At 45.3% G+C, this 70,426-nt stretch overlaps 6 protein-coding genes across 11 annotated transcripts; 5 read left to right on the forward strand and 1 right to left on the reverse strand.

Moving 5' to 3' along the window:
* Nucleotides 1-13,225: 13,225 nt before the first annotated feature.
* Nucleotides 13,226-19,647, forward strand: LOC125508668 (alpha-L-arabinofuranosidase 1-like). Of its 2 annotated transcripts, XM_048673431.1 has the most exons (18): nt 13,226-13,488; nt 13,961-14,171; nt 14,322-14,376; nt 14,750-14,946; nt 15,184-15,305; nt 15,592-15,739; nt 15,934-16,003; nt 16,111-16,256; nt 16,337-16,382; nt 16,463-16,515; nt 16,918-17,062; nt 17,620-17,738; nt 17,860-17,931; nt 18,293-18,396; nt 18,589-18,645; nt 18,745-18,937; nt 19,020-19,163; nt 19,348-19,647. In XM_048673431.1, exons 2-18 carry the CDS (start codon nt 13,989-13,991, stop codon nt 19,468-19,470), a joined length of 1,977 nt encoding a protein of 658 aa, XP_048529388.1. In that variant the 5' UTR covers nt 13,226-13,488; nt 13,961-13,988; the 3' UTR covers nt 19,471-19,647. The 2 variants fall into 2 exon arrangements, with proteins under 2 accessions (XP_048529388.1, XP_048529389.1); XM_048673432.1 differs by lacking the exon at nt 13,226-13,488 and having other exon boundaries at nt 14,030-14,171; nt 14,288-14,376.
* A 1,903-nt stretch (nt 19,648-21,550) lies between these two features.
* Nucleotides 21,551-26,160, reverse strand: LOC125508670 (aladin). Its single transcript, XM_048673434.1, has 14 exons — nt 25,962-26,160; nt 25,799-25,854; nt 25,522-25,683; nt 24,614-24,728; nt 24,362-24,461; nt 24,068-24,250; nt 23,744-23,802; nt 23,569-23,656; nt 23,417-23,492; nt 22,745-22,844; nt 22,602-22,653; nt 22,150-22,287; nt 21,955-22,042; nt 21,551-21,871 (listed from the first exon to the last, which is right to left on the reverse strand). Exons 1-14 carry the CDS (start codon nt 26,017-26,019, stop codon nt 21,818-21,820), a joined length of 1,329 nt encoding a protein of 442 aa, XP_048529391.1. The 5' UTR covers nt 26,020-26,160; the 3' UTR covers nt 21,551-21,817.
* Nucleotides 26,161-26,313: 153 nt separating this feature from the next.
* LOC125508669 (putative receptor protein kinase ZmPK1) lies at nt 26,314-30,409 on the forward strand. The gene is made up of 2 exons (XM_048673433.1): nt 26,314-26,636; nt 27,614-30,409. Exon 2 carries the CDS (start codon nt 27,691-27,693, stop codon nt 30,133-30,135), a length of 2,445 nt encoding a protein of 814 aa, XP_048529390.1. The 5' UTR covers nt 26,314-26,636; nt 27,614-27,690; the 3' UTR covers nt 30,136-30,409.
* Nucleotides 30,410-31,756: 1,347 nt separating this feature from the next.
* LOC125508671 (cysteine protease XCP1-like) lies at nt 31,757-33,422 on the forward strand. Its single transcript, XM_048673435.1, has 2 exons — nt 31,757-32,798; nt 33,023-33,422. Exons 1-2 carry the CDS (start codon nt 31,887-31,889, stop codon nt 33,242-33,244), a joined length of 1,134 nt encoding a protein of 377 aa, XP_048529392.1. The 5' UTR covers nt 31,757-31,886; the 3' UTR covers nt 33,245-33,422.
* Nucleotides 33,423-44,588: 11,166 nt separating this feature from the next.
* LOC125508672 (mucin-1-like) lies at nt 44,589-53,797 on the forward strand. Of its 5 annotated transcripts, XR_007283710.1 has the most exons (4): nt 44,589-45,287; nt 45,361-45,588; nt 46,694-46,955; nt 47,070-47,270. XR_007283710.1 is itself a non-coding variant. In XM_048673437.1 (3 exons), exons 1-3 carry the CDS (start codon nt 44,611-44,613, stop codon nt 53,773-53,775), a joined length of 936 nt encoding a protein of 311 aa, XP_048529394.1. In that variant the 5' UTR covers nt 44,589-44,610; the 3' UTR covers nt 53,776-53,797. The 5 variants fall into 5 exon arrangements, 4 of the variants coding, with proteins under 4 accessions (XP_048529394.1, XP_048529396.1, XP_048529393.1 ...); XM_048673437.1 differs by lacking the exons at nt 46,694-46,955; nt 47,070-47,270 and adding an exon at nt 53,745-53,797; XM_048673439.1 differs by lacking the exons at nt 46,694-46,955; nt 47,070-47,270 and adding an exon at nt 49,814-50,459 and having other exon boundaries at nt 45,371-45,588.
* Nucleotides 53,798-54,681: 884 nt separating this feature from the next.
* LOC125555912 lies at nt 54,682-55,846 on the forward strand. The gene is made up of 2 exons (XM_048718715.1): nt 54,682-54,952; nt 55,029-55,846. The coding sequence occupies exons 1-2, from the start codon at nt 54,787-54,789 to the stop codon at nt 55,682-55,684; spliced, it is 822 nt and encodes a 273-aa protein (XP_048574672.1). The 5' UTR covers nt 54,682-54,786; the 3' UTR covers nt 55,685-55,846.
* The last annotated feature ends 14,580 nt before the right edge of the window (nt 55,847-70,426 follow it).

Raw genomic sequence — 70,426 nt, forward strand, 5'->3', positions numbered from 1 at the left:
CTTGGAGTGGTCTCATCAGTCGAATCTTCGTGTGGTCAAAAGGGGAAAGGGGTATGGTCTCACTAAAGGGAATTTTGAATAAGCTCAGAAGAGAAGAGAGGTAAAAGATCCTTTTGAAGAGTAAAGTTTTAGAGAAAAATCTTTGCTATGGGCTTGCCAGTTTCTAGGGTCACGTCCTACAGTCAACATGTGCTCTGATACCATCTTGTAGCGACCCGACCCGAATGGGTCAAGTCTCTGTGCTTAAGTGTCATCCCTGGATCGGTATGCTGACACACACAGTACTCGAGGATTTATAACAGAGGTAAATCACATGTAAAAGTAACGTAAATACTATTACCTCAAATCCAAAATAGCGGAAGTAACAAGGTTGGGGATTCCCATCAACACCAACGGCAAAGTTGAGTGTAGAAATCGTAACCCTAACGTATCACTTACTCGTCGTAAGATAATCCTGCAACATGAGACGTTGCAGCCACAGAGGTCAGTACATGAATGTACTGGCAAAAATTCACACCATAGAGAATGATGAATAAAGGCTATCACTACATGCATATTTGCTGGTGGAAAAGCTCTATGGTTATAGGGTTTTTGCGAAAAGCCAATTTTCCCTACTGCAAAGGAATAATTTTATTAACTATCATGGTGGTTGTTGAACATGAGAATGGGTTGACAGCATTCTCAATCCCAATTAAGCATCATCATTAAAACTTAACAATATTCATTTAAAGTAACGTGATGAGATCACCAGGATAATCCAAGAACTAGATACTCAAGATGTCCATAACCGGGGACACGGCTAATCATGATTAGTTTATACACTCTGCAGAGGTTTGCGCACTTTTCGCCACAAGACTCGATCGCCTCCGTTTGATTTCTCGCACTACATGGTGTTTGAGAAACGGATGACCGAGACATAGTCTTTCAGAAGAGCTAGCACCTTACGATGGATAGACCTGTACACCTACTTTCCCCTACATCTGCTAGTCTACCCTGTAAGAGTTCGCACGACTTAATCAACTATGCTACGCCAGAGCCCATAATGGCTTGTGGCTGCACACGGAAGTTTCTAGTTTGAAAAATCTCATGATCCCTTTGAGCCTGGGTGGCGGTCCAAAAGAAAACAGGCAAGTCCTGGATTACCCAGGTGCCTAGACAGGCAATCCTAGAATAACCAGGTGCCTCAATCCACCCAGATGTGTGTTTAAGTTGCCACCTTAAGCAAACCATTAATTAACAATCTCACATCTGTCATGGATACTCTCAAAACCCAATCCACGTCTACGAGCATAGCATGGCCATGTAAGCCTAATGTAAAAGTAACTCCCAAGGTTTGAATGCAGGGCAATAGGTTCCTACCTCATCAACTACTTCCCAATACCCACATGTTATCAATCCTACTCATGCAATGTTTGAGGGTGAAGCTAATGCATAAAAACTGGGTATGGAAGGGGATATGATCAAAGTGTGAACTTTCCTGCAATGTTGATGAAGATGATTCGCACTCAAAACTCTTGATAGCTCTACTCGTCACACTCCGGTCAATCTATCGTAATCAAGCAATAGTAACCACACATAAGCAATCACTCAAAAGATCAGAAAGATCGAAGAAGTCGATTCGGAAAACATCAAAACCAAACAAATAACTCTTGCAACATAAAAAAATTTCTAACAGTACCAAAATTATGTGAATTTGGCCTTATTAGAATGTTTAGGTCAAGAGCTTCGGTTTGCAAAAAGAGTCAACTCAAACGGAGTTACGAAACTCAAGTTATGATCAAACGAAGTTTGAATTCAGATCTGATCTAATTCAAATTTTAAACTTTTCAAAATCATGTTTGAGTTGGATTACTGGATAGAGGAGATCATAACGAAGACGTGGGCGTTGGTTTCGTTGGATTTGGATAAACGAGCAAAGAGTTGTGGTCATTTGAAAACTAGGGGCCAATCTGTAAATAATTATATTCACGGATAGGTCCTTGACGTAAAATAAGCAGAAAAAGAAAAAAAACCTACTGAGCGAACGCTCACTTTCTAACTCTAACCAGCGAACGTTCTCTAAAATAACAAAACGAAGCAAAAAAACAGAAAGATCTGGATCGTTGGATCCAGATCCAACGGACGGGAGGCGGCGGTTACCGCGGCGATCACCGGAGTCGGGGAGGACGACGGCGGCGGCTTCGGTCTCGGCCGGAGCGGCGGCTTCGGGCGTCGCGGGAGGCAGCGAAGAGCACGGGGAGGGGCCGCGTGGAGCGGCGGTTGCAGTGGTAGCGTCGGCGGCGGTCGACGGCGACGAGGGCGGCGGCTACGGCTTCCGGCGGCGGCGGCGCGGCTTCGGGCGGAGCTCGGCGGATCTCGCCGGCGACGAGAGATGCGGCGCGAGGCGCGGCTGCGAGCAGCGGGGAGGAGAGGAACGGGGCCCGGGGCCTCGTTATTTAAGGGGGGGAGGAGGTGGCGTGGAGGAGGGGTCAGGCGAGGAGGACGCGGAGTCCGGCTGGACTCCGACGGCGGCACTCCCGTGCGGGATTCGGAGACGAGCGAGGCGCGCTGGTGCGCTGGGCCGCGGCTGTGGTTGGCCTTGGGCTGGCCCAGTCGGCGGCGGGGAGAGTTTTTTTTAAAACATTTTCCAGACAATTAAAAATAATAAAAGCAAAAAAAATAAAAATATTATATAGGCATATAATATATCAAAATTTTCAGAGAAAGAATATCTACAACATGAACATTTTTCTTGCATTAAATAAAATACACATAAATTCTAATAATTCAAACAGTGCTACTGGTCTATTAAAATCCAACAAAAAAACATTTTTAAAATACCAAAATGATTTCAAATTAATTTTTCTCCAATTTTCTATTGTAGGGAATCATGTTACCCTAATTTCCATATATTTTACTTTCGGAGAAAAATAATTTGAATAAAACTCAAATAACTCCAAATTGAAAATAAATTCAAAAGAACTTTGAATTTAATTCTTTGAAACTCCCAACTCATATTTCATATAATTTGAAGAAGTCCTTTTATCTTCTCTCATGAAAATCATTGAGCTGCATGAAGTTTATGAATTGAAATATTTCCAAATGAAATCCAATTATTTTCAAATACCCTTTCATTTAATTTAAATGGAAGAAGTCATATCATCTTCGCTCAAGGGTTTTGTATTTGAAAAGGATTTGAATTCATGGAGATCAGAACGCAAATATGAAAGTTTGGGAAAGTCCTTTTATTCCCTCTCATTTAACTTTCAAAAAGTTTCGAATTCACTCACTTTCAGACAATCAATCAAACAATCGGTCAAATCTATCTATTTATTATAACATTCCAAAATTTAGAATTTTGGGATGTTACAGTGCGCTGGCCCCACGATGGGCACCAATGTGGAAGTGTCACGGCAGATGTCCTCATGGAAGGACTTAGTTGTGGAGCCATTGTGACGAGGTTAGCTTAAAGGGGTTAAACGGGACAAAGGACACGGAGAGTTTATACTGGTTCGGCCCCTTGCGGTGAAGGTAAAGGCCTACTTCAGTTGAGGTGGTATTGCTAGGGTTTCGATTACCAGGGAGCAAACACGCTTTGCCTAGCTCTCGATTTGATGTTTCTTGCCCCAAGCCGCTGTCGGGTTGTCCCCTTATATACATGTGTTGACGCCCTGCCGCCTACAGAGTCCCGACCGGCTCATACAACGTATCTGACTCGGTGACGTATCTTACATGCCTTATATTACAAGTCTACTCATACATGGCGGTTTGCACTTACAGGCCTTAAGCCGTGTCTGGGCTTGGGCCTCTTACCGGCCTATCTATGACCCGCCGTCTGATATACTCTTGGGCTTCATGGATGAACCGCCATTGTGGTTGACCCGGCCCTTCATGGGTGGGTCATACCTGATAGTCATATCCCCAACACCTTTGGATCTGTGATAGAAGGTGTACCCAACAGTTTCTTTTGGGTATCCTATGAAGACGCACTTCTCCGATTTGGGTTTGAGCTTATCAGGTTGAAACTTTTTCACATAAGCATCGCAACCCCAACTTTAAGAAACGACAGCTTAGGTTTCTTGCTAAACCACAGTTCATATGGTGTCGTCTCAACGGATTTAGATGGTGCCTGATTTAACGTGAATGCAATTGTCTCTAATGCTTAACCCCAAAACGGTAGTGGTAAATTGGTAAGAGACATCATAAATCGCACCATATCTAATAAAGTACGGTTACGATGCTCGGACACACCATTATGCTATGGTGTTCCAGGTGGCATGAGTTTGTGAAACTATTCCACATTATTTTAATTGAAGGCCAAACTCGTATCAAATTTTCTCCTCCATGATCAAATCATAGAAACTTAATTTTCTTGTTACGATGATTTTCCACTTCACTCTGAAATTCTTTGAACTTTTCAAATGGTTCGGACTTATGTTTCATCAAGTAGATATAGCCATATCTGCTCAAATCATCTGTGAAGGTCAAAAAATAACGATACCCGCCGCGAGCCTCAACACTCATCAGATCACATACATCAGTATGTATTATTTCCAATAAGTCAGTTGCTTGCTCCATTGTTCCGGAGAACGAAGTCTTAGTCATCTTGCCCATGAGGCATGGTTCGCAAGCATCAAGTGATTCATAATCAAGTGATTCCAAAAGCCCATCAGCATGGAGTTTCTTCATGCGCTTTACACCAATATGATCTAAACGGCAGTGCCACAAATATGTTGCACTATCATTATCAACTTTGCATCTTTTGGCATTAATATTATGAATATGTGTATCACTATGATCGAGATTCAGTAAACCATTCACCTTTGGGTGTATGACCTCAGAAGATATTATTCATGTAAACAAAATAGCAATTATTCTTTGACTTAAATGAATAACCATATTGCAACAAACATGATCCAATCATATTATGCTCAACGCAAACACCAAATAATATTTATTTTACGTTCAACACTAATCCCGAAGGTTAAGGGAGTGTGCGATGGTGATCTTATCAACCTTGGAATCATTTCCAACTCACATCATCACCTCGCCCTTAACTAGTCTTTGTTTATTTTGCAACTCCCGTTTCGAGTTACTACTCTTAGCAACTGAACCAGTATCAAATACTGAGGGGTTTCTATAAACACTGGTAAAGTACACATCAATAACATGTATATCAAATATACTTTTATTTACTTTGCCATCCTTCTTATCCGCCAAGTATCTAGGGAAGCTCCACTTCCAGTGACAATTTCCTTTGCAGTAGAAGCACTCAGTTCCAGGCTTGGGTCTAGCTTTGGGCTTCTTCATGGGAGTGGCAACTTGCTTGCCATTCTTCTTGAAGTTCCCTTTCTTTCCCTTGCCCTTTTACTTGAAACTAGTGGTCTTGTCAACCATCAACATTTGATGCTTTTCTTGATTTCTACCTTCGCTGATTTCAGCATCACGAAGAGCTTGGGAATTGTTTTCGTCACCCCTTGCATATTATAGTTCATCACGAAGTTCTAGTAACTTGGTGATAGTGACTAGAGAACTCTGTCAATCACTATCTTATCTGGAAGATTAACTCCCAATTGATTCAAGTGATTGTAGTACTCAGACAATCTCAGTACATGCTCACTGGTTGAGCTATTCTCCTCCATCTTGTAGGCAAATTACTTGTCAGAGGTCTCATACCTCTTGACCCAGGCATGAGTCTGAAATACCAATTTCAGCTCTTAGAACATCTTATATGCTCCATGGTGTTCAAAACGTTTTTGAAGTCCTGGTTCTAAGCCGTGAAGTATGGTGCACTAAACTATCAAGTAGTCATCATACCGAGCTTGTCAAACATTCATAACGTCTGCATCTGCTCCTGCAACAGTTCTAGCACATAGTGGTGCATCAAGGACATAATACTTCTGTGCAGCATTGAGGATAATCCTCAGATCACGGAGCTTAGTCCGCATCATTGCTACTAACATATTTCAACTTATTTTTCTCTAGGAAAATATCAAAAATAAAACGGGGAATCTATACGCAAGCTATTTATCTACAACATAGAAATGCAAATACTATCAGGACTAAGTTCATGATAAATTAAAGTTCAATTAATCATATTACTTAAGAACTCCCACTTAGATAGATATCCCTCTAATCATCTAAGTGATCACGTGATCCATATCAACTAAACCATGTCCGATCATCACATGAGATGGAGTAGTTTTCAATGGTGAACATCACTATGTTGATCATATCTATTATATGATTCACGCTCGACCTTTCGGCCCCAGTGTTCCGAGGCCATATCTGCATATGCTAGGCTTGTCAAGTTTAACCCGAGTATTCCACGTGTGCAAAACTGGCTTGCACCCGTTGTATGTGAATGTAGAGCTTATCACACCCGATCATCACGTGGTGTCTCGGCACGACGAACTGTCGTAACGGTGCATACTCAGGAAGAACACTTATACCTTGAAATTTAGTGAGGGATCATCCTATAATGCTACCGCCGTACTAAGCAAAATAAGATGCATAAAGGATAAACATCACATGCAATCAAATATAAGTGATATGATATGTCCATCATCATCTTGTGCCTTTGATCTCCATCTCCAAAGCACCGTCATGATCACCATCGTCACCGACATGACATCATGATCTACATTATCTTGATCTTTATCAACGTGTCGTCACATGGTCGTCTCGCCAACTATTGTTTTGCAACTATTGCTATCGCATAGCGATAAAGTAAAGCAATTATATGTCGCTTGCATCTTATGCAATAAAAAGACAACCATAAGGCTCTTGCCAGTTACCGATAACTTTAACAAAACATGATCATCTCATACAACAATTTATATCTCATGACGTCTTGACCATATCACATCACAAAATGCCCTGCAAAAACAAGTTAGACGTCCTCTATTTTGTTGTTTGCAAGTTTTACGTGCCTGCTACGGGCTTAGCAAGAACCGTTCTTACCTACGTATCAAAAACCACAGCGTGGTATAGTGATTGCTTTCTGATCTTCAGAAAGAACCCTGTTCATTGAATACGATTCAACTAAAGTTGGAGAAACAGACACCCACTAGCCACCTATGTGCGAAGCACGTCGGTAGAACCAGTCTCGCGTTAGTGTACGCGTAATGTCGGTCTGAGCCGCTTTATCCAACAATACCGCTGAATCAAGAATCAACTAGTGATGGAAAGCAATATGTATATGCCCACGCCCACAACTCCTTTGTGTTCTACTCATGAATAGAACATCTATGCATAGACCTGACTCTGATGCCACTGTCGGGGAACACAGTAATTTCAAAAAAATTCCTACGCATACGCAAGATCTATCATGGTGATGCATGGCTATGAGAGGGGAAGAGTGGTGCCCACGTACCCTCGTAGACCGTAAGCGGAAGCGTTATGACAACGCGGTTGATGTAGTCATACGTCTTCATGGTCCGACCGATCCTAGTACCAAAAGTACAACACCTCCGCGATCTGCACACGTTCGACTCGGTGACATCCCATGAACTCTAGATCCAGTTGAGTGTCGAGTGTGATCTTCATCAGCACGACGGCGTGATGACGGTGATGATGAAGCTACCGGCGCAGGGCTTCACCTAAGCACTACGACGATATGACCGAGGTGGATTATGGTGGAGGGGGCATCGCACACGGCTAAGAGATCAATGATCTACTTGTGTCTATGGGGTGCCCCCTCCCCCGTATATAAAGGAGTGGAGGAGGGGAGGGGCCAGCCCTCTCTATGGCGCGCCCTAGGGGAGTCCTACTCCCACCAGGAGTAGGATTCCCCCCTTCCCTAGTTGGAGTAGGAGAGGAAGGGAAGGAGGAGCAGGAGAGAAGGAAAGCCCCCCCCCCCCAAACCTATTCCAATTCAGCCTCCTGCCCAAGGGGGGCGCACCAGCCCCTTGTGGGCTGGTGTGCTTCCTTCTTATGGCCCATAAGGCCCATAACTTCTCCCGGGGGGTTCTGGTAACCTCCCGGTACTCCAGAAAAATGCCCGAACCACTCGGAACCATTCCGATGTCCAAACATAGGATTCCAATATATCGATCTTTATGTCTCGACCATTTCGAGACTCCTCATCATGCCCGTGATTACATCCAGGAATCCAAACAACCTACGGTTCATCAAAACACATAAACTCATAATATCGATCGTCACCGAACATTAAGCGTGCGGACCCTACGGGTTTCAGAACTATGTAGACATGACCGAGACTCACTTCCGGTCAATAACCAATAGCGGAACCTGGATGCTCATATTGGTTCCTACATATTCTATGAAGATCTTTATCGATCAAACCGCAAAAAACATACGTTGTTCCCTTTGTCATCGGTATGTTACTTGCCCGAGATTCGATCGTCGGTATCTCAATACCTAGTTAAATCTCGTTACCGGCAAGTCTCTTTACTCATTCCATAATGCATCATCCCGCAACTAACTCATTAGTCACAATGCTTGCAAGGCTTATAGTGATGTGCATTACCGAGAGGGCCTAGAGATACCTCTCCGATACTCGGAGTGACAAATCCTAATCTCGATCTATGACAACTCAACAAACACCATTGGAGACACCTGTAGAGCACCTTTATAATCACCCAGTTACGTTGTGATGTTTGGTAGCACACAAAGTGTTTCTCCGGTATTCGGGAGTTGCATGATCTCATAGTCATAGGAACATGTATAAGTTATGGAGAAAGCAGTAGCAACAAACTAAACGATCATCGTGCTAAGCTAACGGATGGGTCAAGTCAATCACATCATTCTATAATGATGTGATCCCGTTAATCAAATGACAACTCGTGTCTATGGTTAGGAAACATAACCATCATTGATTCAAGGAGCTAGTCAAGCAGAGGCAAACTAGTGACACTCTTTTTGTCTATGTATTCACACATGTACTAAGTTTCCGGTTAATACAATTCTAGCATGAATAATAAACATTTATCATGATATAAGGAAATATAAATAACAACTTTATTATTGCCTCTAGGTTATATTTCCTTCAACGGTAATGTTATTGTCTACAAAGCTTCACTTGTTGCGAAAGGTTTTCGACAAGTTCAAGGAGTTGACTATGATGAGACCTTCTCACCCGTAGCGATGCTTAAGTCTGTCTGAATCATGTTAGCAATTGCCGCATTTTATGATTATGAAATTTGGCAAATAGATGTCAAAACTGCATTCCTTAATTGCTTTCTTAAAGAAGAGTTGTATATGATGCAACCAGAAGGTTTTTTCGATCCTAAAGGTGCTAACAAAGTGTGCAAGCTCCAGCGATCCATTTATGGACTGGTGCAAGCCTCTCGGAGTTGGAATATACGCTTTGATAGTGTGATCAAAGCATATGGTTTTATACAGACTTTTGGAGAAGCCTGTATTTACAAGAAAGTGAGTGGGAGCTCTATAGCATTTCTGATATTATATGTAGATGACATATTGTTGATCGGAAATGATACTGAATTTCTGAATAGCATAGTGGTAGTCTAGATGAAGGAGTTCATGTCCGATTTAGGTGTAATACCAGAATGGTTTCGAGTGGTTCGGGTATTTTTCTGGAGTACCGAGGGGTTACCGGAACCCCCCGGGGAAGTAATGGGTCCTAATGGGTCATAGGGGAGAAAGAGAGGAGAGCCCATAGGGTGGCGCCCCCCAAGGGAGTCCGAATTGGACAAGGGGGAGGGGGCGCGGCCCCCTTTCCTCTTTCCCCTCCCTCTCCTTCCCTTTCCCCCTCCGATGAGAAAGGAAAAAAAGGAGGGGGATCCTACTAGGAATGGAGTCCTAGTAGGACTCCCCCCTGGCGCGCCACCTTGGTGGTCGGCCTCCTCCTCCCCTCCGTTATATACGGGCACAGGGGGCACCCCAAAGGACAACATATATTCTCTTAGCCGTGTGCGGTGCCCCCTCCACAGTTTACTCCTCCAGTCATATTGTTGTAGTGCTTAGGCAAAACCCTCGCAGATCACACCACCATCACCGTCACCACGCTGTCGTGCTATCAAAACTCTCCCTCGACCCTCTGCTGGATCAAGAGTTCGAGGGACGTCATCGAGCTGAACGTGTGCTGAACTCGGAGGTGTCGTACGTTCAGTACTAGATCGGTTGGATCGTGAAGACGTTCGACTACATCAACCGCGTTAACCTAATGCTTCCGCTTTCGGTCTACGATGGTATGTGGACACACTCTCCCCCTCCCGTTGATATGCATCTCCTAGATAGATCTTGCGTGATCGTAGGAATTTTTTAAAATTTCATACTACGTTCCCCAACACTAAATATATGTCAAAAGACACCACTTCTTCAAGTAGCTCTAGTGGTTCCACTAACCTTTATCTTAGCCAAGTTACACTTGAGCAAGAAAATGCATTATTTAAAGGAATCAGTGAGAAAGGTTTCCACGAAAGTCTTTCCGCAAGTAAGCAATTTGATGAGATTGTGAGTAAGCAAGGACAACATCGTAATAATCAAGGTGTTGGTTTTGATGCAAGTTCAATGCCAATGGAGTAGAATGCGAAGATGATCAATACCCCAAGACAAAGTTTGTTCCTTAAAATGAGAAGTATTGTCGGGGATATACCCCGCGGTATGACCCGGCCGGAAATATGACCCGGCCGGACTTGGCGGCTTACAGAGACCCGGCGAGTATTTGGTGACTTACTAATGACCCCAACGGCGGGTCAGATGGATGACAAGGCCCAAGGCCCAGAAGGCCGGTTCATGTGATGGTGGGCCGGCATAAGAGGAAGACATAAGGAATATTCTCCTGCAAAGGAAGCAAGACTAGGACTCCACTTGTAATAGAGTAATCCTAATCCTACTAGGACTAGTCATGTAACCCGCCCCTTCAACTTATATAAGGAGGGGTAGGGCTCCCCAAAAGGGGGACAAGCAACAAGAAACAATCTCTAGGGCTAGACACAAAGGGGAAGCCGGCTTATGCGGTGACTCTCTCATGAGCATAATGAGAGCTAGCCACAAACAACACGTAGGGTTATTGCCGGATGATGTTTCCCGGGGCGCGAAGCTGTCTAAATTCTTGTCTTGTGTTGCGTCTCTCGATTCCGCTCAAATCCTCTCAAGCTACTACAAACATGCATTGGCCTCACGAATAAGTCCTCACACTAGGAAATCTGCCGTGACAAATCCACGACAGTTGGCGCCCACCGTGGGGCTTGCGCACGGTGGTGATGAGTTCTTGAAGGGATTTCTTTAGGATTTGAGAAGTTATGACCCGCTGGATCAGCAAGAGCCGGCGTGGAAGAATTCATGTCAACTATGAAGTTTATTAGTCAAAAATTGAAAAAATATTCAACGGCGACATTTACAAGTTTGAGACGAGAGAAGCTAAGGTTTGGCGTCCTGTGCGTCGCCGCTGACGCGACTTGGCAAACCAAAGCCAAATCGATAAAGGAAGCCGATAGGATTTCCGCTGAGCCGCCGTATGCCACGTCATATCAATCCGCAAGTTGCCGCTGTTGCGTATATACGCTTGAAGCTCCGAGTACGCAGTGTCCCGTTTGCTGTCTCGAGAGAATCAACCGCTGCTGCTGCTTGGAGTTCCAAGGGCCTTCACGTGAAGCTAAGAAGAATTGTTTTATACTTGGAAAACGTTTACAATCAACCGGATGATTTCTATCTCTCGTAAACCTCCTTCACAGCACGCCACGTGTCCCACAGGCCCACATGCCCACGCGTCCTCCACCTTATCTCTTTGCCGAAGGATCTGGTCTTCCCTGGAGCGCTTCTTTTCATCCCCATCTCTTCTCTGTTCCATCTCCTCCCTCTCTCTCACCCCTCAATCCCGTCCAACCCACCGCCGGAGCCATGCCGCCGGCGCCAACAACCTTCATGCTCACCTTCTCTCCCTCCAGCGAAGCTCCAACACAAATCCTAGGACCCATGTGAGAGATCCATCGCAGGGCATCGCTGCTCCAAAGGGGGCGAGGGTACGGTGTGGCCACCGGAGCTGCAGAAGACGATGGTGATGGAGGCGGGTCACCACTCGCCGCACATGCTGCAGTGGGGAGGTTGAGGAGAGGAGCATCACAACATCGGGCCTCGAGAGCTCTGTCGCCACCGCGTCTGCATCACAGCATCGCCGTCGCCGGCTCGCCGCACTATTGTGTCACAACATCCGCCATCGCGGTCGCCTGATTCGCCGCAGCACCTCGACGCCATCGCGTTGCGCTGCAGTGAAGCTTCACCGGCACCCGTTTGGTGCTGCGGTGGAGCTTTGACGGGGCAGGCGGGCAGCGGGGCTGCGATGGAGCACGACCGTGTGGTGGTGGTGACGCTGCAATGAAGCTTCGCCGGCGGCCGTCGGGGTGCTACCATGGAGCACGGCTGAGGTTGCAATGAAGCTCCGGCGAGGTTGCAATGAAGCGCCACGGCGGTTGTTGGAGCTCCGGCGAGGTTGCAGTGAAGCTCCGGCGAGGTTGTAGTGAAGCGTCGAGGCGGTCGTTGGAAGCTCCGGCGAGGTTGCAATGAAGCACCGCCGACGTCGGCGGTTCGACAATGCTTCATCACAGCACCACGGCATCGACGGTCCGGCGACGCTCCACCGTAGCAGCGACGACCCCCAGTGATGTTTCATTGCAGCTCCACCACGGCACCGTCAGCCAAGTGATACTCCATTACAGCAGCGGCGACCTCCGGTGATGTTCCATTGCAGCTCCACCACGACACCGACCGTGCTGCATGCGGCCGACGGCAAGCGCTGCTCGCTCTGATCTCGGTAGCGTCTGCCATTGAACGGTTTGTATCAGTTAATGTCGTGGGGCTGTGGGCGTGCTGTGATGCGGGGATACAAACTGATGGCCTTGATTAATCATATCAGACGGTAGATAAGGCGGCTTATAACTGCAAGTTATCAACCGGATGACGCCTAGCAGGCGCCATTCTAAATTGAAGATCTTAATTAATTATGAGGCATTGAAAATTGATAAATATAATGTATAGTGTAAAAGAATTGAAGAGAGTTTTTCAGAAATTGTGATCAGGTCAAAATTGGGCGACCCAATTTAATTGATGACCTCAATTGATTATGGACTCTTTAAAAATAGGGAGGGTTATAAAAAATTGATACAGGTAACCAAATGTAGTGTTTTCATAGAAAAATAAACCCGTAGTGATTTCGCAATTTGAGCATCCTTGTGGACACAGAGATATGGCCACAGACAAACTCAGCCTCCAAAGCCGTTGCACGGATCGTTGCCACGACGAATGCGCCGCGCACGACTTAAAAGGCCAGAGATGCGGATAGGCACCACCGCTCGCTCCGGGGCCCACGCGTGTCAGTGGTCTGACGCCGCCGCCGAAGCACACCCCGGCAAGCAACCAGCCGTGGCGCCGCCAGCCTCCGTCATCCCACGGCGGAGGCCGTTGTGCACCTCGCGGCGCTTCACCTCGAAGCCACCGCCGCGTCGCCTCCGGCCTCGCCTACTTAAGGCCGCAGCCTCCGGGTCTCCCTGCACCTCGCACTCACTCCTCGACCTGCGCTGCCTGGTGAGGACTCCCCTCGAACTGCGAATCTTTTTCTTTGCTTCTGGCCCTGCTCGTTTACTCCTTCGGTTCTCGGTTTCGTAGATGAGTTGTTCGATAAAATGGCCAATACAAGAGAATTGCTCCATGTCTGTGCGTTCGTTCGACCAGTGATAGGACCATTTGAATTCAGCTCCCATTTCCTGTCTAAAAACAAGTGTTTAGTTGTATAATCTTTAATTAAATGCCTTTTAAGTCTTAAACTTCATGCTGTACAAATAGTATAGAGTGGCAAGTTATTTGGTTTAGTTGTAGATATGTGTTGTTTTGGACATGCCAACTGACCCTGGCAGGACTCCATGGCCAGGGTCGGCCTTATTGTGGTTTTATAATTTGACGGTGACATGTTTGAGTAGTTTGTACTTATAATTTTCATCAAAAGACGTGATTGGCATTGCATAATGTATCCTGATTTGTTATCTGTTCAAACTGACAGATTGGTTAGTCGTTAGAACTTGGAGCGTATGGGTTCCAAAGAAACGCCATGTCGTGCTCGTACTACTCTCTGCTTCTTGCTTCTCTTCTGCGTGAGCTGCAAATGTTCAGCATCAGAATTTGAGATCACCCAAGTGGCAAGCCTTGGTGTTGATGCCTCACCGCGCCTTTCTCGAAAGATCCCTGATACGTTGTTTGGAATATTTTTTGAGGTGAGAAAAGAGATTCAGATCTTGTTGGTTCATCTTCTTCTCGTGGCACTTTGCAGGCATCTATAGGTTCACTGCATTCACAGAATAATCCATCTATACCAATTATGTTCCGTCAGGTTCTCACTTCAACTGGATTGACTAATAATGTAGGAGATCAACCATGCAGGAGCTGGTGGAATATGGGCAGAACTTGTTAGTAATAGAGGTACTTAAATACTTCTCAATTCTAATACACAACACTTGAAGTAAAACTGACATGTGGCAACATTCCTATCCAATCAAGTCCATTTGAACATCTGAACTTAAACATGGAACTATATCTGTTGACAAAGAAAAGCATATAGAATAAATCTAGAAGAGGTACCCTTAAATATTATTGCCTGAAGGTTACAATTCCCTATTGACCTATTCTTCATGATGAATTCAACTCTACTTTACCACAACATCTTCAAGTCAGTCATGACTATTGTCCAATTACGGAAATTCCATCTTACACATCCTGAATAAACCAATAGGCATTCACTTTAGTTGCTGTTGATTTTCAAGGTCTAGAATAACTTGGTTTTCCTATGATCCAGGTTTTGAAGCTGGAGGCCCCCATACTCCATCAAATATTGAGCCATGGTCCATCATTGGAGATGACTCTTCCGTATTTGTGGGAACAGACCGTACGTCATGTTTCAGGCGAAACAAGGTTGCTCTAAGAATGGAGGTTCTCTGTGATAACTGCCCAGTTGGCGGTGTTGGCATTTACAACCCTGGGTTCTGGGGCATGGTATGAGTTTACGTTGATCATAGGTTGATTAATCATAGCATACTGCTGTTACTTCGTGTTTTTTCCTCATGAAACCAGAAGTAACTAGCACCATGCATGTTGTGTGTAGCTTTCAGGTAATGTTAGCTTTCATGCTGTCGTGTTTGTCAAAATTTTGTGCACATTATGTAATATATACTGCATTTTCATTTGTTTGCTTTCCAATAATGCCATCATAATTATCATTCCAATCTCCAGAACATAGAGGATGGGAAGACCTACAATCTAGTTATGCATGCCAAGTCACCAGAAACGATAGAAATGACAGTTTCACTAACAAGCTCTGACGGATTACAAGTTCTGGCTTCAGCTGCCATACGGTTAGCATCTTCTCTCTCAAATTTGGACGTCATGACGAGTAAATTTGACTATTAGCAACACTAGCGGAGGTATGTGTACGCCAGAGAGGGCCACTGTACCCCCAGCCTTTGAAAGAGAAATAATTGTGAAGGAAAAAAATATATTTGGAGGGCTTAGATGGAAAAAAGTAATAGTGTTTTGCCCCCTCCAATCTTCAGATTTGCCTTTTACCCCCCACCCACCCCCCGAAGTACTTTTCTAGCTCCGCCACTGATTAATAGTAAGGAAAGGTTTGCACTTCTGCAGAGTACCCGGCGGATCGAATTGGATAAAATTGGACCAGAAGTTGGTTGCTCAAGGAACAAACAGAACCTCAAGACTTCAAATAACAGCTAAGACAAAGGGAGTTGTATGGCTTGATCAAGTATCACTCATGCCTTCGGATACGTACAAGGTAAATCATACTTTTGTTGTCAATATTGATACTCAGAATATTAGTACATCTCAAGTAAAACTATACTGGAATTTAATCTTGTTAAAACTTAGAAACTTCAAGTTAATTTTTTTAATCATTGTAGTATATGAATATACCAGTGGTGCATACGTTTATATGAGAGTTTGACATACCAAATTTCTCTGTACTCTCAGGGGCACGGTTTCCGCACAGAACTCATATCCATGCTTTTGGATTTAAAACCCCGGTTCTTGAGATTCCCTGGTTTGTTGAAACTGTTTCTGATTGAAAAAATCGAATTCGTGATGTTTGCACATATATTATTCAGACATATCTGGGATTATTGACTAGATCACATGCAACTATTTTAGGAGGTTGCTTTGTTGAAGGCAGTTGGTTAAGAAACGCATTCAGGTGGAGGGATTCTATAGGTCCATGGGAAGAGAGGCCTGGACACTATGGGGATGTCTGGAATTACTGGACGGATGATGGCCTCGGATATTATGAGTTTCTTCAGGTGCTTGTTTACAACGTTTCACCCTTTCCTTTTATGTTATTACCTTTAATTATATATAACTTTTGAAACCTATATAAAAGCTTTCTGAAGACCTCGGTGCTGCCCCAGTCTGGGTATTCAACAATGGTAATTATTACTAGATATCCTATATCTTTGATCACTACTGTTTCCCTCCTTACTTACGAAAGTTCTCCCTTAATTATCAGGAATCAGCCACCATGATGAAGTTGATACTACTGCTATTGCTCCTTTCGTAAAGGTATGTCCTGAAGTTTGAACTCCTAACTAATTTTCTAGCAGAGCGGACCAATACATTTTCTTTTCTGGGCATATCTGAAGATTAGAAACCTTATTACTCTGAACCTAACAGGAGAAATATGTATGATGAGTCTGCTCGAGTGGCCTAAAATAGTAAAATTCTTTTTTCTCGCTGATCAATATTGGAACAGAGATGGTGTTGGTCTTATTTCTTTAGTTTCTTATTAACATAGCTCAGAAATAGAGATGATATTGAACACAAAGTTAATTGTACGTTTCTCTGAATAGTGAATAGGATCACACTCATCAAGAGATTCCAATTTCGTTTGCAGGCTTAGGTAGCTGTCGTAACTCACCATTTAGGTTTATTATTATGGAACTGTTGTTATCATCTGCTCTACAGGATATACTGGACAGTCTAGAATTTGCAAGGGGGAGTGCAGAATCAACATGGGGTTCTGTTAGAGCTGCAATGGGGCATCCTGAACCATTCCCAGTCAAATACGTTGCAATCGGAAATGAAGATTGTGGGAAAGAAAATTACCGTGGTAAAATTTCAACTGCATTCATTCCACAGTCGAAGTATTTTTTGTGGTAATCTGCACACTTAATGCCATGTGCACAATATTAAGATGTACAATCAAATAGAAATCCCTTAAACTTAAGAGAATATGTACTCGTCATCTGAGTGGTCTGATTGCGGGAAGAAGAATTTGCATCCATCTGATAATGGGGAGACTACTATCCAGTGTATTATGGTAGATAGCAATGATCACGTTTCCAAGGTCCCAAGGTTTAGATTCAGTGAAGGTGATTCATTCCAACGCTGACCAGACACTGATATTGTGGATTAATGTTCTCGTATTTTAAGAGCATTCCGTACCCGAGATGAACCGATATGCCCCAACAGCTGAGAAAACATGAAAGTAGTTATCTGCCCCTTAATTATTTTGGTTGATTTTGCATGTAAAGTGTTTCTATCTTACCATAACTCCCTGTTGTAGTGTATAAATTTTACTTGAACTATAGAGAACCACCGGTTACAACTATTTACTACTGATATGATGTCTTTAGATACATGACATGCTCTAATTCTATTGAACAGGTAACTACCTTAAGTTCTACAATGCTATAAGAGAGGCCTATCCAGACATTCAGATGATTTCAAATTGTGATGGTTCATCTGGACCACTTGACCATCCTGCTGATCTATATGATTTCCATGTACGCTACTTGCTACCAGATCTGTTTGCCTTTCTTGTTGCATAGATACTATAATTCTATCTCACCAAGGTCGAGCACTCAAGTTTTTTCCTGAGATCTTGAGGATGCTTCTTCTTTTTAGGTCTATACCGGTTCCAGGGCACTATTTTCCATGAAGAATACATTTGACAATACCTCTCGTAGTGGGCCCAAGGTATGCCTTAGTTGTCATTGCTTTGCGGACCCTTTTATGTTGCAGAAAGATGCCTGTGAAACAGCCTTGCAAAGGCTCTTGTTTTCATGGTACTACCTTTCATGTGAATTCACAACTTGCTCATATTTTTCAAGGGGTGTTCCTAGGATAGCCTAGCTTGTTGACGTACGCTTACAGTTCTGCCGGCTACACCTAAATATGTTATGCAATTTGCCAATGTAAAGTCATTGATGAATATCGTGAGGATGAGTAAGAAGGATATCGACCACGTGATGTTTTTATATGTTGTGGAGAAATCTTGGCATCGCCTCATCCTGGCTAGCCACACTAAGCATCGTTGTGAATCTAATTTTGGGTGCAGGCTTTTGTTAGCGAGTATGCTGTTACAGGAAACGATGCCGGCAGAGGAAGTCTTCTTGCTTCATTGGCAGAGGCCGCTTTCCTTACTGGGCTGGAGAAGAATAGGTAATTCTCCTTCAAAATATTTTTTATTTGGCACTTTGTTGTTGGGTGATTTGCACCTGAGTTTCTTGGATAAAAGTTTGACACTATGTTTCCTCATCGAGTCTACCTAATGGAGATTTATTGCATTCTACTAGAAACAACGAAGTGGTGTTTACTTTCGAGTTACCTGACCATTCACTTCTTATTTTACAGTGATGTTGTTCATATGGCAAGCTATGCACCGCTCTTCATAAATGATAACGACCGCACGTTAGTTATCAATCAGTGGCTTGCTCTTTCTTCAACATTTCACCTGTTCATGTTGATTATTTTAGCACTGCAATAATTACATTCGAACGTGACAATCAGGTGGAACCCAGACGCTATCGTCTTCAACTCCTGGCAGCAATATGGGACTCCCAGTTACTGGATGCAGAAGTTTTTCCGTGAATCAAGCGGCGCTACGATCCATCCCATCACAATCAGTTCAAGCTACTCTGATTCGCTGGCAGCATCCGCGATCACGTGGCATGATGACGAGAACAGCATCCTGAGAGTTAAGGCAAGTAAAATCTTTTGGCATCCTAGACATAGCCGGTATCTGGACGGAGTTGTACTGATCTCGGAAGCTCATGCATTTGCAGATTGTGAACTTTGGGCCAGATGCCGTGAGCCTTACATTCTCGGCAACTGGGCTCCAGGGCAGCATCAATGCGCTCGGATCCACCGCGACCGTTCTCACATCCGGCAGTGTAATGGACGAGAACTCTTTCGCTAACCCAAACAAGGTATCACACCGATCTCTGCTCGCATTCAGATCAAATGCGTCGCAAAGTGTAGAGCCCGTTGCCCTCGGTTATGATATGATATGATTGAAGGCATGGCAGTTGCGAGCGCTGTTGTTCGTTTGTTCTGGTCAGCTCATCTGAAGCAGCCAATGCGCTTTGCGTCTGACTATGATGAATGATGCAGGTTGTGCCGGTGATGATCGAGTTGCGTAACGCCGCGGAGGAGATGGAGGTCACGCTGCCTCCCCACTCTCTCAGTGCATTCGACCTGGCGCTGGCGCAGTCCAGGCTTGTAGCGGAGATGTGAAGCGAATGACACGGCGTTGGTGAATAAGAGAACGATGGGCAGGGCAAAGCACCGGCAACAGCAAGCGGAGAGGGGTCAGTGCGCGCGCTTGTGTCCTGATAAAGCACTGTATCATGTGTGTACGGTGGTGTGGCATGAAGGAAATACTGGAGTAAATAAAAATCACGTCAGGGGTCAGGCTTGTTTTCTTTTATTTTCTATTCTGAAAGTGCATTTTCAGTTTTTCTCGGCGAAGGCAAAAGGAAAGGTTTGTCTTTTGGGAAAAGCTTGGCTTGAGCCGGCGGATCGTACGCGGGCGTCCGCCGCCTCGTCCGTGTGACGTGTGTCCTTGGGGCTCACCTAGCATTATCTTTTACGGTTTTGCAACTGAGCCCTTGTAGTGATTTTTTCACCACAACAACTTGTATGTTGCAGGAACAGGATCTAGATCCTTCGTTGAAAAAGGTGAAAACAGAAAAAGAACTGCAGCACTTGAATGTTTTTGCGACATGAACTCTCTTGCAAGGAGGGTTCTACAACACTGATTTTGTTGCAATAATAAGGACGGGTTTAGACTGTTGGTTGGACTAGATCTAACGGCTGTTGAGGTGGATCTTTTCAGATTATCCACTGGGGGACGCGTAGATGGCTTCAGCCGGCAGATCGCACGTGGGCGTCCGCTGCCTCATTCGTGTGGCGCGTGTCCTGCGGGCTCATCTAGCATTATCTTTTATGATTTTGTAACTGAGCCCTTGTTATGTTTTTTCCACCGCAATGACTCATATGTTGCAGGATTTGGATCGGTATCCATTGGTGCGTCATTTTGTCAAAATCCTCTCATTGCACGAAAGTTGGCAGAATGGCACAACTTTTATTGACCTTTGTCTTATCTTCAACATGGACTCATAAACTGCCCGTGGTACGCATTAGGTACCCTATCGGTCCATGAACCGGTTCAGACGTTCGTTTTCACGCAAATTGAAGGCAAACAAGGGGGTTTTGCGGGTATTTGGACCATCGCCACACATGTGTCCTACAACTTGGTCCCACCAGAAAACCCTCTTTCCTGAAAATCCTCCCGCGCAAAGCGATTACCGCACACTCATGCCAGTCAGCGCCGCTCCACAACGGACGTGACTCTGCAGCATTGATATCGGTCGAAGCGACGCATCGAACGAGTGGGAGGCGTCGCTTCAATGCAGACACGCGCGGCCGAGAAGCCCACTTCGACTGTTGCGCCGCATTGAAGCTGGCTTCCAACCCCTTCACCGGGCCACCGTGCCTATTTTTAGTCGTGTTCCGGCATCGTCCACATTGCATCTCTTCAAACCCTCTCCGCGCTTAGCCTCTCGTCATCTCCAAACTCCTCCTTTTCCCCACCCACCATGCCCAAGTCATGGTTCTTTGCGCGGGCAGGTGGCTCCAGCTCCGCACCACCGTCCAAATCTTGGTGGCGGGCAGTCGGTTCCAGGTCCGCACCATCGTTCAGATCTTGGCACCGCTACCGTTGTTCTCCAAGGCCCTTGAGCTCTTCTCCGACCAAGGGATCATCGTCTCCTCCTCCAATGATGAGAACCAAGCGTCATTGCAGCAGTCGCGCCTCCTCTTGAAGGCCGCAACCACAGACAAGGAGAAGAGTTCTTGCGGCAGATAGAGCTTCTGACGAAGCGATCGCTCTAGGAACATGGTCCAGCGCCACCACCGGCCCCACCACAAGCACACATGGGCGAGCCACCCTCACTACCGCATGAAGCAAGAGCCAGCGTCACCACCTCTCCAATGTGTTAAATATATTGTTGAATTCATATTTATAAATGTAGTTTTTAATGATATTGTTTTTACTACGTATAACCTACATTTTATTAAACATACATTTATTAATTAAAAAGCCATGGTCAAAATATGACCCAAAATACGGGGACTAGTAAACCCTAATGAAGGTAATCGGTCCAATCTGGCGGATCCAACGTGGTGAACACACCCGGGCACATCCAGACATCCCAAATCCGCTCCACATATTGGTTGGGTTTAATGGGTGCCATACAGCCCAAATGTTTGGGCTGGCTTTGGAGGATCCGTCAGGGTGGCAATTTTATGACCAGGCAGTGAGTGAAAGTTTGGAGAGGGTTTAAGGGATTCGGTTGTAGATGCTCTAAGCACCGCCACCGTCACTACCAATACTAGTAATAAAGACAGCCGATATACAAGACACTCCCAATGCAAAAAGAAAAAGGAGCACAAACAAACCAAGAAAGTGCTATGTAGTAGGGAGGTATCAGAAGCCCGTCATCTCTAAAGAGTACACATATATTGCCGAAATCAGAAATAGGTCTCGGGGAGCAAAACGCCACAAGTGTCCAGCAGATAGTTAATGGGAGCGGAGTATCAGTGGGTATGTGCAACACCAGCCGCTGCTCCAGCACTGCATTGTCAAATTGGAAACGATTTGTGAGCAAAACTGTTTTTTATCATATACTTGAAAACCTTCAGGGACCTCCATCTTACCACAGAAAGCAGCGGTCCTTGCTTGAATTTGTTGTGGAAGGCGAACGCGAGCGCCTTCACGCCCTCTCCAGGTCCTCTGATGAATCCACTAGACGCGTGCACAGGAATTTCATCAGACCATGTGTGTCATCAGGATTCATGACACAATCATCATAATCGAGATAATGGGCATAAACAGGAAGATTGCGAACTTACACCAGCGAAACTGAAACAAGTGGAGATCTTCTCACATCATAGACAGCAACAAGTCCCTGATATGTTTCATTACCATCTTTGAATGACACTGCCAGACGCTCTCCTGCAGCATCCCATGCTAATTTCTCTATGCCTCGACTGGATGAAGCAGTTAAAAGCATAAGTTAGTGCATGGAAGCCAGCAACAACCAGGTTGTATTTCTGGGTTGCTACGGTTCAACCTTACAAATATATAAAGCGTATATGTATATGAATGACCTCCAAGCTAGATAAGATGAAAGCAATTTGAATTCACAAAACATGTTACTTCAGAAATAAAATCAACAACACAACCACAATGTGGTTACTTTGCAATATCACCGGCTAAAATTAGCATTTCAAGACAACAGTAAAATATGTTGCATGAGGTCCACATGAAGTCAAGAGTAGAATGGCAGTGCCGCTTTTGTTACCTAACAATCAGAGAGGAAATTTCTGGAAGCTCCACTGGTAGGAGATGAGCATCTGAAGTTAAGGAACACATCATAACTGATCAGGATTCAGGAATGTACACAATAGCATACCTTGAACTGAAAGAATGCAGTAATGCCTATACCTAAAGATGGTGGCTTTGATGAGAAGTGAACTGAACCTAGTGTGGTTGAGTTAGAAAAGGATAACAATGCAACACGACCTTCTGGGTCCCAGTTTGCTCCCTGACATTAAGCAAACAAGAGTCAATAAACATCATGCCTCCAAAAAAACAGTAGCACCACAATCAATCCACTATACTGTTTTAAAGGTCTGTAAGCGACACCAGATATATGGCTGTAAGTCAAATTAAGCGTTATGCAAAGCCAATACTAACAATGTTCAAACTGAACAAACAGAGGCAACACTAATTGCTGAAGAAAAATAACTATTATGTTACCTAAAAAAGTTCAAATTACTTTCAATGACCTAAAACACATTAATAACAAAATGTAACAAATCCCAAGAAACAAATGGTGCAAAGTTGTCATACAATCATGCTAAACATATTAGCATTCAAAATAACTTCATATACACCCTTATGAAGTCAAGAATAGGTTAATTTTTTCACAAGCATGATAAGCACGCTAGATTTCATGGAATACTACAACTTAGGAATTATGCATATCATTGCTCGTCGATTTCACAACTTAGGAATTATGCTTAGATTTAAAATACTACAATAGCATTATACTTAGGAATTTGACTGTCCAGTCTTCAAACTTTAGTTATTTATAGGAATGTATATATCACTTACAGTTACATATCCATTGGATGAAGACCAGGGTTCTGACGTCCATGTGTTGGTTTCCCATAAGTGAAAAGTTCCATCGCTAACAAAAAAAATTGAATTATATCATTCATAAAAAAAACAGTCATGAAAGATAGGAACAAAATATATAGTCATACAATTTAGCAGTCAAAAAGTAATCTCCACTAGGTGACCACCGCACCAATGATATGCTACTCAATCCGCGTCGTATAGGAGTTCCCAATCCTGCAACAAACAAATATGTATATACATTAATATATAGATCTGTAAAAGATAGGATTGGATGTCTGAATTTAGAAGAAATGGATATACCTTGAGAAACATCCCAAATTGTGAATGACTGGCCATTACAAGAGGCCGAGGCCAAGTATGTGGAGATATGTCAAGGGAAATTATCTAAAACCATCAACAGTTTGTAAATTCAAGTAACACGTAGTGTAAATCTTTCTGTTTGCAGGGTGCATCGTAAATATTAATCTAGAATTTACATATTGTTCTTTGCTGCCCAATCTGAAAAAATGGAGTTATCACATGTTGCCTGCAGTTCTTTTGATGTTTTCTTAGTTTTCAAATAAGAGAGATAAAATCAATGGTAACCTCCAATAGATGCCATTCTAAAAAACTAATAAAGGATATCTTCCATCAGGTTTCCAGCAAAGTGCACTGACTAGCTCAGGAGAAGAACCACGAAGAACATCCACCAGAATCCACTGACCACTAGAACCTCTAGGGAAGGCACCAAAGGAAGAAGAGGTGACACCAGATTTCATGGATGCAACATTGCCAGGATATGATGCTGACCAGAGGCATATACCTCCGCTGAAAAGAAAATTGCCAACTCAGTCAAAAAGTATATTATTATGAAATGACCAAGAATGTGGTGGCATTTTAATACTGTTCCATTATTAGGTGATACTAACTACTACGTACTTGCAGCCAACTGCAATCATCTTCCCGCTATTTGGCCTCCATTCAATAGCTTTAACTTCCTTTTGATGTTCACTTGTTAGAATGCACGATTCTTTACCATCTGTTTAGAAAATCAGCAGTTATTATGGACTTTAACTAAGTGAGTAAACATATTAGTTCATTAAAAACTGAAACAGGCACTCACAAAGTTATGCACCTCAAAAACCAGGAATGATATCCATTTATTGATACAAGAAAGTAGGCAAATCTCACCTGAATCCTCAAAGTCATGGACCGTAACCTGGTCCTTCCCAGATACAAATGCTAAACAGTGTTTGTGTGGATTCCAGCTTACTTTCTGGGTATCAAATTCTTCTAGCAGTTTTGGCTGGTAAACGAAATGTCCTTTGTCAGTATGATTGTCATGAATTTAAACAACCATAATGAGAAACTATACAGAAACTCGAGAATATTCTAAAAGAGCAGCTTCAGGATTTAATTTTGAGAGAACAGACTAAAGCCAAAAAATGGAGCAAGTATGTTAGAAAAGTGGGAAAATCATGCACAGAGAGAGACAATTGTCAAATAAGCATAAAAGAATGTCATGAAATAACATGGTAAGTTTTCCAAGCTGTATTGAGCGTGCAGTTGTAATGTAAACATCGCTTGATGAACTCAACACTCTTACTAAGGATAAGTGTGCTGGTGTTGAACTGTGCTGTCATTATTTTGTGATCAGTTGAGGAAAATTAGCCACTAAAATAAGGAAAAACTGTTGGGCAAACGGAATTATCTTAATCCACCTCAATACCAGACGGTAGCTTTTGGAACTTGTAGAACAAATTATGCAAGCTCAGTAGTGAGACACAGGCGAGGGAGCAGCTCGCATGCAACCGAGTTACATAGATACCGACGTATTTTTTAGTAGCTATACACATTGGCAGTTGATGAGTATAAAATCCCACACAACCCTGTCTTCTCATACAGACACATGGTTACTTCTCGAGATAACATACTATGACGATATGGTATACTGGCAGAATCTTTTGACCATATCAATCACAGCCAGACAAAGAAATGCAGGGTTTTCTTTTTGAACATGAGGTTTTTTCTTTGGACAAGACACATTCCGGAGAAACGGTAATAAAACACAACTGAATGCAAGAATTCAGAAAACTCACATTGCAAGAAGGGAAGAGCATTTGCTTGAAGGACTCGGCTATGGTGGACACCAAACTTGTTCTGGGGACACTCTCAGGGAGCTCAGCTTCGTCTGGAGCAGGAGCCTCGTGCTTGGCTAGGAGATCATCCGGCTGGAAAGGAATTGGGCTGAACACCATCCCCTGAAATATCCACATTGTGGGCATATGAATACAATTTGGAGTAAATTGGAGTGCTAAAACTCTAAATCCTCCGCAGAGAGATGAAAGCTGATAGTCGAGGTGAAGATGAACTGACGAGGACATCCCCGTAGGCCTCCTTGGCGCGATCCTCCGACAGGGAGTCCGCCACAACTGCGACCCAATGCGCAATCGATTAGTGGTGCGTGTGGTTGTTGGGGGGAGGAGGGGTTGCAAGCAAGCTGCAGGAGCAAGCGGAAGCTGGTTGTGGGGGTACGTACCGAGGTCGCGGTTGATCTCGCAGACGGTGACGCCGCCCGGCGGAGGGAAGCTCGGCATCGTCGCGGCCGGCGAGAGGGCGGCGGGTTACCTTGCCTAGGGTTGGGGCCCTGGGGGCGCTCGGCTTCCCAATCCGAAATGGGGTCCGAAATTCAATTGATAAGCAGACAACAGGAGGACGCAGGGGTGGGGGGTGGGGGGGCGGCGGCGGCGAGTAGCTGAGAGCGAGGCGGCCGGCGGTGACTGTCGAGACTGGCGGGGAGGCGGAGGAGGGGAGGAGCAGAGCCGCTGGAGACTGAGAATTGATAAACCCTTGGGCCATCGCGTAAGAAGGACGGACGGTGCGGATACGGCTTCCACCTCCATCCAACGGCTGAGAGGCCTCGCGCGCGCCTCCTCCTGCGTTTAGAGTTCGAGAAAGAAACGTGACCCCTTTGCTTCTTCACAGACCCTTTCTCCCGCCGTCCGGCTTGACCGACCACCGTCGCCGTGCGCCTGCGGCGGCGCGTCGCTCTCGCCCTTACTAGATACAAGGATTCCCCCAACGACCGAGTCATGGCCGCTCTCTTCTTCCGTCCCTCTCACACAAGAGCGCGGTACAGGGGACAGGGGTGGCTGGAGCTCGTTTCGGCCATCCTGCACGCGTCCTGCTCGATGAATTGACTACGAGGGTTAAGGTCCCTCTCTTTTCTTTCTCTCGTTTTTCTTGCAACGTCTCTCGTCATGAATTATGTCATCAATTAGACTAATGGGCACCATATGATCACGTGCCACAAAACATCACAGAAGATTATCATTGGGAAAGAAGAACCAACTTCTTGCTTTGTGTTGCAGTATATAAAATAGCCAAATATAAGTGTCTACAGATCAGACATGAACTTTATTACGAGAGCGTTGCTTCATTGTACTACTAGCTTCATCAGCCAAATGGAGGATCTGGACATTCAATTTCATAGCTGATGATTTGCTTTTATTCTCCTCCGGTCTTATAAGCATGACATAAACTAACATGATCAACATTCTTATTCTTGTGCGGGCAGTCGAATTGTATGCCACCGTATGCCTCTAACTAATTTATCGTACTCTCTATATTGTGTGCGTTGGGTATCGTTTGCATGACAAACTTAATTGAACCCTCGCTAGCTTGTTAGGTGCTTATTCAGAAACTCGCTTTAGTATTTACCGAATATTGATAAACCAAATTGAGCCCTCTATTGGGCATATTGGACCCCCGACGTGGTATTGGTCAACTGCCTCCATTCCTGGAAGCTGCAGATTCTATTATGTGGGCTAGAGCGTCAGCATCAGTTCCCTGAAAGTGACCATCCAGGCCTGATGCATGGTCAATTCCTTTGAATGTTCAAATGCAGATAAGTCAAAGTCACCATCGAAGCATCAATGAGCCAGCTGTAATGGATGCGAGGGAACCCGCCTTTATTGGTGATTTTGACGCTGGCATAGTGTTTTGATTATCTGGTCAAATGTGTCACTCTCTACCAGGACTAGCTCCGGTGGGTGCAAGTCTGACTTGGACTGCCTGTGAGGCTGTGAGGCAAAGGCATTGGCATGTACAGCCCTGACGTTTTTAGATGTTTAAGGAGTTGAAACCCCATAGCATCCTCATTTTGACTTTGGATTGATATTTTCCTTTCAGGATTGAGACAGAAAGATAGCATAAGTAGACAAGTGGTACTTGTTCAGCCATCATCTGGCGCTGCCATCTCGGCAACCATGGTTCCTGTTCTTCCAACACACCTTGCCACTGTCTCCCTTCTCTCCTTTGTCGCACTAGTCTCGAGCGCTGCAAATCGAGACATCCTGCGGCCAGGAACCTCTCTCGCCATCGAAGCCTACCAAAGTGAGATCCTGCAATCACCGGATGGCACCTTCTCCTGTGGCTTCTATGGCGTCTATGACAACGCCTTCACCTTCTCAATATGGTACTCCAAGGCAGCCAACAAGACCGTCGTCTGGAGTGCGAACCGCGACCGGCCCGTCCACTCCAGGAGGTCAGCCCTGACCTTGCACAAGGATGGCAACATGGTCCTCACAGATTACGATGACGCGGTTGTGTGGCAAGCTGATGATGATGGCAACTCCCGCAGAAATGTTCAGCATGTTCAGCTGCTGGACACTGGGAATCTCGTAATGAAGAACACCAGCGGCACGATAATATGGCAAAGTTTTGATTCACCGACAGACACGCTCCTACCAGCCCAGCGCATCACGGCTGCGACAAAGTTGGTCCCAACAACCCAGTCACGTGCTCCTGGTAACTACATCTTCCGTTTCAATGATATATCAGTGCTATCACTTATATATGATGTTCCTGAGGTTTCGGATATATACTGGCCAAACCCTGATAACAGTGTGTACGAAAATAACAGAAGCCGGTATAACAGTACTAGATTGGCAATTCTAGACAATAATGGGATCCTTGCATCTAGTGATTTTGCTGATGGAGTGCTACTTAAGGCCTCTGATGCAGCGCCAGGGATTAGGAGAAGGCTAACTCTTGACCCTGATGGTAATCTCCGGCTGTACAGCCTGAACGACTCAGATGGGGTGTGGTCAGTTTCAATGGTAGCAATCTCCCAACCTTGTACTATCCATGGTATATGCGGTCAGAATGGAATCTGTCATTACTCGCCTGAACCAACGTGTTCATGCCCACCGGGTTATGTGATGACCAACCCGGGTAACTGGACCCAAGGCTGCACGGCTAGTTTCAACATACCATGTCATGATCAGGAACCTATGAAGTTTGTGAAACTCCCGCACACGGATTTCTGGGGATCTGATCAGAAGCGCCTTCTGGGAGTTTCCTTTGAGGCTTGTAGGAACAGTTGCATCAATGACTGCACCTGCAAAGGCTTTCAATACCAGCAAGGTGCAGGGTCATGCTACCCGAAAGCTCTTCTTTTCAATGGAAAGAGCTGCGCGACACCCAGCGTGCGAACAATATATCTCAAACTTCCTGCCAGGTTGAGTGTTTCAGGTACACCTATTCCTCAGTCCAATGTATTGGATCCCGCGCCTCCTCGTCTCGACTGCAATCAGATGAGCAAAGGAATCAGACATCCATTTCCAGATTTGCGCAAAACTGGGGATGAAGAATTAAATTGGATCTACCTTTACAGTTTCATAGTTGCAATTTTTGTTTTTGAAGTTTCTTTCATGACATTCGCATGGTTCTTTGTCTTGAGAAGAGAGATGAGGCCATCAGAAATGTGGGCTGCTGAGGAAGGTTACAGGGTGATGACTAGCCATTTTCGAAGATACAGTTACAGAGAGCTTGTTGAGGCAACAAGAAAGTTCAGAGTTGAGCTAGGAAGGGGAAGCTCAGGCACTGTGTATAAAGGTGTCCTAGAAGATGAAAGGCCAGTGGCTGTGAAGAAGCTGGAAAATGTAAGTCGAGGCAAGGAAGAGTTTCAAGCTGAGCTGAGCGTAATTGGGAGGATCTACCACATGAATTTGGCCAGAATATGGGGGTTTTGCTCAGAAGGGTCACACAGGCTGTTGGTTTGTGAGTACGTGGAGAACGGATCCCTGGCAAACATTTTGTTCAATGACCAAAAGACTGTCGTGCTGGACTGGAAGCAAAGGTTTAATATCGCATTGGGTGTCGCGAAAGGATTGGCCTATCTTCACCATGAGTGCTTAGAATGGGTCATCCATTGTGATGTGAAACCTGAGAATATATTGTTGGACACAAACTTTGAGCCTAAGATCACTGACTTTGGGTTGGCAAAGTTGCTAAACAGAGGCGGAGCCACACAGAACATGTCGCAGGTACGAGGAACAATAGGTTACATAGCTCCTGAGTGGGTTTCAAGCCTCCCAATCACGGCGAAAGTCGATGTTTATAGTTACGGAGTTGTTTTGCTTGAGCTTTTATCTGGGACAAGAGTTTCAGAGCTGGCTGTAGGTTCAGGTGCAGAGGTGCATGGCATGCTGCAGAAGCTTGTCAGGGTGCTTGCTGATAAACTGGGAGGACATGAAGAATCATCGATTAATGAATTTGTTGACCCTGAATTGGGTGGACGATTCAGCTATGTCCAAGCAAGAACAATGATCAAGTTGGCTGTTTCCTGCTTGCAGGAAGATAGAAACAAGAGGCCAACCATGGAATCTGTAGTTCAGACTCTCCTGCCGTTTGACGAAGCTAGTAGTTAGTGCTTGGACTACCATTGTTTGTGAAGTGTACGAATAAGGTGAAGGGTACTTGACTGCATTGTCAAGGATGTATAATAGTTGCCAGGTGCCACTGTGATGCATTTTAACATTGGATAGGTGGGATCCAGCCGTCTAGGTCACAGTGGTGAAATTTCCATGTTTTTCATGCTAATTTTGAGTTTGCAGATATCATGTTAATACAAAAGTTTGACATAGTTTTGGAACAATGTCCTTGCTAAAAGATACTTGTGATGTTTATGCTTCTTTATGTTTACTCTGCTCCCATCTTTCCTGGTGATGCCTGATTTTCATTATAGTTTAATGTGAACCACCAAATTGTGTTTTGTTGTTGAGGAATACCGTATAACTTTTCATTAGTTTTGGCGACCCCCATGTATCCACATATTTACTTTCAGTCCTAGAGAATTCCTCTTTTACATGAACTCCTAGAAGTCATTGAGGTACAAGATGCTGAAGGTTGTCAAAGGAATATAGTGTGCGAAGAATAATGATATCGATCAGCATCCCAGAATGATGGCTGAAGTTTGCCACATATACTCTTACCACACACTAGCAAAATACCCGTGTGTTGCTACGGGCAAAAAGTAAGAAATTCCTAAGTGCACCGCGGTTCAGATTTCTGGTCCTTCAAGATCATAGGTTGTTTGCTCACCTTAAGATTTTTGCACACCAAAATTCAAATATAGTTTGAAGTTTAAGTTACACTTCATCACAATCAAAATTAATACTTTACGTAAGGGTTCATCAGGCAATCTCAAAGGAAACGTAATCTGGCTGAAGCAATGACATAACATACAGATAAAGTTGCAGCATGATCACACATAAGTAACAAGAACGTAGTGACACTACAAATCCATATTGAAATTCATATTCATACAATCACTCCACCAATTCATAAAGATCCGGCACCCAAGAGTATCATCAGCGGATCCACAAGAGAAGTTACTCATAGTATAGATGGCGTGATAGATAACCAAGGGTATAGATATACAAATGTTGAATTGCTTGACAGCAAACTAATACCAGCAGATCAGTTTATGCCTTTTCCTGAATGTTTATACAACATTGTGCATCAAAGAAATATGTTCCTGCAAAGCTAAAAAGCAACCAACAAAAAATTTACCTTGCATGCATTAGCTTGCTTTGGCTTTTTTGTGGTCTAAAAAGAGAAATGAGTATGTCACCAAAATGATGTCACTGTATGCACATGACACAGTATGATGAACAGATGCCCCTCTTTTACTCCAAGTAGCAAGTGTAGTCACGAGGAGATAACATTTCCTTACTTTCTTTCAGAAGGTACATATTTTTTAAGGAAAGGCACATGACTACTTTTCTGAAGCAATCTGGTGAACACATGGTAGAAAACATTGTACGTTACTATTTTCAGCTTGCTGAGACAAGAAACATTTCCATGGAAAAAACCTCTTGACACTGATAGTTCACCCATCAGGTTGCATGTACATTCTTCTTCTTTAGGTATATGCACTAAGATTTTGCTTTCAGTGAGGTCCAGAAGCACTAAGATTTCCTCTGAACTTTTTGCAGGTACCACAAACAGAACTCTGAACCCAGCATACATGCTTGGAAGCAAAGTCTCGCCGTCAGAGATCAAAGCTTAAAGGCTTGGCATGATCCAGAAAAACACTCAATGGTGCATCTTATCTTTTCTCCATTTGACTTTGCTTTGAAGCAATTCAATGGCGTGCCCAAATTGAGACTACAAATACATGCATCCTATCCTCCATCCTGCAACAAACCAACCGCCAACACTTCCATTCCAGGCATCAACCATGGCTTCTCCTCGGCATCTGATGAAGCTTTCGGCTGCTCTTCTCCTCCTCTGTGTTGGCGTGTGTGTGGCTCGCAACAGTGACTTCTCCATTGTCGGCTACTCGGAGGAGGACCTGTCGTCCAACGACAGACTCGTCGAGCTGTTTGAGAAGTGGCTGGCCAAGCACCAGAAGGCGTACGCGAGCTTCGAGGAGAAGCTGCACAAGTTCGAGGTGTTCAAGGACAACCTGAAGCACATCGACAAGATCAACCGGGAAGTGACCAGCTACTGGCTCGGCCTCAACGAGTTTGCCGACCTCACCAACGTCGAGTTCAAGGCCGCCTACCTCGGCCTCAATGCTGCTCCGGCTCGTCGGGGCAGCAGCCGAAGCTTCAGGTACGAGGACGTGAGTGCCAGCGACCTGCCCAAGTCTGTGGACTGGAGGAAGAAGGGCGCGGTGACAGAGGTGAAGAACCAGGGGCAGTGCGGCAGCTGCTGGGCCTTCTCGACGGTGGCGGCAGTGGAAGGGATCAACGCCATCGTGACAGGCAACCTGACTGCGCTGTCGGAGCAGGAGCTCATCGACTGCAGCGTCGATGGCAACAGTGGCTGCAATGGCGGCTTGATGGACTACGCCTTCTCCTACATCGCGTCCAGTGGCGGGCTACACACCGAGGAGGCGTACCCCTACCTCATGGAGGAAGGCAGCTGCGGCGACGGTAAGAAGGCCGAGTCCAAGGCGGTGACGATCAGCGGCTTCGAGGACGTGCCGGCCAATGACGAGCAGGCGCTGATCAAGGCTCTCGCCCACCAGCCCGTCTCCGTCGCCATCGAGGCCTCCGGCAGGCACTTCCAGTTCTACAGCGGGGTAAGCATATCATCTTTCTTTTTCTTTCGAAAATGGGAGTACCCTGGCCTCTGCATCAGACTATGCACACAGCCATCCAACGTGTCACTCTTTCTAGCAACGGAAACACCATCCAACGTGTCACTGCCATGTGGCCCCACACCACATGTCGTTGCCTCACGTTGGATTTCAATCTTTGAAAAGAAGTTGGGATATGAAACCATTTCCTTTCTTGGTTGTTGCAGGGAGTTTTCGACGGTCCTTGCGGCGCGCAGCTAGATCACGGCGTGGCGGCGGTCGGGTACGGGTCGGACAAGGGGAAGGGCCACGACTACATCATCGTGAGGAACTCGTGGGGTGCGGACTGGGGCGAGAAGGGTTACATCAGGATGAAGAGGGGCACCAGCAACGGCGAGGGCCTCTGCGGCATCAACAAGATGGCCTCCTACCCAACCAAGGACAAGTGATGTTCCAGCCTCAAATCCTGCATCCAGAGGATTGAAGATTTGAACCATCCTTGAGAGTCCTTGTTCCCGATCTTTGCATTTCCCTGCTTTTTCTTTCACGTTTTTCCTTTTCTCAATGGTTCCTTTCGGTTAATGCGACGAACATGGACTGAAATAATAAAATTTATTTCCAAGTTTCTATTGAGATTGCTCAGCTGGTCTTGTCAACTTATGCTGAACATGTCTGAAACTTCAGAGGAAAGTGTGAGTGTGAGCACTTAACTGAAACCCAAGTCATTTTTTAGCATGTTTTGGAAGGACACCGGGACCAATTGTCCAATGTTCTGGAAAATTAATAAGGAGGTCTAGAAACTTCGGTTGGAATATTGCAACAAGAGCATGTCGGCCCAAACCTACCGTACTGTTCTATCTGCACTCACAGTTAAATTAAGCATAAATTTTGGTCTCCGGCTGCGCACTGAACTGAAACCCCAAGTCATTGTTCAACGATACTATTTCCTCCTGCTACGTACATTCATGCACTGTGGCTTGCATATATCGTTGTGTGGTCCAGCATATCGGCGATTGGGTAGGTGCTAATGCTATTGCAATTGGAGACCAACCTCCCACACCTCGCACATCAGCCTCCCAACAACTCTATATGCAACCACCAATTATAACAAAGGTGTATGTATGATCAATCGTCCACTTTATCATTGGACCAGGAGATATCCTTTTTGAATAACAAAAACAATCTAATCAATGGAGATTTTCCCATCTCTCTCTCCCTCCCTTTCTCTCCTGCGAGGCCAAAACAGATAGTCTTCAAAATGATAGGTATTTCCACCGCAAAAAAAGAAAATGAAACCTTTTAGAAAGGGAAAATATTCTGAGCACCCGATAGATCCCACACTAAAAGTCCACCGCCTTCCCTATGCGCCACGTGCCCATGTGAGTCTGCACCACCGCTCTTATTTTTCCTTATCTCCAAGGAAGCGACCCCATCCACATCTCCTTCCCCAACCTCTTCTCCTACCTCCACTACATCAAACCAAATGGCGTTGCTCCGCCACCGGCGCCCTTCCTCTTCTCCTCTCTCCTCCTTTCTCTCTTTCCCGAGGGATGCCGCCGCCAGAGCACCGTCGTCGCCGTCCTGGAGGAGTACCGGTGTGGACAGACATGGCTGATGCTTCCTCAAGGTCAGCTGCAAACGCCGGTACCAAGCGCAGCAGCAGTTCCTGCAACAGCGGCGCTGTTGCAATGGCGGCTGGGCATGGTGAAGTTTTCTACAGTATAGTCTTTCTTGAATAAAATCGCAACAAGGAGTTTGTTGCAGAAATACAGAGAAGAGGTCAGAGATGCTACTGTAAATTTTGCAACAAGGGTCTTTTTGCAAGAATACAAAGAAGTGGCAGGAGATATTGCAAGTTTTTGCAACTGAGATCTTGTTGCAGGAATTAGGTTTGCAACAAGAGTCTTGTTGCACGAAAAAGGAGAACACATTTTGCAACTGAGATCTTGCAGGAATGAGGTTTGCAACAAGGGGCAATGTTGCAGAAAAATAGAAAAGAGAAACGGACGGCTCACACCATACAATCGGACGGCTTGTGAGGCAGCGGATCTTTTTAAAAGATCTGTCGGTGGATGTGTAGCAGGCCCCTTTTAGAAAGCAACTATAAATCCATTAGAATAAGATCAAGGGTTTTTATCATTTTTGCCACTAGTTGTGTCCCACTACTCAGTTTTGCCATTAGAAGTTACAACTACTCAAAAATGCCATCGATCCGTGAGATGTTTGCTCAAAAATGCCATCGTTCCGTTAGATGTTTCCTCAAAAATGCCATTAGACATCGTTATTTTCACATCAAACTCATTGACCATGTTATATGACAAAAATAAGCCTAGACCCACATGTCAGTTCTCTCTATCTCACAATGATAAGTGTGGCCCCACTTGTCAGGAGTAACCAAGCGAATAATTTTATAGAAAAATAAGAACGTCGTTGGGATCAAGTGGGCCCCACACTTTATTGTAGTAAGATAGAAGGAGAGCTGGCATGTTGGTTTATAGGTATTTATGTCATTATAACATAGCAAAAGAGATTTGAGAACACAATAATGGTGCCCAGTGGCATTTTTGAACATGTGCCTAACAAAGCGATGGCATTTTTGAGCAGTTGAAATTCCTAGTGGCAAAACTGAGTAGTGGGACACAACCGATGGCATAAATGATAAAAACCCTAAGATCAAAGGCAGTAAATTAAATCATCAATGGTTTGACACCGTGTAAGCCTCCATAGAATCGGGAAGAATTCAGTATCCACTACTATAGACGCAAACAACACTAAACCCTCATCACTGACCTGCGAGCATGCATCGGTCAGAGATGAGGCTCATCACTGACCGGCCATGAAATGCTCATTAGTTATAAAACCCGTAGTTATAAGTCCTTGAATCCTTTTTTAGAACGAAGGCTCAAGAAGAGCCCAGCTTTGAATTAACAAGCCATCAACCGGCCAGGATTACAAGATCACCATCTTACAAGAAAAAGCAAGAAGAGAAACAAGCGGCTGATACAAGGAGCAAAGCGAAACAGATTCAAAGGCAGCAGCGATAGCAAGCACGCCATGCTGCCGCCAACACCCTACAAGACGACCTACACCAACCGGACAAGCTACGGACTTGAGAGGATGCACCACCGCGCAAGCTTCGTGATCGTAGCCAAACTCAAAGACAGCACTAACACTCCTCTGGAACTGCCACTGCAAAGGGCCCCTGCCCTCTCATCCTGGCTCGAAGGATGCCGCACCGGCAGGCGGCAGCTCGGTTCACCCTAGAACCCAGACGAAGACGTCCAACCTGCGCATGAAGAAGGAACTACAAGCAGACCTGCTAGCACAGAGCACACCATTCCGAGCATCGTCGTCGTCCGCGGTTAAGCCACACCGAAGGGCTAGAGCTGTCGACCACAGTCGCAACAACAAGGGTAACAGTGATGAGCCACCGAAGAAAAGGCAGTGAAGCGTCGAGCCAAGCTGCCACCCGCCACCATCACACCCACAACTCGACTCTCTCGCCGCCCCTGCGATCCCCGGACTGCGCCTCCAAGAAGGAACACGACACGGATGTGTCGTCACCGCCCGAATCAGGGGACCTAGGCTTTCACCTAGCAGGGAACGGAAGGAGGGGGAGAAGGATCCTCACCACAGCCTCCAGGAAGGGGTACGGCGCCCAGGGCGTCGCTTGCAATGTGGCTGCGCCGTCCAGGGGTTTCCCCTGGATCCAACCCCACTCAACAAGATCCGCGCTGCCGGCACCCGGGAAGAACGGCCTAAGCCACTAGGACCCGGATCCGGCCATGGAAGGAGCAGATCGGGGCAGAGAGGATGAGATGCATCTGGCGACGGCAACCGCGCAGGCGAGGCCGCACACCAGCGACCGTGGACCGACGCCGCCTCGTCCCTCGTGAGACCGAGGGAGGCACCTCACCATCTCCCGCCGAACTGGCCCGCCGCCCGGGCCACCCGGCACTCTCCGCCCGGGGCCGCCGCCCCGGATGCCGAGGCCCTCCACTCTATGTGGAGCCGCCAGATCCCCCGCCGCGACCTTCATCGGTGTTGAGCGCACGCCGGCGCACACCTCTGGCGGCGGCGGAGGGGAAGGGGAGGGGGAGGAGGGGTGCGGCGGCGGCGGTTAGGGTTTCCCCCGAGTCGCCTCGAAGGAGATGACGCGGGGGCGGGGGGGGGGTCCTTGAATCCTTCACTGGGTAGTTATCACAAATGGGCTAATATATGGACAGTAAGGATGAGTCAAGGGGTCAGCCATGGTATTTCACTGACAGGTTGCCCTGCTTGACCTGTTGGTGGTGTAGGTACTTTCACTGACCTCCATTTTTGTAGTTATCCGTGATGACTCTCCCGTCAAAATGTTGGACGTTATCAGGTGTATTCCTTCACATGCCATTTTGGCCAGCTGCGGAGGTGGTGAGCTGCCTGTCTCTTGATAGTTGCGGCCTGTTAGTTTTGTGTACTCCTAGTCTGAAATGCTTTTTCAAAGCCTCCTAATCCACCGTTACGTGTAAATTTGATCAATGCATTATGTCCAAAACACAAATTGCATGTGTGTCCAAGGTCCATTATGTCGCCCTTGTTATTTTTGTCAATGCAATGAAGCATCGTTGTACCTGTGGAAGTGCTAATTATATATATATATATATATATATATATATATATATCTTTCATAGATGGATCGAAGATGGATGTATGAGAATAGGGCGATCGATGATTTCGTCCAAAAGTCAGAAGGGTTTCTTCAAGTCACCCTCTAACACATGGAGGTCAATGGAAGATGAAAAGATGTGTTCTGATGTAGGGTAGAGACCCTATGTGGCTCAATCTTCACGAACTGGAGGTGGATTCAAGGAGGAACACAAATAACACAAGGGGGAAATGTGGGAAATCACAAGGAAAAACACGTTAATGGACAAGATCCACACCAAGTACTCCTCAAATCACAAGCAATACATGGGATGCATCAAGATCCCAAAACAACAAGGGAAATAAAGATACAAAGATAGTTTGTCCAAATCTCACGGAGAGATGGGTCTTGCATCCAAGATGGATCTTCCCGTGTAGGGGTCTTGTATCCCTAGATGGATCTTCCCATGTAGGGGTTGTACTCCATGGAGTCTTCTCTCTAGGAGGAATCTCACAAGAGGAGATACATGAGCTAGACTCTATGATTTGTGTTCTATCTGTTGGGGAACGCAGTAATTTCAAAAAAAATCCTACGCACACGCGAGATCTATCTAGGTGATGCATAGAAACGAGAGGGGAGAGTGTTGTCCACGTACCCTCGTAGACCGTAAGCGGAAGCGTTATGACAACGCGGTTGATGTAGTCGTACGTCTTCATGATCCGACCGATCCTAGCACCGAAGGTACGGCACCTCCGCGATCTGCACACGTTCAGCTCGGTGACGTCCCACGAACTCTAGATCTAACTGAGGTCAAGGGAGAGTTTCATCAGCACGGCGGCGTGATGACGGTGATGATGAAGTTACCGACGCAGGGCTTCGCCTAAGCACTACAACGATATGACCAAGGTGGAAATCTGTAGAGGGGGCACCGCACACGGCTAAACAATCAACTTGCGTGTCTATGGGGTGCCCCTGGCCACGTATATAAAGGAGGGGAGGGAAGAGGTGGCCGGCCCTAAGGAGGCGCGCCAGGTGTGGGGAATCCTACTAGGACTCCCCAGTCCAAGTAGGATTCCCCTCCTCTTTCCTATTCGGAGTAAGAGAGAAGGAAAGAGAGGGAGAGGGAGAAGGAAAGGGGGGCCGCGCCCCCACCCCTTGTCCAATTCGGTTTGGGCAGGGGGGAGGCGCGCGCCACCTCTTGTCCCTTCTCCCCTCTCTCCACTAAAGCCTAATAAGGCCCATTACTTCTCCCAGTGAATTCCCGTAACTCCCCGGTACTCCGAAAAAATACCCGAATCACTCGGAACCTTTCTGATGTCCGAATATAGCCTTCCAATATATCGATCTTTACGTCTTGACCATTTCGAGACTCCTCGTCATGTCCGTGATCTCATCCGGGACTCCGAACACCCTTCGGTACATCAAATCACATAACTCATAATAACAATCGTCATCGAACGTTAAGCGTGCGGACCCTACGGGTTTGAGAACTATGTAGGCATGACCGGGACTCATCTCCGGGCAATAACCAATAGCGGAACCTGGATGCTCATATTGGTTCCTACATATTCTACGAAGATCTTTATCGGTCAAACCGCATAACAACATACGTTGTTCCCTTTGTCATCGGTATGTTACTTGCCCGAGATTCGATCGTCGGTATCATCATACCTAGTTCAATATCGTTACCGGCAAGTCACGTTACTCGTTCCGTAATGCAACATCCCGCAACTAACTTATTAGTCACATTGCTTGCAAGGCTTATAGTGATGTGCATTATCGAGAGGGCCCAGAGATACCTCTCCGACAATCGAAGTGACAAATCCTAATCTCGATCTATGCCAAATCAACAAACACCATCGGAGACACCCCTAGAGCATCTTTATAATCACCCAGTTACGTTGTGATGTTTGATAGCACACTAAGTGTTCCTCCGGTATTGGGGAGTTGCATAATCTCATAGTCATAGGAACATGTATAAGTTATGAAGAAAGCAATAGCAACAAACTAAATGATCATAGTGCTAAGATAACGGATGGGTCAAGTCAATCACATCCTTCTCTAATGATGTGATCCTGTTAATCAAATGACAACTCATGTCTATGGTTAGGAAACTTAACCATCTTTGATTAACGAGCTAGTCAAGTAGAGGCATACTAGTGACATTCAGTTTGTCTATGTATTCACACATGTACTAAGTTTCCGGTTAATACAATTCTAGCATGAATAATAAACATTTATCATGATATAAGGAAATATAAATAACAACTTTATTATTGCCACTAGGGCATATTTCCTTCAGTCTCCCACTTGCACTAGAGTCAATAATCTAGTTCATATCGTCATGTGATTTCACACCAATAGTTCACATCTTTATTTGATTAGTTCACATCTTCATGTGACCAATACCTAAAGGGTTTACTAGAGTCAATAATCTAGTTCACATCGCTATGTGATTAACACCCAAAGAGTGATCATGTTTTGCTTGTGAGAGAAGTTTAGTCTACGGGTCTGCAACATTCAGATCCGTATGTATTTTGCAAATTTTCTATGTCTACAATGCTTTGCACGGAGCTACTCTAACTAATTGCTCCCACTTTCAATATGTATCTAGATCAAGACTTAGAGTCATCCATATCGGTGTCAAAGCTTGCATCGACGTAACTCTTTACGACGAACTATTTATCACCTCCATAACCGAGAAACATTTCCTTATTCCACTAAGGATATTTTTGACCGATGTCCAGTGATCCACTCCTGGATCACTATTGTACCCGTCGTTGGTTTGTCACGGCAGATGTCCTAGCGTAAGGACTTAGTCGTGGATCCATCGCAACGTAGTAGCTTACAGGGGTTAAAGCGGAACAAGGGATGCAAGGAATTATACTGGTTCGGCCCCTTACGGTGAAGGTAAAAGCCTACTCCAGTTGTGATGGAATTGCTAGGGTTTCGATGACCAGGAAGCAAATCCGCTTTGCCTGGCTCTTGAGTTGTTGTTTGTTCTCCTTAAACCGCCGCCGGTTCGTCCCCTTATATACACAGGTTGATGCCCGGCGGTTTACAGAATCCCGAGGCCGGCTCATAAACGTGTCCGGCTCGGTTTCTACCTTTTCTTGTCTTACAACACAAGTTAGATATCATATGGAGGTTTATGTCTACGGGCCCTAATCCGCCTTTGGGCCCCAGGCCTCTATGTTAGATCTCCTCCGTAAAGCGTCATACTCCTTGTCTTCATGGGCTTCAAACATGACTAACTCATTGTGGGCATAACCCGGCCCCTCATGGCCGGTTTATACTTAGTAGTAATATCCCCAACATTAGGTCCTAGATTGATTTGAACCTGTTCATGTCAATCTTCAACACTTAGAAAATTCCTCCTTCAGCACCTTCGCATAAATCTTGTAAACCGCTATGATGTCATCTTCCAGGTTCATAATAAACCACCATGACATCACCTGTTATTAAAAATTGTATATCTCACCTTCATTAATGAGCCTCCGACAATCGAGGCGACAACTCTGTCACATATCCAACTTTTGGGCTCCTCGACTTTCGCGCCTGTCACGTATCCCTTCACCTTATAAATAAGACCAAGGGGTACTTTTCATCCCCCCCGTGCCTCCTCGCTTATTCTTCCTTGTGCCGACCTGACCCTTACGCGCAGCCGCCGTCGTCAAGCTCCGCCCTCGACTTCATCTCCGGCCGCTGCATCAACCTGAACGTACTAGAGAAACGCGACGCGCCTTCGCTATTTCGCCAACAATAGTAAGTTTCCCTTTTCCTTGCTCTAGATCCGCCATTAGGGTTTCGGTGTTCATCAAAGCTCGAAGTTGTTCTTCTCTGTTCATCTCCGTAGTGTAAATGGCGATCTCAGATCTGACATTTTCTTGCGCAGTCGTAGTTATAATTCCTTTTTGCATCCTTAGAACATCTTCTTCGTATAGAAAAAACTCATCTGGACCCAATGAACTACTTAAACACCTGTATTTTGAGTCTGAATATATTTTGATTTACTGATACACTGCAGATCTGAAATTACCATATCGATATGTGAAACTTGTTTTTCCCTTACTTAGATATTTTAGATCTGTACCTTCCATACCAATGTAGGCAGTTTAACTTTTTTTTAGAAAATAATAATCCGGCAGGTAGAAGATGATAATCTGGCAGGTACCATTAGTCCCCTCTTAAACCGCCGATTCTTTTATCTTTGTAACCCCTCCAATGTCAGGCTCCGGTTTAACAATGTGCATCCGCCTCCGTCTTCTCCTTCTGATCTTGCGTCGCTTTATGCTTGTCTGTCATAAACCTTAAACCAGCATTTGATATTTTTCCAGCTTTTCATTTGAAATGGCCAAACAATTTTATGCTTGTAACTGGGTCCCTTCCCGGGCTACTGAAGAGCAACTAACCGGATGCGTTGCAACCGGCGTTTTAGCAAAGAAAGAAGTCATCCACTGGAGGGCCAATGGTCCGGAAAATCCTCCTGAGCCCAAGGATGGAGAAGTAGTCGCGTTCGTTGACCACCTGGGTCGAGGGTTTAGCCCTCCCGGATCAAAAAAAAATCTGAGATGTGCTTGCTAGCTTCCAAATCCATCCTTAGGACATCAGACCAAACTCTGTGTCCAATGTTTGCAATTTCCAAGTATTTTGAGAGGCTTATCTTCAAGAAGAGCCCACAGTTGAACTGTTTAGGGATTTCTTCTACTTGAACCGTCGTACAGAGTTTACAGACGGACCCAATACTGAACTTGGTGGAATGGCTATTCAAAAGAGGAAGGATGTTAGTTTCCCTCACGCCAAGCTTCATAGTCACCCCAAGGATTGGAGTCAGACTTGGTTTTATTGCCGAGATACGTCTCCAACTGATCAGAATCCTCTGCCGGGTTATCGTCCTCACCGGCTTAGCAACACACATCCATTTCCTCAGAGGCTGACTGCAAAGGAATGATCCAACTACGCAGCACAACTCTCAAAACTCAGAGCCTTTATGGCAAACGGTTTAACAGGAGTTGACTTTGTTCGCTGCTGGATATCCTGGAGCATTCTGCCTTTAAGCCGGCGCCCTGATTTAATGTGTGAGTACACAGGGGACTTGAAAGATCCTCAATGCCATATTAACATTCAGCTAACAGAGGCTGTCAAGAAAATATTGAATGAACCGGAGGCTGTTTGCAGCAAGGCAGGGCTAAGTCCTTTCTGCACTTCGAATAAACAGCCAATTGTAAGAACCATATAACCTTTTGTTTTAGCTTGATCCCTTTAAATATTCTCTCAAAAAAATTTCCATCTTTGACAGGGCGATGATCCGTTCTGGAAGAAGAAACCACAGGACAAACCGGCCAAGACGCCTCGCCCCAAGACCAAGGTTACTAAAAACCTGCCAAGAAGAAAAACGTTGAACCCTCTGAACCGAACATTGATGATGACCCGGATAATCCGGACTCAGAGGTAGAACTTGACTCTCTTGGTTCGTTTTTCATACACCTCATTGACAATGACTATTATCAGGATGACGTTGAAGGCAGCCAAGCCGATGTCGCAGAGGTAATTATTCTTTCCTCCGGTTCAGATCCTCTGCCAACACAGAAAATCCATCAAGCAAACCAGAAAGTAAGATTTTCTCACCCCTAGCTCACTTGGATCCAAACTTTCTTTTGAAGAAGCAGCAACACAAAGCTCGCCGCACAACCTGGCACAGCGGCCAAGTAGTCACTTCAGCACTTCAGCCGGTTTACCGAACACTCCGGTTCGGAAACGTCAACCTGAGGTCTCACATACTTCTGATACTTCTTATCCCAAGGTAGGCTATTTCCGACAACCTCTTAATCCGTCCGATTCAAATTATCAGGGAACGCCTCATTCATCATCTGGCGAGTCAATGACCACACGGCTCCCTCCTCTTAAGACTGTTCCTGGGTAAACGCTTTGAACTTAACCTTTTGACACTTTATACTTGTGTGTTATACTAACCTTTATATATTTTCGTTTCAGAGCCAAGGTCAGGCCCAGCAAAAAGGCCAAATTGAATAAACCAGCGGATGATAACCCGACTGATGATAACCCGGCTGAAGATAATCCAGAACAGTTTTGAGACGAACGTTGATGACATACATGATGATCCGCCACCAGAACACCATGATACCTTTGCTGAACCGACGGAAGAGGATCCCACCGGCCGTGCTACTGACTCGCCAAGCCTAGCCAAAGCCGCAGATAAACCGCCAAGCCCGGCCAAAGCCGCTGAGGAACAATCAGACGACGTCATTGTCACTCGCATCGGCCACACCAGCCCTGGCAATCCTATCGCTTTATCAAAGCATAGTGCCAAGGAAGAGTTTTCTGCTATGGACAAGGGCAAGTGGAAAACGGATTTATCCAGCTATGCCCACCTCAACACTCAAGAGATTCATTCTAGTTTCTTGAACCGGTGTCTTCCAGTTATGCACGTTGTTGCCATGTCATTCGCTTGTGTGTTGTATCTTATTATGTCATCATGTGCATTGCATCGTCATGTTTTTAAAAACTTGCATTCGTCCGGGTTTTCCCAGTTCTCCCCATTGTCCATTCTGAGCCCAACCACACTCGCACACGCCCGCGACATGTCCGAAATAGTATTTTATAAGTGGCCGGAAAATGTTCTCGAAATGGGTTGAAAGTTGGCATGTGGTGTTGTTTTGTTGTCAGTAGGCCACCTGCCAAGTTTCATCGCATTCGGAGTCCGTTTGACGTCCCAACGGATAACTATAGCGACAATATAGCCGGTCTTTTCGTCGGACGTTTTCGGTCTCCGAAAACTGCTGCCGGGTCTCTCTCTCTTCTCCCGCAGCCCTCGGCCTTCTACATAGTCACAACCAGCCCACCTAGGCCTACCTATCCTCCCTCTCGATCGGATCCATCGGTCGCGATCAGAGGCTCCAACCCCCCCCCCCTTTTATCTTTGGCCTTTCATCAAACCCCTCGCGCGTCCGAAAGCTGTCCCGAACCCGAACCGCTCAGTCGTGACCATTGGGTCCGGATCATCCCCAAGCATCCCTAAAATTTCTTCATTTCTTTGTTTGGACGCCCTAGTCTATTTATCCGGATTCATCTGATTAAAATCAAAGGGACCAAATGCCCCTATAAAAATCCACTTGCTATATATATAAGACCACCACCTACCAAATCAACCTAACCCTGTTAGAATCTAGGATGGTTGTCCCATCCATACCTCCTCCCTGCCGCCACTCCACCTGGATCCTCGGGATCCATCCCGGACCAACCAGCGAGCCCACCTCCTCCTGCTTTGATCCCCGAAGGGATCGAGAGAGCTGCCGCCGCCTCGTCACCTCCCGCGCCTCTCGACCCCCGCCTCCTCTGCATGCATCTCACCGGAGCAAGCCCCGTCCCGATCCAGCCGTCGCCGGCGAACAACAGCAGCACCTGAGCCCCCCGCTCCCTGCCTCCTCACACCGGCGACCAACCCGACGACACCAGGCCCTGTCTCGCGCCCCTGTTTTTTTTCCTTCGTCTCCCTCGCTGCTCCCTCTGTCTCACCCGATTCTCTCTCTCTCTCTCTCTCTCTCTCTCTCTCTCTCTCTCTCTCTCTCCCTCTCTGTTCTCTGTAACAGCGCCGTCTTCAACCTCGTCGAACCAGGCCACCCCGGCCAGCCTTCCGCCACCTGCAAGCCAACCCCACCGCCGGCCGCCCTTCCCCATCTCGATCGGATCCAGGACCCCGCCGCCTCCAGCCACCTCTCCACGGTCATGGCACCGCTGGAGGTTCCTTGCCTCGAGCCTCTGCCACGACCAGCACCCGACCAGCAGGTCGCCAGCGCGCCCGATGCCTCCTCCTCGCGCATGCCTGGCCGCGCCACCGGACCTCGCAGGTCGCCGTGCCCTGCCATCTCCGTCTCTCTTCTTCCCTTCCCCTGTTTCTCTCTGAACTCTGTCTTTCTTCAGGCAACAACAGCCTCCTTCAACCTCGTCGCCTCAAGCCCCTGCTTCGTCTCCTCCTACGTGGATCCATTCGCCCTCGCGTCGTTCCCACGGGATCAGGCGCGTTCCGGCCGGGAAGAGCCCCGCCGCTGCGACCTCCTGCATCCTGCCGCCATGGCGCCACTGCCGTTCTCCTTCAGCGAGACTAGTAAGCTTGCACGTGCAATGCACGTCTTGCTTGCACATGCAAAGGTAAATAACGACAAACCATGATTAGATCAATGGTGGGCATAGGGTCCATTGATTTCTCAAGAAACATACTATGAGCAGAAAATAAATGTAATATAAATGAATAAAGAATTGGTAAGAAAAAATATGATCCGAATAAAGGTTGCATTATGATGGAGAAAAATGTAACATATGTTTTGGATAACAGTGCCCAACCATGTTATGAGTTTCGTACAGGCACTTGAAATTTGATTGTGAGATATTCTCTATTCCTAGTCGATAATGCATAAAAATACAACTGAAAAGGGATATAAAAACCAAGCAATAATCAGCTTGGGCAACATTATCTCATCTCTGTTGAGATGTCTTCACCAAGATTCCGTTCTCTGCTTTCTCTTTACCCAACTTAATTACTGGAAAGGTATTTAAGTTGCTCATTGGTCAGCACACTACATGGGAGATCAATAATACTACCACTGTAAATCACTAAAAGGAGAGGACACTTCGCAAACATGTCTCATATTTCAGTATACTACTTTAGTACTTACCGCAGGTGTGGGAAGATGACAACAACAATCAAAAAAAGGTTTCTTGTCCCTGTAAAATCAGTGAATTGTTATATCTAAATCACATATTTGCTCCATTCAGTTGAACTAATTTTGACGAAGATCAATTTCAGGTCTAAAATTTCAAGCCTAATGAAAAACAAAATGCAATAGACATAACTGAATAATGGGTACATGATAGTAGGTTAAATAAGCCCATACAACTTGTGGTCTATGGAAATAAGAATTAGAATTCAAGCTCATACAAGTAAATAAATAGATTATCAAAAAGCTATATCAGGTTACAGAGCAACAATAGTGCTACCATGAGGTTGCAGTGAGGAATAGTGGAAAAGGAATAAAAAAATTGTGTAAGCATGAGAGCAAACTTCCTCCAATAATTTTTGTGTCAGTCACATAGCAGGTGCATTCCTGTTCTGATTAAATCAGATAACCAATGATGGAATAATCCCATTAAAGGGGATAGTTGCATTATTGTTCATGTTTTTCTTCACCGCAAAGATCATATATCTGAGTGTAGCCTCTGCAACTAACTTTCATCACCTCCCGGACCGTCATGGTAGGTTGTTGATAACAACAACAGTAACACAATCGCCGCGAGAAAAATGTGTGATGTAGCACAATGGTGACACCAACGCCTCCCGGCTGTGCCCAGCTGTGGCAACTGCCACACCCCACTGCCACCGGACGGCGCCCCCATCCAGGAGTACACAAGTTGCCCCACGCCAAGCGAGATCTTTCAAATCTTCTCTATCATTGTCATTGCAAAAGGACTTTCATCAGTGGCTCGCTGACAATCTCCCCCAAACCCTACAAGAGATTCAAGTAAGTTTAAACTTCCATTTTGCACATGTGCAATTGAGTCACTCACCTTGCTAGATTAGGTCAGATCTATTATCCATACCTAAGCCCTCCGAATTATTGTATTTTCCTGGCCAGATAATGGATCAACAAGCTTGTCCCTTCATATTGTCAAACACGGGCTGACTGGATCATCTACTTTGGTCATTCAAATTATAAAACACAATCATGATATTGAAATCTCATCTCATTCCATCACGTGAGCTTTTCCCAGTTTTTTTAAAGAGCTTTTCTCAGTTTTGGACAAACTGAATGACGGTGACGATTTGTATATTGTAGCTTTTTCTTTCATACACTTCACTGAGTAGATGGGAGAGCGCGCTGTGCCCTATGTTCAACCCCAAAAACCTTGATTCAAGGTTTGTAGGTCATAGTAGTTGTCATCACTCGCAAGCTTGCTTGTGCACTTTAAAAAACTGCATGACGAAGCACATCAAGAGCAGCAAAGGTGCTCTCAAGTTGTTATGCATATCATATGGCACATGTAGGACAACAAAATGACAGTCATCAAGGAAAATATATAATTACCAAATCAACCCCAAATCAGCACTCGCATCTCCATCTATGTATCAGACTACTTGGAACTGAACTGAATGTAAAGCAAGATTTAAGTGTTGACCATTAGTCCTCAATGTCCCATGTGTTCTCCATCCTGCTCCTGATTTTACTGTCCTACTCTAGTTCGTAGTCTAAATTTAGTTACTGGTTGCACTCACCCCTAAGTGAACACTAAAAGTTTTAACAGGATAAATCACACAGATATATCATTAATTACCTTAGTCAATAGAGTCCTGGAATTGGGTCACAAGATCCTGACAAAACTGACCGGAGTTTTCGTAGTTCTCTGAAACTTTTCATGTCTGGTTCGCTACTACTCACAGTTCTTTCTTGGATTAAATAAGCCCCATGAAAGCAAATTTTCTTGGGGTATACGACTGAAAAGAAGGTTGTAAAATTCATCAAAATCATCTAGAACAAAACAGTATGACATACTTTTTGCGCAAGTACTGTAAAAACAAGTATTACCTGTCCTAGCCTTTCTTTCTCAACAGTCTCTGGCTTGTACTGAAAAAACAGTATGACGTACTTTTTTACTCCTACAACTACCTTCGTGATGATCCGAAGAAAGTGTCGCAGACACTATGCACATTTATTTTGTTGGATTGTGCAGATCCAATTGAGCAGTCCCTAAAGCTGGAAGGACTTGAGAGAATTCAGTACACTATTATTAGGAGCCAACAATTCCGTTTCAGAACACAATTGCTATAGATATATGATGCTGAAAATTCCGTTCTTAAAATATCCTTCATATTTAAACTCGACATATCTAGAAAATGAGAGCTTTGGCCTTCTTCTGTTAACATGAAAGTAGCAGCTAGCAGCCATGTTGCAACTCCATATTTTAGACGCTTTCAATGAATACACAAGACATGCAAGGACCGCTCACAGTTTCGGCGGCAATGTGAGCAAAACAAGTCAGCAAGCACATAATGATTTCTAGGCTGAGAAGAGTGTAGATAGACGTGCATAACAAGTATTCCTATATACGACCCTTCACCACTTATCTGCTTCTAAAACAAACCATATACTAAAAGCTGGAATACAGATCACGAAAATGTTGCGATAATTCTGATTTTTGCAGTTGACAGAACAGTATTAGTAGAAGGTAAGTAGTATTGTTCTGGAAATTTAGTGAAACGGAAGCGTGATTAGCATATCAAAATACCGTATTAATCGACCCATTGTATTTGGAAGAATAGGGCGGCATATCTCACGGGGTCATCCATGATCGCAGTGGATGTAAATCGCTTGGTGATCGGTGATGAACTGGGGCGAGATGGACGCACCCGATGGACGTTTTGAGCACAGTACTTGACACAATAGCCTTGATCTTTGCGACCCCTCTCCAAAGCTGCCTTTCTATCCTGAAATCTCCCGAAAAAACCAAACTCTGAGACAGATGGTAGCCGGTGAGGGGAACTGACCACATGCTGCTGAAGTAAGCTTCTGCTTTTTATGTTCCGAGAGGTCAAATTTCAGGCTGGTTCTAGTGATACTTATCAGCCTAAAACTACTTGGTCACATATGGACATGAAGTCCAACTGATTGTCCGGTAGCTAAATAGTTCAAACTTTTTCACTACACGGTTTGTGACTAATAAGTCAGTCATATGTTAGTACTACACAGTGCTTAATGACATTTTAGTTTTTTTGCAAAAAAAAAGAATTATAGCAATTGGAGTTCACTTGTTCGTTTTTTCTCTAACTAATGAGAAACAAATAGGATCTGCTTTCTTGCTAAAAATTCTTTAAGCAAGGGATCAACATAACTTCCGTCAAATTTATGAAATCATGTGATGCTAGATAACAATAACAGCATCAAACTCTACAAAATAAATGCCTCGGCATTTAAAAAAAAAATCCATGATGAGCTCATTGATGAGAAGCAGACAAACACTATGCCAATAAATAATTACCACTACCTAAGCATCATTGAGCTACATACTATGACACTCTTGTTTATTCAGTAGAAGAGCAAGAAAAGTCTTCCTTTCAGCGTGATAATTGTAAATATTTCAGATGCAGAAGAGTAGGAAAAGAATTTACCAATGGATGAACAGTTTCAATATGAAAATACTTATGTGCATTATAAAGATTATTCAGTTTATGGAACTTTAAAAAGTAATAACATGGCAAAAGCTTTTATATTGTCTTCAGAGGATAAAACAACCATGCATGTTTGAAAAAAGTTCAGAATCAAGTTGTAAACCAGATACCTTTCTAGTTGCAATACCTCCTTCAGCATCCTCTTTCTTGTTGTAGGAAAAAATAAGCTTGAATAATGATCCAAGAGCAAAGGCGTTGGGACTATCAGTGCCACCCATCAGCAGCATTGTCGACTTATATTTCTTCCTCATTGGACCATCACATACTATGTTCTTCTTAACTATCACCTACTCAAGGCAGTTGCAGAGCTTTGCATATAATTTCATATTATTTCAACATAAATAGCACAGCTTATCAAATAACCCAGTATAAAGATATATGCATGAATTTCAGCACAACACAAAGATCTAAACTTCATGCTTTTACAAGGGTAGTAGTAGATGAACACTATACCACTACAATAACTGACAATAGTATCTGAATTGTGGAGCACGACCAGAATGTTCAGAAAAGACGCATGACATTTACCTGAACATGGATAACCTGTTCGTCAATCAAGAAGGCATGTCTCTTCAGAGAATAATATTCAGTTTCGCTGGTTAAAACTGCTTCTTGCTTTTAACTGCATTTCGCTCAAATTAGCCTAACCTCAAAACTGAGGACAGATCAGTCTACTGCTATTGCAGCAAGCAAAATGAAATTCATTCAAAAACAGAAGATAACATAGAGAGCAAGCATGACATGGTGGATAAAATGCGACAGATCGGTAGCTGGTACTCCCTCTGTAAACTATTCCCTCCGTCCCAAAATTCTTGTCTTAGATTTGTCTAAATACGGATGTATCTAGTTACGTTTTAGTGTTAGATACATCTGTATCTAGACAAATGTAAGACAAGAATTTTGGGACGGAGGGAGTAATATAAGAGCATTTAGATCACTAATATAAAACTGGTTCAATGTGATACGAATTGCAACAGATGTCAACACCTATGAAGCTACAAACGGGCAACTCCCAGTTCATTGAAGTATACCACAACTGTATATATACTGCTAAGGACATACAAAGATCAGAACCAAGAATAGGAAGTGGTGGTAACCTGACTGTAGCTGCGACTGCGGCGGTTTCAAGATGGCCTAGGCGAGGCGGTGGAGAACCGGCAGGCATCGTGGGGAGTGTGGTCGCGAAGGGGCCAGCGGTGGGGCGTCGTGGTCGCTGTTCGGGGATGGCCTGAGTTGGGAGAGGCGTGCGTTTGTGGAGTGCGAGTGGGGGTGGGCAGCAGCCGGCGTCACCGTGCGCGCCGCAAGGAAGCAGAACCCGGCGGCCACCTCGACCCTCCTCGCCGCCTTCCGTCTCCGCCTCCACCTCGACCGCGCGCACCGTAAGGAAGCAGAACCCGGCCTCCACCTCAACCCTCCGCACCGCAAGGAAGCAGGACCCGGCGGCCATCTCGTTACTCCCCCGCCTCCGCCTCACCGCCTTCCGAGACACCGCGCTCACCCTCCACCTCCTCGTCCGCGGCGGAGGAGGCCAAGCTGACCGGCGGTGGCGGAGGAGGGCGAGGATTTAGGGCGGCGGGCGGCGGCGGAGGCCGAGTGGATAGGCGGGCGGCGGACGGGGCGGACGACGGGGGAGGATCAGCGTCCGCTGGGAGGTGGAGCGGGTGAGGTCGTGGTGCGGGCGTGGCGTGCGGAGCGGTTTTTGTTTTTCGAAGCAGCGGGTAGGATTAGCGATCGATAGTGTGGGCGTGGCTTAATTCCGTGGCTTGCAGCGTTAAACACGAAACGATTAGGAGCCATTAGATTTTGATGATGGATGGATGTGATTGTTTGGATCTGCCCCTCTCTTCCTTTTATAGTGGTAGTAGATGCAGCAGCGCTGCATCGAGCGCATGACCACCACGCGCGTGGGTCACCAGCTGGACTCCAGATCAGGCCCAGCGCGCTTCCTTCCCACCGACTTGGGCTTGGCCCATGGTGAGGGCACCCCGCACCCCTCAGGGTTTTCCCAGTCACGACGTTGTAAAACGACGGCCAGTGAATTGTAATACGACTCACTATAGGGCGAATTCGAGCTCGGTACCCGGGGATCCTCTAGAGTCGACCTGCAGGCATGCAAGCTTCATGCATTTAATAACTCATGAACCGTGCATTGGATTAAAACAAACTTTATATGTAAAATGCTTAGAATTTTGTGCAGTTTCATAATATGCCACTTTCATCCATGTTTAAAATGATGTTTGTTTAAATTTGCTTAAATAACTTGCTAAAATGATTTATTTCACAACTAAATAACCGTAGCTCCAAATTTAATAAACTTTATATGTAAATGGGGTGAAAAAATGCATAGATTAACATGGTGGCATTACTTTGCATGTTTAATAACTCTAAAATTGTGTTTAGGGCAGAACAATACCAACCTTAAAATATGCATATGAGGATTTTCCAGAAGTGTCGTTGGTTATTTCCGTCCTCATTTAAACTTGACCAGTAGTTAGTTTACTTATGCTTCACCCCTTGCCATGTTTAATAACATTTAATATTGTTGAGTACATAACCGAGAGTGAACTAAATGTTTGAATGTGGTGCTTTCTTCAATATGCAACTCATTGCATATTGAGCTCCACTTAACTTGTAGTTTTGCTTGTGCACTTTGCCATGCCATGTTTCATTAAACCGGACATGCATCATACTTGGTTGTGCATCATGCCATGTTCATGTGATGGTTGTTTACTATGTTGCTTGCTTCTTTCCGGGTTGCTTCTCTCGTTAGCTTCGGTTCTGTTCCGGAGTTGTGAGGATTCGTTCGACTACGTCCGTTTGCCTTCTTGATGGACTCGTTCTTATTTCTTGCGGGATCTCAGGCAAGATGACCATACCCTCGAAATCACTTCTATCTTTGCTTGCTAGTTGTTCGCTCTATCGCTATGTCGCGCTACCTACCACTTGTTATATCATACCTTCCATATTTGCCATGTCAAGCATCTAACCTTCCTTCCTAGCAAACCATTGTTTGGCTAAGTTACCGCTTTTGCTCAGCCCCTCTTATAGCGTTGTTAGTTGCAGGTGAAGCTGAAGTTTGTTCCATGTTGGAACATGGATATGTTGGGATATCACAATATCTCCTATTTTTAATTAATGCATCTATATACTTGGTAAAGGGTTGAAGCCTCGGTCTTATGCCTGGTGTTTTGTTCCACTCTTGCCATCCTAGTTTCCGTCATACCGGTGTTATGTTCCTTGATTTTGCGTTCCTTACGTAGTTGGGTGTTATGGGAAACCCTTGACAATTCGCTTTGAATAAAACTCCTCCAGCAAGGCCCAACCTTGGTTTTACATTTGCCTAACAACCTATACCTTTCCCTTGGGAGTAATTAACCCGAGGTTCATCTTATTTTAACCCCCCTAGGCCAGTGCTTCTCTAAGTGTTGGTCCGAACTAGAGCACCATGCGGGACCGTCCCTTGGCAACTTGGGTTATGTTGGTACCTGTACGCTTAGCTTATCCAGTGTGCCCTGAGAACGAGATATGTGCAGCTCCTATCAGGATTTGTCGGCACATTCGGGCGGTCTTGCTGGTCTTATTTTACCATTATCGAAATGTCTTGTAACCGGGATTCCGAGACTGATCGGGTCTTTCCAGGAGAAGGAATATCCTTCGTTGACCATGAGAGCTTGTGATGGGCTAAGTTGGGACACCCCTGCAGGGTATAAACTTTCGAGAGCCGTGCCCGCGGTTATGTGGCAGATGGGAATTTGTTAATATCCGGTTGTAAAGAACTTGACACTTAACTTAATTAAGATGCACCAACCGCGTGTGTAACCATGATGGTCTCTTCTCGGCGGAGTCCGGGAAGTGAACACGGTCTTGTGTTATGCTTGAACGTAAGTAGTTTCAGGATCACTTCTAGTTTCTCGACCGTTGCGTTGCTTCTCTTCTTGCTCTTATTTACGTATGTTAGCCACCATATATGCTTAGTGCTTGCTGCAGCTCCACCTCACTACCTTTTCCTACCCTTAATATTAAATAGTCTTGATCTCGCGGGTGTGAGATTGCTAAGTCCTCGTGGCTCACAGATACTTCCAAACAGTTGCAGGTGCCGATTATACCAGTGCAGGTGACGCAACTGAGCTCAAGTGGGAGCTCGATGAAGATCTTGATCGTTGTGTTGTGTCTTTTCCGGTTGATCAGTAGTGGAGCCTAGTTGGGACGATCGGGGATCTAGCATTGGGGGTTGTCTTCTTTTATTTTGGTTCCGTAGTGGGACCTTGATTGTATTCTGGATGGTGTATGTTTAACTTGTTATTTGTGTGAAGTGGCGATTGTAAGCCAACTCTTTATCCCTTTCTTATTCAGTACATGGGATTGTGTGAAGATTACCCCTCTTGCGACAAACCTACCATGCGGCTATGCCTCTAAGTCGTGCCCCGACACGTGGGAGATATAGCCGCATTGTGGGTGTTACAAACCGGGACTATGAAGCCGATTTAGTAGGCCTGAGGAAGGAGCGATACGAGGTAAACACTGTTAACTCTTCACAACTGTTTCTCTTGTTCCATTTGTACTATCAACTCCAGCAGCCCCCAAGGGCCGGTTTATGATATCAACATGAGCCGGGACTTAATAAAACTTCAATTTTTGCCTGCATAGCCCCCAAGGGCCGGTTTATCGTTTTATGATGAACCGGGACTTTTAAAGTATGAATCCTGCAATTTTGCTTGTGTAGCCCCCAGGGATCGGTTTATACCTTTAGGATGAATCAGTACCTACCTGTCATGAAGCTTCCAAAACTCTTGATAACCATATTTGTAAACTGGTTGATGAAGAAAAATCCATAATTCTGTCTTGAGAAAATATACAGTAGCCCCCAAGTGCCAAGAATATAACTTGTTATGTGCTTGGGACTTAAAATGTCAGTTGAGAAAAGCCATATGCATTAGCCCCCAAGTGCCAAGTGTATAACTTGTTATGTGCTTGAGACTTCCAACATGCACTACTGACTTATAAAATGTCGCTTGCAGGCTAACCTTAGCCAGAAAGAATGTCAAATCGCCGACCTTCAGGAAAATATTAAGTCCCAGCAAGCTGTAACCTCCAAGGCTAAAGAGGAGTTGACTGACGCTTTAGCAGCCATGGAACAACTGAAAGAAGGCTTCAACAGTGAACGGGCGACATGGGATGCTGAAAAAACAACTCTGCTAAAGCGGGCGGAGGATGCTGAAGCAACTCTTAAACCGGTAACAGAAGAGTTGACTGGCTTGAAGCGGCAAATCAATGCCATGAACACTGCTGTGTTTGGTAAGTACCTTTATGATAAGCTTCAACATGTATTGTCCCATAATCTGCCGGTTTATCAATATGTTCAATGATGCAGGATCTTGTATTACCCACCTGGGCTCGGATATGCGGAAGAAGCTGAAGGCTTCCTATACTCTTATAGAGCAGTTATACACCGGTGCACAACGGATCATTTGCACTGCCGCTCATAACAAACTGCCCCGGAACCTTATCAAGGAAACACTAGAAAAGCTGTCAATGCTGCCTGCCCGGTTGGAGGAGTTAAAAAGATCAGCTGCAAGAGCAGGTGCTCTGACTGCACTAATCCGGGCTAAGGCCTGGATACCAGATCTTGACTCGGCTGGCATAGGACGCGGCTATCCGAGCATAAAGGAAGACGGGTCAGCGTTTGATAACAACGATCTTCGAGCTTTGACAAAGGAGATGCGTCCCTTAGCGAGCAAATTGGCCGAAGAAACAGATATCTCACACTATCAGCCGGTTTATGATGCTGAGAATAAGCGACTTCCTGCACCAACTCATGATGTGGAGGATCTTATCCCACCAATCCGTAAGCATACTTATGCCCCGGACGTTGACCCCTCCACCCTTATAAGCGACGAGGTTGTATTCAAGGCTCTAACTGGAATCGACTGGACCACCATTGAGTTCCAGCCGTTGGGTGGAGAGGAGGAGGGTGAACTGACGCAGGATGACCCGCAGCCATCAAGTCAGCCTGGCAAAGAATCATGATCCGGAGGCCGGTTTAATCTACTGCAATCTTTGCTAAAAAAAGACAATTATCCTTTTGGGCATCAAAAACGCCTTGTAATAGGCTAGTTGAAACACTTGGTCTCTATGCTATCGTGCATATTCACTTCTGCATGATACTGTTAATCCGTTATAATTATGTGATGTCTGCTTATGATCCTTTAGCAGCTCTATTTGACCTGTTTCTACATATAACAAGTTTGAAGTGTCCTGGCGGTTTATCGCCGGACGGGTCATAATGCCCAACATATAACCCAGGTTTATAACCAGGCTGTATTGAATGATAATCAAATACGAAATATATCATACATGTGATATTGAATCACATCGTTGGCGCACCAACTCCCTGTAGTAAAGGTGATAACCCAAATCTTGAGTACTGATAACTCCTCCCTGTTTCGCCGGTTTAGAATAAAGCCGGACCGGGTTGTAATAAACACCGGTTTATTCATATATCATACTGGTGACTTGTAATCAAAGACAAACCGGGTCAATCAACACCGGTTTATATTTGATTGTATACTGACGATGTATAATCGACAATGAAGCCGGATCAGTAGATACCAGCAATATTCTCACTTTGTTCGGCCGACTTATAGTCAACAGCCAGGCCGGGTCAATAGACACCGGTTTGGTATAAAACCCATCAAAAGAAATATCAAAAAAGAAAGATATCAGAAAATATTTAAAAAGGGCGAGGCTTTTCATGGGCTGCCAGGCCCAAATCGAGGCTTTTCATGGGCTACCAGGCCACTGAGTTAAACCATTTTACAAAGCCTTTTAAGATGGACCTCACATTAACCAATCGTCGTTTTAACTTTGACAAGTTCAGGGTCTATGAGATTGACTTGTCAAACGTTCGGCGGGTCATACCAGGATTACCTGGATGGAGTGGCTTACTTAAAAAGGTAGGATAACCCAGGGTTTTAGGTGAATACACCTGGCTTCCAAGCCAGGCTTGATAGCCTATTACAAGGGTGTAGACTCTTTGTTCTTTGAAAAGCAAAGATCCCCCAAGCAATATTTTGAGTTGTGCTCAGTGGGTGCCTATGTTTGAGTTGTGCTTTTGCAACACTCTCTTTGGCCCCCACGTGATTTCCTTTGGACTTTAAGCCGATCAAGAGGTGTAGCTATGGCTCAAATACAACCAAGCCCCCAAGTGATTTCCCTGGTGGCCTTATGCCAATCAAGAGGTGTAGCTATGGTTCGAATACGACCAAGTCCCCAAGTGATTTTTTACATCTATGGCTTTATAAGCCGGATCAATGAGAAAACTCTGCTTTATAAACAGAAGCCCCCATGTAATCACACATGATGTCAAAAAAAAACAGAGACCCCGCTTTAGCTGAGGCTCCGGTTTATTATATTGATCATAATATATACATTGTCATAACTATGTACATAAGAAGAGCCTGTGGCTCAAGTATAGTAAGGCCGAAGATGAGCTATATTCCACGGCCGTTGGGTCTCCTCCTCCAATTTACGTGAGTCTTTGTGCTCTCGAACATCGATAAGGTAGTATGATCCGTTGTGCAGATTTTTGCTGACCACAAAAGGTCCTTCCCAAGGTAGGGACAACTTGTGCATATCGGTCTGATCCTGGATGAGCCGGAGCACCAGATCGCCTTCTTGAAAAGTTCTAGTTTTAACCCGGCGGCTGTGATAACGACGCAAGTCTTGCTGGTAAATCGCCGAATGAGCCGCTGCAAGATCACGCTCCTCATCTAACAGGTCAAGTGAATCCCGACGTGCTTTCTCATTATCGGCTTCAACATAAGCCGCCACACGGGGCGAGTCATGACGGATGTCACTAGGGAGAATCGCCTCTGCTCCGTAAACCATGAAGAAAGGTGTGTAACCCATAGATCTGTTCGGTGTGGTATTGATGCTCCATAACACAGAAGGTAACTCCTCCACCCAACAACCCAGCGTCCGCTTTAAAGGAACCATAAGTCGGGGCTTGATGCCTCTCAAAATCTCCTGATTGGCTCTCTTTGCTTGACCATTAGATTGGGGGTGAGCCACTAATGACACATCAAGCCGGATGTGCTCACGTTGACAAAATTCTTCCATAGCACCCTTGGACAGATTAGTACCATTATCGGTTATGACGCTATGTGGAAAACCAAAACGGAAGATCACCTTTTTGATGAATTGAACCGTTGTAGCTGCATCACACTTACTAACTGGCTCTGCCTCCACCCACTTGGTGAATTTATCAACCGCCACCAGAAGGTGGGTCTTCTTGTCCTTGGACCTCTTAAAGGGCCCAACCATATCCAGCCCCCAAGTTGCAAATGGCCAAGTGATTGGAATCATCCTTAATTCTTGAGCCAGAACATGAGTGCGGCATGCAAACTTCTGACAACCATCACACCTCTTTACCAAATCCTCAGCATCAGCATGAGCCGTCAACCAATAGAAGCCGTGATGAAAAGCCTTAGCTACCAAGGATTTTGAACTGGCGTGGTGACCACAATTGCCTTCGTGGATCTCACGCAATATCTCACAACCTTCTTCAGGAGACACACAATGCTGAAACGCCCCTGTTACACTGCAATGATGCAACTCCCCATTGATAATGGTCATTGACTCGGATCGCCGGATTATCTGCCTGGCCAAACTTTCGTCCTCCGACAGCTTGCCCCAGTTCATATACGCTAAATATGGGACCGTCCAATCCGGGATAACATGAAGAGCTGCCACCAACTGAGCCTCTGGGTTAGGAACAGCCAAATCCTCCTCCGTAGGTAGCTTGACCGACAGGTTATGCAAAACATCTAGAAAAACATTTGGTGGAACCGGTTTACGTTGGGAACCCAAACGGCTTAAAGCGTCCGCCGCTTCATTCTTTCGCCGGTCCACATGATCGACTTGATAACCCTTGAAATGACCTGCAACAATATCTACTTCTCGACGATATGCTGCCATGAGTGGGTTCTTGGAATCCCAAGTACCAGATACTTGCTGAGCCACCACGTCTGAGTCACCAAAGCACTTAACCCGGCTTAGATTCATTTCCTTAGACATTTGAAGACCATGGAGTAAAGCCTCATATTCAGCTGCATTGTTAGTGCAAGGGAACATTAAACGGAGAACATAACAAAACTTATCACCTAGTGGTGAAGTTAACGCGACTCCAGTCCCCGAGCCCTCCAATTGCCTGGACCCATCAAAATGAATAGTCCAATAAGTATGATCCGGCTTTTCTTCTGGTGCCTGTAACTCTGTCCAGTCATTGATAAAATCCACAAGTGCTTGGGACTTGTTCGCCGTGCGAGGCATATATTTTACTCCATGAGGCCCAAGCTCAATAGCCCACTTAGCAACTTGGCCAGTTGCCTCCCTGTTCTGGATTATATCTCCCAAAGGGGCAGAACTGACCACTGTGATGGGATGACCTTGAAAATACTGCTTGAGCTTCCGGCTTGCCATGAAAACTCCATACATCAGTTTCTGCCAATGTGGGTACCTCTGCTTGGACTCAATAAGCACCTCACTGGTATATAAACCGGCTGTTGAACCGGATACTCCTTTCCGGCCTCCTTGCGCTCCACCACAATAGCCACACTAACAGCCCGGGCATTAGCAGCCACATATAACAACAAGGGCTCTTTATCAACAGGAGCAGCAAGGATAGGCGGCTCGGCTAGCTGCCGCTTTAGACCCTCAAATGCTTCATTGTCAGCATCACTCCAGACGAAGTCATCCGTCTTCTTCAGCATCTGATACAAAGGGATGGCCTTCTCCCCAAGGCGACTGATAAACCGGCTTAAGGCTGCAATCTGGCCTGCCAAGCGTTGAACATTATTGACACACTTTGGCTTGGCTAGCGAAGTAATAGCTTTGATCTTCTCCGGATTAGCCTCAATGCCCCCGTTAGACACCAGAAAACCCAAGAGCTTGCTTGCTGGTACACCAAAGACACACTTGGCCGGATTAAGCATCATCTTATAAACCCGGAGGTTATCAAAACTCTCCTTCAAGTCATCTATCAATGTTTCCTCCTTTCTGGACTTCACCACAATATCATCCACATAAGCATGAACATTGCGCCCGATCTGATTATGAAGACAATTCTGCACACAGCGATGATAAGTCGCCTGGGCACTCTTGAGCCCGAAAGGCATAGATGCTGGAATTTAGTCTATTTTGGGACAGCCCAATAACTATTTCAGAAATTCCTAAATAAATCCTAGAGGCCCACTTAGCCCATTTGTGCAAGGCAAGGGATACTACTAAAGTTTAGTCCCACATTGCTAGTTTAGTGGGAGTTGGACCTCCTTATAAGGGAGGTTCTTTCCCCACTTGTATGAGCATGAGAACAAGAGGGGCATCCACGCACGCTCCTCCTCCGCCGCCCGCCTCGCCACGCCACGCCACGCCTCGTCACGACGCGCCGTGGGTTGCGGGAATAAGACGAGCCGATGTCTAAATTTTTGCCACGCACTACGGGTATACGAAAGGCCACTCGGGAGCTGGAAAGTTTTTGTTGTAGTGGATATTGAATACGAACGCTACACCCTTCGGCTGCTGCCTGTTCGTTTCGTCTCCCGCGTTCCCTTCAGCTCCCGACACAGCCTCTCGCCTCCTTCTCTTGCGCCTATAAAAGGGAGGTCGCTCCTCTCAGAGAGACGCACCAGAACTTCTTCTTCCTCTCGCCACAGTTCCTGAGCACTGCGCTGCTGCTACGTTCTTCCCCATCCCGGCTTGCGGCGTGCACCGCAGGTCGGGACAGTAGGCCTCCAAAACCGCACCTTTTGAGTCCTGTACGGGAGAAGGGTGATAAGGTTTTTGGGGAGCGCTTCGTGTGACTACTGACTTCTTCGTCACGGACGCCCCGGACTCCGATGACTACTTCCCCGACGATGACTTCTTCCCCGACGTCGACAACCTCCTCGACGACATGGCTGGCGAGGATACTGACCCCAAGTCTAGCGCTTCTGCTGCTGCTGTCCCGTATGTGTTCTTCTTCTTTCTGTTAGATGTCCTGCCACAGTTTCTCATACTAGTACTTACCCTAGATGTGTTATGTTCTACTTCATATATGCAACTAGCTCTACTGTCTGCTATAGATATGCTAGGCTACAGTTCATATATGCAGATGTTATTTACCTTGTCTCTGTCAGAACGCATGACTTGTTTTATCTCTACTATATTAGTCATGCTTTACCTAGTATTTCTATTAGTAAAATCATTCGGTAAATTGCTCATTTATCCAACAATCCAAAAACCTTATTATAGGCAATTTACCCCAAGTGGTTTTTCTACTTCCATGAGACCTCCTATGTTTGAGGGTATCCATTATAAGAGGTGGCGCATGAGAGCAGTCTTATGGTTTCAAACCATGAGTTGCTATGACGCCACGCTTGGCAAGCCTGAAGGGGAGCTTGATGCCCAACAGGAACAAGCTTTTCAGAAAATTGATACTCTGTTTAAGGCTGCTCTCTTGAGTGTTCTTGGTGAGAACATAGTTGATGCTTATGTGTCAATTGATAATGGAAAAGATATGTGGGATGCACTCGAGGCCAAGTTTGGGGTCTCGGATGCAGGCACTGAGCTGTACATCATGGAGCAATTTTATGATTACAGGATGACTGAAGAGCGCTCCATGGTTGAGCAAGCTCATGAGATACAGTCATTTGCTAGAGAACTTGAGCACTTCAATTGTATGCTACCAGACAAGTTTGTTGCCGGAGGTATCATCACTAAGCTTCCTACTTCGTGGAGGAACTTTGCTACCTTACTGAAGCATAAGAGGCAGGAGTTTTCCGTTCCGGATCTCATTGGCACTCTTGATATGGAAGAAAAGGCGAGAGCAAAGGACACACGTGCTCGAGGTATTGAGGGAGGATCTAGTGACAATTTGGTACAGAAGAAGAACTTCCAGCCCCACAAGTTCAAGAACAAGGGCAAGTTTGATGGTAAAGCAAAGTTTGATGGGAAGAACAAGGTTGTGCAACACACGAACTTCAAGAGGAAGAATGACAAGAAGAAAGGTGTTTGTCATGTGTGTGGGGATCCTGATCATTGGGCTCCTAGTTGCCCTAATTGCTATGACAAGCGTCATCCTGGGAAAGGCGGCAAGACCGCTAATGTTGTCATTGGAGACATTGACATGAAGGATGCTGGGTATGGTATATTTCCCACTATTCTTTCAGTATGTCATTCTCCTGATTGGTTGATTGACACGGGTGCTAATGTGCATGTATGCGGTGATATTTCCATGTTTTTGTCTTATCAGACCGCAGGGACTTCAACCATGCTGATGGGCAACGATTCAAGTGCTTCTGTTTGTGGTGTTCGCACGGTCGATCTGAAGTTTACTTCGGGGAAGATCGTGCGGCTGAAGAACGTGCATTATGTCCCCTCCGTCAATAAAAATCTTGTTAGCGGATCTCTTCTGTGTAGAGATGGCTATAAGCTTGTCTTTGAGTCGAATAAATTTGTAATATCCAAGTATGGAACCTTTGTTGGTAAAGGCTATGAGTCAGGAGGCCTGTTTCGTTTATCCTTATCAGACGTTTGCAATAAAGTTGTTAATCATGTTTGCAACAATAGTGAATCAAATGTGTGGCATTCACGTCTTTGTCATGTTAACTTTGGTTGCATGTCGCGACTAGCAAAGTTGAACTTAATCCCTAGTTTAACCACTGTCAAGGGATCTAAGTGTCAAGTTTGTGTGCAAGCTAAGAAACCTCGTAAGTCTCACACGATTGCGGAAAGGAGAAATCTTGCACCACTAGAGCTCATACATTCAGATCTATGTGAAATGAATGGTGTTTTGACAAAAGGTGGAAAGAAATATTTCATGACGTTAATTGATGACTCCACTAGATACTGCCGTGTGTATCTTCTGAAATCTAAGGATGAGGCTTTGAACCTTTTCAAGATCTATAAAGCTGAAGTGGAAAACCAACTTGATCGAAAAATCAAGAGGCTTAGGTCCGACTGTGGTGGAGAGTATTTTTCCAATGAATTTGATGCTTTTTGTGCGGAACATGGTATAATCCATGAGAGAACGCCTCCCTACTCACCTCAGTCAAATGGGGTGGCCAAAAGAAAGAACTGTACTCTAACTGATTTGGTTAACGCCATGTTAGACACATCAGGTCTCTCCAAGGCATGGTGGGGGGAGGCGATATTGACAGCATGTCATGTCCTAAACCGAGTCCCCACAAAGAACAAAGAGATAACTCCATTAGAGGAATGAGAGAAGAAAAGGTTAAAGCTCTCTTATCTACGAACCTGGGGTTGTTTGGCGAAAGTCAATGTGCCAATTCCAAAGAAGCGCAAGCTTGGACCAAAGACCGTGGATTGTGTTTTCCTGGGATATGCTTTTCATAGCATTCGTTATAGATTCTTGGTTGTAAAATCTGAGGTACCTGACATGCATGTCGGTACGATCATGGAGTTGAATGATGCGACTTTCTTTGAAGATATCTTTCCCATGAAGGATATGGCTACCTCATCTAATCAGGAGATGCCTAGTTCATCGAATCAGGAACCAGTTACAATTACCGAACCTGCCATTTCGATGGAACACTTGGAAAGTCCTGTGGAGGAGAACAATGAAGTTCCTACTAGGAGCAAGAGACAGAGGACTGCAAAGTCATTTGGTGATGATTTTCTTGTGTATCTCATAGATGACACTCCCAGTTCTATTTCAGAGGCCTATGCATCTGAAGATGCTGACTACTAGAAGGAAGCGGTTCGTAGCGAGATGGATTCCATCTTGGCGAATGAAACTTGGGAGATAACTGATCGTCCTTATGGGTGCAAACCTATAGGATGCAAATGGGTATTCAAGAAGAAGCTTAGGCCTGATGGTACTATTGAAAAGTACAAGGGCCGGCTCGTGGCTAAGGGTTATACCCAAAAGGAAGGTGAAGACTTCTTTGATACTTACTCACCCGTGGCTAGACTGACCACTATTCGAGTTCTACTTTCACTAGATGCCTCACATGGTCTTCTCGTTCATCAAATGGATGTTAAGACTGCTTTCCTAAATGGAGAGTTGGACGAGGAAATTTATATGGAACAACCAGATGGCTTTGTACTAGATGGTCAAGAAAGAAAAGTGTGCAAGTTGCTGAAGTCTTTGTATGGACTTAAGCGAGCACCCAAACAGTGGCATGAGAAGTTTGAAAGAACTTTAACAGCTGCAGGCTTTGTTGTAAACGAAGCTGACAAATGTGTGTACTATCGCCATGGTGGGGGCGAGGGAGTTATCCTTTGCTTGTATGTTGATGACATACTGATTTTCGGAACAAATCTGAATGTGATTAAGAAGGTCAAGGACTTTCTATCTCGCTATTTTGAGATGAAAGACTTAGGAGTGGCTGATGTCATTCTGAACATCAAGTTGTTGAGAGATGATGATGGTGGGATCACATTGCTTCAATCTCACTATGTGGAAAAGATCTTGAGTCGCTTTGGCTATAGTGACTGCAATCCCTCTCCAACACCATATGATGCTAGTGTGTTGCTTCGAAAGAATCGAAGAATTGCTAGAGACCAATTGAAGTATTCTCAGATTATTGGCTCGCTTATGTACTTAGCCAGTGCTACAAGACCTGACATCTCTTGTCGTTAGCAAACTGAGTCGGTTTGTTTCAAAACCAGGAGATGTGCATTGGAAAGCTCTAGAAAGAGTTTTGTGTTATTTGAAAGGCACTGCGAATTATGGAATTCACTACACTGGGCACCCAAAGGTGCTTGAAGGGTATAGTGACTCAAACTGGATCTCAGATGCTGATGAGATAAAGGCCATGAGCGGATATGTATTCACTCATGGAGGTGGCACTATTTCTTGGAAGTCTTGCAAGAAGACCATCTTAACAAGGTCAACAATGGAAGCAGAACTCACAGCACTAGATACAGCTACGGTTGAAGCAGGTTGGCTTCGTCGGCTCTTGAATGACTTGTCGGTTGTTAAGAAACATGTACCGGGTATCCTTATGAACCGCGACAATCAAACTGTGATCATGAAAGTGAGAAGCTCGAAGGATAACATGAAGTCATCAAGACACGTTTAGAGAAGGTTAAAGTCTGTCAGGAAAATGAAAAACTCCGGAGTTATTGCATTGGATTATATCCAAACGTCTAAAAATCTGGCAGATCCTTTTACTAAGGGTCTATCACGTAATGTGATAGATAATGCATCGAGGGAGATGGGTATGAGACCCACAATATGAGTTGTTCATAGTGGTAACCTATTCTTTGTGATCGGAGATCCCGTGAATTAGATGTGGAAGACAAGCTGTTGATCAACTGAGAGGAGAGTATCCTTACTATTAACAATACCACTCCATGAATATGCAATACTCTCCTAATCTGCATGGCAGGTTGATGTATATCTTAATGTGTTCTAAGTGGCTCATTTAAGCAGAGATGTTGTCTTGCAGAACATCTTTTGAAGAACACACCTATATGAGTCTGATTGTCAAACATCGCAATCTATGAGAGTAGGGTTCTCTCTAGTAAACTCATGAAAGGTCACGGAGTATGACGCATAAGCTCCACCCACGGGGAAGACCCACGGTAACCTAGTATCGGTTAAGGCTTTATGTGAAACTAGATTCGCAGAAAACTTGCAGTTCAAGGCCCAGTCCACTGTTCAAGTTGCTTACTAGTGTAGCATAGAGTTCTAGGTGGAAGTTCAACTTAATAGTCTCCACTGCAATACCGGTATATCAAACAGTGTTTTGGAACCAAAGGCAAATTTTTGTGTGCCTCTGGGATCTGGTGGGGGATTGCTGGAATTAGTCTATTTTGGGACAACCCAATAACTATTTTAGAAATTCCTAAATAAATCCTAGAGGCCCACTTAGCCCATTTGTGTAAGGCAAGGGATACTACTAAAGTTTAGTCCCACACTGCTAGTTTAGTGGGAGTTGGACCTCCTTATAAGGGAGGTTCTTTCCCCACTTGTATGAGCATGAGAACAAGAGGGACATCCACATGCGCTCCTCCTCCGCCACCCGCCTCGCCACACCATGCCTCGTCACGACACGGGTTGCGGGAATGAGCCGAGCCGATGTCTAAATTTTTGCCACGCACTACGGTTATATGAAAGGCCACTCGGGAGCTGGAAAGTTTTTGCTGTAGTGGACATTGAATACGAACGCCGCACCCTTCGGCTGCTACCTGTTCGTTTCGCCTCCCACATTCCCTTCAGCTCCCGATGCAGCCTCTCACATCCTTCTCTTGCGCCTATAAAAGGGAGTTCGCTCCTCTCAGAGAGACGCACCAGAACTTCTTCTTCCTCTCGCCACAGTTCCTGAGCATTGCGCTGCTGCTACGTTCTTCCCCATCCCGGCTTGCGGCGTGCACCGCAGGTCGGGACAATAGGCCTCCGAAACCGCACCTTTTGAGTCATGTACGGGAGAAGGGTGATAAGGTTTTTGGGGAGCGCTTAGCGCGACTACTGACGCCCCGGACTCCGACAACTACTTCCCTGACGATGACTTCTTCCCCGACGTCGACAACCTCCTCGACGACATGGCTCGCGAGGATACTGACCCCAAGTCCGGCGCTTCTGCTGGTGCTGTCTCGTATGTGTTCTTCTTTCTGTTAGATGTCCTGCCACAGTTTCTCGTACTAGTACTTACCCTAGATGTGTTAGGTTCTACTTCATATATGCAACTAGCTCTACTGTCTGCTATAGATATGCTAGGCTACAGTTCATATATGCAGATGTTATTTACCTTCTCTCTGTTAGAACGCATGACTTGTTTTATCTCTACTATATTAGTCATGCTTTATCTAGTATTTCTGTTAGTAAAACCATTCGGTAAATTGCTCATTTATCCAGCAATAGATACATAGCATAAGGCTCCAAGGGAGTTATAAAAGTTGTCTTCTCCTGGTCCTTAACTGCCATTTTGATCTGATGATAACCAGAATAAGCGTCCAGAAAACACAAACGGTCACAACCTGCCGTAGCGTCAATGATTTGATCAATACGAGGGAGAGCAAAGGGATCAGCTGGACAAGCCTTGTTCAAATCTGTGTAGTCCACACACATATGCCAAGTGCCATTCTTCTTAAGTACCAGCACCGGATTAGCTAGCCACTCAGGGTGAAAAACCTCCACAATAAACCCTGCTGCCAGAAGCCGGGCTACCTCCTCACCAATAGCCTTGCGCCTTTCTTCATTGAAGCGGCGGAGAAACTGCCTGACCGGTTTAAACTTAGGATCTATATTAAGAATGTGCTCAGCGAGTTCCCTCGGTACACCTGGCATATCAGAAGGTTTTCATGCAAAGATGTCCCGGTTCTCACGGATGAACTCGATGAGCACGCTTTCCTATTTCGGATCCAAGTTAGCGCTGATGCTGAACTGCCTGGATGAATCGCCAGGAACAAAGTCAACCAGCTTAGTCTCCTCAGCTGATTTAAACTTCAAAGCCGGATCATGCTCTGTAGTTGGCTTTTTCAGAGAAGTCATATCTGCCGGATCAACATTGTCTTTGTAGAACTTCAACTCCTCTGTTGCATAAACCGACTCAGCATAGGCCGCATCACCTTCTTCACATTCCAAAGCAATCTTCCGGCTCCCATGCACTGTGATGGTCCCCTTATGACCTGGCATCTTAAGCTACAGATAAACATAACAGGGCCTTGCCATGAACTTAGCATAAGCCAGCCACCCAAATAGGGCATGATATGGGCTCTTGATTTTCACCACTTCAAAAGTCAATGTTTTTGATCTTGAATCATGATCATCTCCAAAAGAAACCTCTAGAGCTATCTTACCAATTGGATACGCTGATTTACCAGGCAGCACACCATGAAAAACGGTGTTCGACGGTTTAAGATTTTTATCAGTCAACCCCATGCGACGGAAGGTTTCATAATAAAGGATATTGATACTTCTCCCTGAAGGAAATATGCCCTAGAGGCAATAATAAAGTTATTATTTATTTCCTTATATCATGATAAATGTTTATTATTCATGCTAGAATTGTATTAACCGGAAACATAATACATGCGTGAATACATAGACAAACAGAGTGTCACTAGTATGCCTCTACTTGACTAGCTCGTTGATCAAAGATGGTTAAGTTTCCTAACCATAGACATGAGTTGTCATTTGATTAACGGGATCACATCATTAGGAGAATGATGTGATTGACTTGACCCATTCCGTTAGCTTAGCACTTGATCATTTAGTTTGTTGCTATTGCTTTCTTCATGACTTATACATGTTCCTATGACTATGAGATTATGCAACTCCCGTTTACCGGAGGAACACTTTGTGTGCCACCAAAAGTCACAACGTAACTGGGTGATTATAAAGGTGCTCTATAGGTGTCTCCAAAGGTACTTGTTGGGTTGGCGTATTTCGAGATCAGGATTTGTCACTCCGATTGTCAGAGAGGTATCTCTGGGCCCACTCGGTAATGCACATCACTATAAGCCTTCCAAGCATTGCAACTAATGAGTTAGTTGCGGGATGATGTATTACGGAACGAGTAAATAGACTTGCCGGTAACGAGATTGAACTAGGTATTGAGATACCGACGATCGAATCTCGGGCAAGTAACATACCGATGACAAAGGGAACAATGTATGTTGTTATGCGGTCTGACCGATAAAGATCTTTGTAGAATATGTAGGAGCCAATATGGGCATCCAGGTCCCGCTATTGGTTATTGACCAGAGAGGTGTCTCGGTCATGTCTACATAGTTCTCGAACCCGTAGGGTCCGCACGCTTAACGTTCATTGACAATATAGTACTATGAGTTATGTATGTTGGTGACCGAATGTTGTTCGGAGTCCCGGATGAGATCACGGACATGACGAGGAGCTCCAGAATGGTCCGGAGGTAAAGATTCATATATTGGATGATATGGTTTGGCCAAGGGGTCAGGCCCATGGGGCTATAAGTCGGTGCAAAAGGAATTTTGCGGAGGCCAAGGGGCCAAACGCCGGAGACCCTGGCATATGGCCCTGGGCCAGACGCCGAGGCCCATGGCGTCTGGGCCAGACGCCAAGGATTGTGGCATTTGGTCCTGGAGTCCGAGTGGGACTCTTGCCTTTCGGGCAAAACCGACTTTGAGGAGGCTTTTGCTCCAAGTTTCGACCCCAGGGCTCAACATATAAATAGAGGGGCAGTGCTAGCACCAAAGATACATCAAGAAACACCAAGCCGTGTGTCGGCAACCCTGTCCCCTCTAGTTTATCCTCCGTCATAGTTTTCGTAGTGCTTAGGCGAAGCCCTACAGAGATTGTTCTTCACCAACACCGTCACCACGCCGTCGTGCTGCCGGAACTCATCTACTACTTCGCCCCTCTTGCTGGATCAAGAAGGCGAGGACGTCACCGAGCCGAACGTGTGCAGAACTCGGAGGTGCCGTGCTTTCGGTACTTGGATCGGTCGAATCGTGAAGACGTACGACTACATCAACCGCGTTGATATAACGCTTCCGCAAATGGTCTACAAGGGTATGTAGACAACACTCTCCCCTCTCATTGCTATGCATCACCATAATCCTGCGTGTGCGTAGGATTATTTTTGAAATTACTATGTTCCCCAACAGTGGCATCCGAGCCAGGTTTTATGCGTAGATGTCATATGCACGAGTAGAACACAAGTGAGTTGTGGGCGATATAAGTCATACTGCTTACCAGCATGTCATACTTTGGTTCAGCGGTATTGTTGGATGAAGCGGCCCGGACCGACATTACGCGTACACTTACACGAGACTGGTTCTACCGACGTGCTTTGCACACAGGTGGCTGGCGGGTGTCAGTTTCTCCAACTTCAGTTGAACCGAGTGTGGCTACGCCCGGTCCTTGCGAAGGTTAAAACATCACCAACTTGATGAACTATCGTTGTGGTTTTGATGCGTAGGTAAGAACGGTTCTTGCTAAGCCCAGTAGCAGCCACGTAAAACTTGCAGCAACAAAGTAGAGGACGTCTAACTTGTTTTTGCAGGTCATGTTTTGATGTGATATGGTCAAGACATGATGCTAAATTTTATTGTATGAGATGATCATGTTTTGTAACCGAGTTATCGGCAACTGGCAGGAGCCATATGGTTGTCGCTTTATTGTATGCAATGCAATCGCCCTGTAATGCTTTACTTTATCACTAAGCGGTAGCGATAGTCATAGAAGCATAAGATTGGCGAGACGACAATGATGCTACGATGGAGATCAAGGTGTCGTGCTGGTGACGATGGTAATCATGACGGTGCTTCGGAGATGGAGATCACAAGCACAAGAAGATGATGGCCATATCATATCACTTATATTGATTGCATGTGATGTTTATCTTTTATGCATCTTATCTTGCTTTGATTGACGGTAGCATTATAAGATGATCTCTCACTAAATTATCAAGGTATAAGTGTTCTCCCTGAGTATGCACCATTGCGAAAGTTCTTCATGCTGAGACACCACGTGATGATCGGGTGTGATAGGCTCTACGTTCAAATACAACGGGTGCAAAACAGTTGCACACGCGAAATACTCAGGTTAAACTTGATGAGCCTAGCATATAACAGATATGGCCTCGGAACACGGAGACCAAAAGGTCGAGCATGAATCATATAGTAGATATGATCAACATAGTGATGTTCACCATTGAAACTACTCCATCTCATGTGATGATCGAACATGGTTTAGTTGATTTGGATCACGTGATCACTTAGAGGATTAGAGGGATGTCTATCTAAGTGGGAGTTCTTAAGTAATATGATTAATTGAACTTA

Source organism: Triticum urartu, chromosome 5 (genome assembly GCF_003073215.2).
Source record: "Triticum urartu cultivar G1812 chromosome 5, Tu2.1, whole genome shotgun sequence".
NCBI lineage: Eukaryota > Viridiplantae > Streptophyta > Magnoliopsida > Poales > Poaceae > Triticum > Triticum urartu.

Coding starts and splice junctions, on each gene's coding strand:
- LOC125555912 (XM_048718715.1), top strand. CDS start 54,787: ATGGAACAACTGAAAGAAGGCTTCAACAGTGAACGGGCGACATGGGAT. Junction 54,953..55,028: donor CATGAACACTGCTGTGTTTG/GTAAGTACCTTT, acceptor TCAATGATGCAG/GATCTTGTATTACCCACCTG.
- LOC125508669 (XM_048673433.1), top strand. CDS start 27,691: ATGGTTCCTGTTCTTCCAACACACCTTGCCACTGTCTCCCTTCTCTCC.
- LOC125508671 (XM_048673435.1), top strand. CDS start 31,887: ATGCATCCTATCCTCCATCCTGCAACAAACCAACCGCCAACACTTCCA. Junction 32,799..33,022: donor ACTTCCAGTTCTACAGCGGG/GTAAGCATATCA, acceptor TGGTTGTTGCAG/GGAGTTTTCGACGGTCCTTG.
- LOC125508668 (XM_048673431.1), top strand. CDS start 13,989: ATGGGTTCCAAAGAAACGCCATGTCGTGCTCGTACTACTCTCTGCTTC. Junction 14,172..14,321: donor TGTTTGGAATATTTTTTGAG/GTGAGAAAAGAG, acceptor CTAATAATGTAG/GAGATCAACCATGCAGGAGC. Junction 14,377..14,749: donor AGAACTTGTTAGTAATAGAG/GTACTTAAATAC, acceptor CCTATGATCCAG/GTTTTGAAGCTGGAGGCCCC.
- LOC125508670 (XM_048673434.1), bottom strand. CDS start 26,019: ATGCCGAGCTTCCCTCCGCCGGGCGGCGTCACCGTCTGCGAGATCAAC. Junction 23,657..23,743: donor AATTTGGGATGTTTCTCAAG/GTATATCCATTT, acceptor TGTTTGTTGCAG/GATTGGGAACTCCTATACGA. Junction 22,043..22,149: donor CTTGTTTCAGTTTCGCTGGT/GTAAGTTCGCAA, acceptor GCACGCGTCTAG/TGGATTCATCAGAGGACCTG.
- LOC125508672 (XM_048673436.1), top strand. CDS start 44,611: ATGGTTGTCCCATCCATACCTCCTCCCTGCCGCCACTCCACCTGGATC. Junction 45,288..45,360: donor CGCGCCACCGGACCTCGCAG/GTCGCCGTGCCC, acceptor GTCTTTCTTCAG/GCAACAACAGCCTCCTTCAA. Junction 45,589..46,693: donor TCTTGCTTGCACATGCAAAG/GTAAATAACGAC, acceptor CCGTCATGGTAG/GTTGTTGATAACAACAACAG.